Source organism: Pinus tabuliformis, chromosome 8 (genome assembly GCF_031772625.1).
Source record: "Pinus tabuliformis cultivar Carrire ecotype Pingquan chromosome 8, CPIR1, whole genome shotgun sequence".
Classification (NCBI taxonomy): Eukaryota; Viridiplantae; Streptophyta; class Pinopsida; order Pinales; family Pinaceae; genus Pinus; species Pinus tabuliformis.
In genome coordinates, this window is record NC_142294.1 from 1,706,422,597 (window position 1) to 1,706,494,685 (window position 72,089).

Sequence of the window (72,089 nt, forward strand, 5' to 3'; positions counted from 1 at the left end):
CTCCAGTACCAAATTTCAACACTCTCTCTTACCGAGGAACGTGTTCCTCACCACACCCATCTTGTCTCTAAAGTAGACATGTTTGCCCCGTGGTACGACTTTGCTAAGAATGTCTGCAAACTGTTCATCAGCGGAAATATACTCTAGCTTCACAGCTCCCTTCTGAACATAGTGTCTGATGAAGTGATATATGATCCCTATATGCTTTGACCTGTCATGAAATACTGGATTCTCCGTGAGTTTAGTGCAACTCTTTATCACAGTAAATCACTGAAGGTCTCAACAGTTGACCAAATAAGCCAAACAACATCTTGCGAAGCTAGATGGCCTCACAACTAGCTAGACTCGCTGCCATATACTCTGCTTCCACTGAACTCAGTGCTACTGGTTGCTGCTTCCAGCTAAACCATGACACTACTGCTGAACCCAACCCAAACCAGCACCCTGAAGTGCTCTTCCTATCAGAAGCACAACCTGCCCAATCAGAATCAGTGTATCCTGCCAATCTCACTCCATCTCCCTGCCTGTACTCCAGACCATAATCCACTGTCCCCTGCAAGTATCGCAAAATGTGTTTTGCAGCCACCCAGTGAACCTTCCTAGGCTCACACATGAACTAACTCATCCTGTTGACTGCAAAATAGATATCTGGTCTAGTTTTGACCAAATACATCAAGGAACTAATCAGTTGCATGTACAATGTGGGATCCACCAACTCAGAATCCGAAGCATGAAGCTTCTTCCAGTTGGTGATCATCGGTTTCGACATGGGTCTATAATCCTCCATGTGGAATCTGCTAAGGATGTCCACAATATACTTCCCCTGCCCTAGGAAGAAATTCCCCTCCTCCTGCCACACCTCCAATCCCAAAAACTAATGCATCAAGCCGATGTCCTTCATCTCAAACTCCATCGCAACATCTCTCTTGCAGTGCTCTATGCACCTGTAATGACCAAGTCATCCACATACAACACCAGAATGAGAGGCTCCTCACCAATCACAATAAAGTAAAGGTTCAGATCTGCCTCACTCTTTGTGAAACCCATCCCCTGAAAATATGTATCTATCCTGGAGTACCAAGCTCTCGGAGCTTGCTTCAGGCCATAAAGGGCCTTCTTCAGTCTGCACACATGGGACTCCTTCCCATGCACCTCAAAGCTCTGTGGCTACTCAATGTACACCTCCTCCTGTGTGGCCTCTCTCCAGACCTGCTGGCTAGCTGCCTCCTCATATCTTGAAAGCTCAGAGTCAAGGATGTCGGTAACCATCACCATATAGCTACAAAACCTCTCAGGTGGTCTACTCTCTCTGACCGACCTCTTCGGCTCACCAACAGATGTGGCATCTCTCAGGGTGTCTTGAAGCCACTTTGGCTTCCTCTTCCCTGAGCGCACTTCTCCCACCGGAGAATGAAACTCCTCCTCCTCATCATCATCAAGAGCCTGAACTCCTGACTGTCTGTCTGTTGTCCTCTTGCCTACACCTGAACCTGTAGAAGCTGAGGTACCGTGTGAACTATCCATCAGTGGACTCCCTAGTGAACTGCTTTGTGAAATGCTCTGCATGCTACCCGGAGCACCACCCCTCTGGCTTGGTGAGCCACTACTCACTGACGAACCTGTCATCCTCATAGATGTACCTCCTGATCCTCCTGATCCCTGCCCACTAGATCCCTGTGACTGACTCAACTGCTGTTGAGGGTCTGGCTGATCCAGATACTCTAACTCTTGTGACCTCCTGAACGCCTTGTCCTCCTCAAACTTCACATCCCGTTTAACAACAACTCTCCTCTATGCAAGAATGTAAATCTGAAAGGCCTTTGAGGTCTCACTGTAGCCCACAAAGATACCCTTCTCTGTGGTGGGCTCTAGTTTGGTTCTCTTCTCCTTGGGTATGTAGGAGTATGTAATGCATCCAAAGATACGAAAATGACCAATATCAGGCTTCTTCCCAAAGAAAGCCTCCTCTAGAGTCATGTGCCCCAAGGCACGATGCAGAATCTTGTTCTGCAAGTAAATATCTATGTTGCAGGCCTCTGCCAACAAGAACAATGGCAACCCCTGATCATGTAACATGGCGTTGGCAGCCCCTATGATGGATCTTTTCTTCCCCTCCGCAACCCCATTCTATTGGGGGTCGTAAGGAATAATGAACTCCCTCCTAATGCCTGCCTCTGCACAATAGTCAACAAAATCTCCAAGGGTGTACTCCCCTCCATTGTTCGACCTCAGGGACTTGATCTTTCGACCTGTCTGTGTCTCCACAAGAGCTCTGAACTCCTGAAACTGCTTGAAGACCTCACTCTTGGTCTTCAAGAAATAAATTGAGGTGCTCCTGGAGTGATCATCAATAAATAAAACATAGTACTCATATCCACTCAACGAAACATGAGACATCCGACCGCTCACATCGGAATGAATCAAATCAAGTATCCCAGTCGCTCTACTGTCACTGCTGGGAAAAGGGGATTTTGCAAACTTGCCCATCACACAACCTCTGTAAGTATCAAAGTGATCAGTACTCAAATCTGGCGCACCTGTAGTGATCTCCCGCAATGTCCTCAAGGCTCCATGATACATATGTCCCTTCCTGCAGTGCCAAATCTCACACAGCTCAGAACTGCTAGCTTTGCTGTCGGTACTACTGCTCAATGCCAGAAGGGGCTGGAATGCAAACTTGTACACCTTTGCATGGCGTACACCTATCACTCCAGCTGAATCACCTGGAGTGCCCCTGGGATACATCAACACCTGTCCTCCGCTAAACAGTACCTCATATCCTCTGTCATCCAAAGCTGAGACGGATATGAGGTTCTTCCTCATCCCTAGCACATAAATAACATCTGACAATTTCAAGGGAGGTTTGGACTCCCTCTCAAATGTCAGTGTCCCCACCCCGACTGCTCTAACAACTCTGTCATCACCGAGTACTACCTCTATATCAGTGCCACTCTCTGAAAGCTTTGAGAAGTACTCAGGACTCTTGTCATGTGACGTGAAGCCCCACTTTCCACATACTAGATACCTGAAGATACTCTGCTAATCGAGGGAAAAACATGCTCCCTCTGAACTTATGTGGGAGGTGATCCTGCACTAGAGGAGTTACACTAGTGAACACAAACTCCTAGTCAAAACGACCTGCAAATTCCTCAATCTCTACTAAAGTTGCCATGTCCTGGTTCTTCCCCTTCTTCTTCTTCTTCTCAGGACACACAACTGCATAGTGTCCCATCTTTTGACAATTCCAACACTTCACCTTGGAATAGTCCTTCTGTGTGTTCCCCTATTTACCTTTACCTTTTCCTTTGCCCCCACCACTGCTTTTGGAAGCCTGCTTCTTCCCTTTGCCTTTCTTGCCTCCTGCCACCAGTGCTACATCCTCATCCTGCTCAACTGGCTTGGTTGCCCCAAGCTGACCTTTCCTGATCTCTGTCTAAATGCAATCATCCCAAAACCTCTCCCATGTGGGAAGGGTCTCACGTGCACAAACCCCATCAGCAAAGTTCAACCATGAACGGGGGAGGCCATTCACTGAAATCTGCACCAACTCAGTGGGTGGAATGGCCTCTCCAATCGCTGCCAACTCATCTCTCACATTAGTAATCCTTGTGAGATATCCAGCTGCACTATCATTACCCATCTTAATGTTCTTCAACTTCTCCTTCAGGACCATCTTCCGGTTCTCATTGGTACTTTGGTAGAGATTGGACAATTTTGTCTGCATCTCATGGGCATTGCTCTTTCCTCTCACCTGATGAATGCAATGGTCTTTGATTCCGTCTAGAATCAGCCTCTTACCCTTGTTGTTCTTTTTATTATAAGCAGCCAACTGAGTAGCATCAGTAGGCATAACAACAGGGTTCTGTGTGATATGCACCATGATATCCCAGACTTCTGGCTCCTCAAAGATACTCTGCATTCTCTCCTTCCAAATGTTGTAATTTATATGCCCATCCAGCCTATCCTCCACCCTCAATCCCAATGACATCGTGATGTCCTAAAACTGAAAAGTAGCACTGCTCTAGTAAAGATAAAACTGTTGTTTATGAAAAAATCAGCTTGCTGGAATTTTCTGAGTGAAAAATCAACAGCTGTAATTTTTCCTTTTGCTGTCCCAAACTGCCCTTCAACACTCAAGCTCCGATACCATGTAGAAATTTCTCATTTCCCACCCTGGTTCTCAGTTTCTCCTTATTTCTCCCATATAGTTAAATGCCATTTCCCATAACCATACATTTAACACGGTGGAAAAAATAAATTTGCTAAAAACAAAAATTCTGGAAATTTTACAGAATGCTGGAAATTGCAGAAATAAAAATCAGCAGTAATAAACAGTCATTAAAACACATTTAAACACTGAGATTTTGGTCAACCTGACCCTGGAAAAACCCCCTACAACTCTTGGGGAAAACCAGTTCGAGAGCTCTTCTTTATTTCTGAAAATTCCTTTTTCACAGTGAGAAATATTCAACAAAAAATCAACTAGCAAATTTACAACTTATCTCTTTTCCCATGCCTCACAGCAAACTAGAAATTACAACAAACGGGATAGAAATAAACGTTGTACAACCTCCTTGATTTTCATGCCCACTTTCAACATTAAATGCTACTATACGGCTAGCATTAAATGCATTGTACGACCCTCATTTTGCGTGCAAAAAAATCAACAAACTGCTCCTTGATTTTTGTGCAAACCACTCCTCGAAAATCGTGCCAAAATCTGCCTTTCACTGTGTGCTGAACCAACTGTACAAATCTGCTCAACTGCTGCCTTGGAATGTGTGCCAAGCTGTTGTCTCCTTCTCCTCCCTGCTCAGGAATCTCTCTTGTTCTCTTGCTCTCATTCTCCCAATCTGCTCATGAAAGAATGAATGACCTTTTCCTCCTTTTCCTCCTTTAATCTAACCCCAAGTAACTTTTGGGTGATCCAAGTGACTTTTGGGTGATCCTTAAATCCAATGGATGAAATAGATTGAGATCTAAGGCTGAGATTAAATGTTGATTTAAATCTCACTTTTTATTTTTTAATTCACCCCACTTTAATAAAGACCCACTTAGTCATTTATTTCCAAAGTCACTTTTCCTTTCTAATTTTTCATTGACTTTATAAAAGTCAATTTAAAACTAGACTTAGTAACTTTATCACTTAAAGTCACTTTTAAATTAGATTTAACTTTATAAAAATTATAAAGTTACTTTAGGAGAAAAATTAAATTCTTTTGGACACTTTTCCCTAGGCCAAAGATCAAAGCCTAAGGGAACCACCTGTCCTCCGGTACAAAATTTCAACATATCAGGTATCGGTAGTTGGGGATTTCCTGACATTTCTCAGGGCCATTGTATCCTAATGGAAAACTATTGATCTATTGACATGTCAAGGTATTGGCTTATTGACATCTTGAGATATCGACCTATGAGCATGTCAGGCATCAGTTATCAATAGATTCTCGTAATTGAAACAATGAGTTATGCCCAATGGTTTATGGCATAGGGGCCCAATCCAAAAAATGATGAATGGTAAGAAGTGCAGTCTCCATCTAGTGGTAATCCAATATGAGGTCAGGTTATCAAGTGTTGGGAGGAACAAAAATGGAATTATAGTGTGTCCCAGAGGCTTGGGGACTAAGTTGATAGTGTGGCAGATGATGAAAGGATGAGTTTTTTCAACTAATACCCCAATATCTAGATTGGTTAATTGGAAATGGATTAGGAAAATTTGGTGAAGTATTGCTTAGGGGGCCAATGGCTTACAAAACACCAAACTTCCTAGGTAGGCCATTATTATAGCTGATATGGCATGGAACAATGTGATGGTGACACATGAATGGGTTTTCCCACATGGATCTATAAGTATATTGATGTGGCCTTTAAGGATAGTATTCAAATGAGAAAAAAATTTCGTGAAGCATTGTTGTTGTAAAGGGTGTTAGAAAGCTTGCATTGTAGGCAAGACCCTCACACCATACTAGACTATGTTAACCAAAGCATGTTAACCATGTCTAGTGATACCAATTTCACGAGCATGTTCAATGACTGATCATAAATGAGGGGTGTCAGAGTGTCTAATAATCATAGTTTATAGTGGATGATTGTCATCGTACATAACATCCGTGGTCCAAGTCATTTGTTTGGTGCCCAATGTTGGTGAATCATTGTATTGCATCATGGTAGCATATCTTTCCTTTTTTAAATAAAAAATATATTGAAAATAAATTAAGTTATGTCTCATGCAAATGTTCAATATTGTTGTGTTGTGAGTGTTGTGCACATTATATGTATCATATATATATAATCACTTATTTCAATCCTACTTTAAGAAACAAAGGAAGAGGTGCAGGGTCTTCCCATAAGAAGGACTCCCACCAACTCCTCTCCTCGTAGAAATCTTTCAAATGTTAGCCCATAAATCAAACACATGCCCTTGTTTCTCTAGTTTGGAAACCATGGATGGACCTGACAATGAACTCCTCCCAACCACTACTTTAACCACCTATTGAAAGATTTGATTGGTATGTGTAAATGATTTTGATTGATTCTCAGAGAGGTGTGAAATCTAATTTTGCATTGGCATAATGCAAACACTAGATTTAACCCATGGTAGCCAAAATTTCAGCGTTACAACTCTCTCACCCAATATTAAATACTTCACTACTTAGTCGACACGTAATCTCCTTAACAATATATTAAATATTAGAAGCATTCATATTAATAGAAAAAATAAGAATAGTATTTAATATTAAGTTATAATGCAGGTAGCTACGAAGTCGTCATATGAGACCAACCTTGTTTGTGAGACAAGGGATTCCCTCCACTCAATGCTTTAACTATTTAATCTATGCAGGTGTACATACCTTTATTTCCTTTGGATCCAATCCCATAACATTTAAACAGGAAACACTTTAACACAAATCGAACAAGTAAATACAAACTTAATTTGTATATGTATCAAAGTTACTTTGAGAGTTGCATGGCATGCTTCTTTTTGTATAGAAGCAAGGGAAAACTTGAAGGGTCGATACACAACAAACATGTATGGTCAATTATGATTATCATAGGTATATGAGTTTTATTTTCCCAATCCAAAACTTGCACACTTTGTTACTATTGTTAAAGGAATGGCATGATGGTTTACTAGTTTAGTATCATGTGCATTTAGTTGTGTCTATTAAAGGCATGTCAGTTCAATGACAAAACCAATTGTTTGTCAACTTGGCCAGCTTAGTGAGTTATGTGTTAATCATCTTAGTGAACAACATATCAGGTCAATTAGCTTAGTCATTGACATGCAAATTGCATTGTCACTATTAGTGACATGTTAGGTTGGATATTAACATGTATTTTTTATTAGCATTATCTAGGAGATTAATTGAATCAACATGCATGTTTGACTACAATTGTGGGAGATATTTTAGATAGGCCAACCCCATCAACAACATTTATGTTCAATTGAACATGTTAGAGGCATGACACAATGTTCACTTGATTAGTAACATGTACATTTTCGTTATCGCTATTAAAGGTGTGTTAGGTTGGTTAAATTGATCAAAGACTTGTATGTTTGGTTACAATTATCAAAGCCTCACTTGATTGTTTAATGTAGTAAATGGAGTGTAAGTCTAGTTAGCATTGTCGAAGGCATGTTTTGTTGGTTAAATTAGATAACATCATATACTTTCAACTATGATTTTTGGAGCCATCCAACGCTACTAAAACCATTTAAAGTAGTCCATAACATCGATGGGGGCTTGCTTATTGCATTGCGTGTGATTATAGTGTGTTATTTTTTTTTGTAAGTCGAAGATTTTTCATTAATCAAAAAGTATGTACAAGGGTATCAAAATGTTTGTTGGGGTTCAACCTCATTCCCCACCATAAATCATTTACTCTACCATTATGTACACATGCATATATCTAAAAAGCACACCAAACTTAACCATTTTCATGCCTTACAAAAGAATTTAAAAACATTGTTACATTTGCACCATAAAATATAAATATTTGTAATCAAAATTTTCTAAAGTAATATGCGGTACTCTTAATTACAATCTACTACTACTTTGACTACCCATACCCTACCCCTCAACCCCATGGAGATCCTTGTATTGATGTCATGACCCTCTCCATTTTGTAAATATTCTCTTAAATTGATCTTATAACACCCTCCATTAAAATCATTACATGCACTTACATGAAAACCCTTTCCCTACCAAAGTGGACCAACAAGGACTCAAGCGACTCTACTCACCCCAACCCAAGTGTGAGGAAGTCCTAGCAACAAAAGGCAGGTACTTGCAAACGTGGGCGGGAACCATTCCCACTCTCTCAAATTCCACGAGAAAGTGAAAAAGAAAATTGCAATAGGAAGGAAAAATTCCCAATCCATGGTGAGAAGGCTAGAAAAATTAAAAGAAATTAAATGTCACCACGCTAGTCAAAACACAGGTCATTGCATAGAGTTTCTTTTAACCCAAGTTAAAATTGGGATATTTGAGTAGGAGATCATGGGGTAGGAATAACAAGGACTCCAGAGTGCACATCGTGCTAAGATTGAAGAAAAAGGTGCGAGTTCTATCGCAACTTTCATGCACTAGATTCGAACTCTCAACATCTCAACAATTCCCCAAGTCAATCATTTAGTTTTTCAAATTCGTTGTAACATGCCCTTCTGAGTTTTGTGGGAGAGCTAGAAACTCAGGTGAGTACATATGCGATTGTCGAAAACTTACCTTTCCTTCTATTTATTGCAGTTAATTAGTGCAAATTCATTTTTCCCTTTTTCCATGTTGTATGAATATGCACCCTCGAGTCCTTGTCATTTGCTAGTATATTTTAGAAATCCACGATGGGTTTATCTCTTAACTCCCCTATATGTTGGTGTAAGGATGCATTTCATGTTTTATACTTTTAGCATCCATTTATGAGAAGGTTTGTGGGAAAAAAGGTCTGCTGAGTTTGTGCGACTGATGTGAAGGGTTTTATTTGGCTATCCTATTAATTTATTGCTTAAATGCATACCATTCCCTTTGGATGTCTTGAGTTGTTCTTCATCCTCTGTATATAATGAGCCGATTGGGCTCTAGCTATCGAGTATTTTTTCTCTATATATGGATTCTAATACCCTCAAAAACCTCTGAATCATTTCACATTCGATTGTGAACAGTTCACCTATCAAACTTGTGATGTCAAACTTGTGATTTCAATGAATGTCGACCAGAACAAACTAGATAAAAAAATAAACTAGAAAATTTTCCAAAAATTGCAGGGGTTTTAGATAGGTTCTTTCTCCTGCAATATCTGAAGAATGACTTTCTCCTTCGATATCTCTGGTATTGGGTTTTTCATAAGATGAACAACCTTTCAAACTTATTTGAGGCAAAATAGTAAGGGATCGCAAAACTATACCTAACATTCTTTTTGCTTCATCTCACTATGATCATGGAAAGCAACGAATAGAGATGGGACATGTAGCTTATCTTCAACATTTCTCACCATCTGCATATTTTCACTGGAGATTACTATAAATTAAAATGTAACCCATTTTTGCTGAGGATTGCTACATCCAAAAAATCTAAATATCAACAAATGACCAATTGGTTCTACCAACGAAAAATGAGAAAGGTGATTGGAAGAAATGACAGTGGAGAGAATATGAAGGACAATATGTATATGCATACCTTGGATCCCTTGCCAGTGAGAACTGAAACACATAGATCAAATTAGAGTTTGTTCTCTAAAGAGAATTCAACAAGGAAGGTCACCCTGACTAGGACCTAGATTTTTTGTTTTGGTACAAATTTATTTCAAAGAAAGCCATCACAAGCCATATATTTCTCTAAATGATGCACCCATCCATTATTTCTACCTGCTACTTTGTTTTCACATGTTCTGTCCAAAATCATTGGGTTCAACGAACATTTCATTCACATCAGATTGTAAATGTTACTTCCATGACAAATCAATTGGGAACAACTTTTGTGTTGAGGTACTGGAGGCTGATTCTGGTGAGTTTGTGGCTCCCTAGACCATAATATATAAAATACAATGACAATCAATGAAATATTGAACAACGTATCTGAAACCTAGATGCAATAGTGAAAAAAGATGACGATGAAAAACCTGGTTTAAAGAGATAGGTTAGAGTTGTAGAAAACATGTGCTAGAGGTGTTGCAGTATAAGTTCTAGATCATGATCATTTGGAAAATGTTCTTCCTCCCGTGCTTGTAAAAATAGCACATTAAATTTTTAAAGTAATATGACTACAAGGAAGAAAAGAAATAAGAGACATACTATTAGTAAGGTTGTGTCATTTCAGTAGTTTGTCCCACATGATTGTGATGCCAGTGACCATGGAACATCTAGTTTCCTAGCAACCATTGTACATAGGATTGGAATACCAGATATTAGGATACTTAATACTGACAGACATGCAGGCAATCTTCTTGTGAAGAATATTGAAAATGTAGGAGGATATCCCCAAGTTGGAGAAGAATTCATTGATATTACACCTATAGATCACGGTCTTTACTTCTCAGAAAATCTAGAGGATCCTTACTTTGAGTGGCTCCATTGGTCTTAGGCTTCTTTTTCTCAGAGGATGAACTAGAATATATTTATAAGTTTTATGTTATCAAGGATGCATGAATATTGAGACGGGAGTTCCCCATGATAGGAGAGGATTGTTTAAGGGTTTTGATGGTATGCACTATATTTCTAAAAACAATGCTGAAGCTGGAAGTTGGAGAAGAATCCATTGATATTACACGTATAGATCATGGTATTTTCTTCTCAGAAAATCTAGAGGATCCTTAACTTGAGTGGCTCCATTGGCGTCAAGATTCTTTTTCTCAGAGGATGAATTGGAATATATTTATAAGTCTGATGCTATCAAGGATGCACAAATACTAAGACAACAATTGCCCATGATAGGAGAGGCCTATTTAGGGGTTTTGATGTTGTGCACTATATTCCTAAAAAACTGTTGAAACTGGTTTCATCTTGCAGAAATCAGTCCAATGATGAGTTGTGAGTTTCATGGAGTGAAGGAATCTATTAGGTTCAAGTGATTTACATTATTGTTGTTAGTCAAGTAATGTATAAGTTGGAATTTGATCAAGAAATGTTGGTTGTTAAATCTCATGGAGAGGGTAATCGTTGAGAACCCTTTTCACAAGAGGAACATTTCCCTAAGCAATTTAAATTTGATATGGATTATGAAGATGATGAGGACTTTACTTACAAGAACTCTATTATCGGTGGTTGGATTTTAGTTACAAGAAATCTATGATCGGTGGCTGAGGTGTGTGGTGGACATGGGGTATGGTATTTTCAATTTAGATTGGAATTAGTCTATCATGATTTCAATATTTTTTCAGTTTCTTGCATTGAAACTGGAGTTTATTTTTCCGATGTTAGCACAGGTTGAATTTCAAGTAGCGGATGCATTAGACCAGCCTTTTCCATATGGGCGCTTTGATCTGGTTCGGGCAATGGAGGTGGGGAGCACACGCTGGATAAAGAAAAGGTTGGTTTAAGATTTCTTTGTTGCATTTATTCCTTCTGAAAATTGACATGAGTCTGATTTTAAACATAGTATTTCAAGAAGATTTTATAGTACATATTATGCTATTTCATACATAGGAAGTGATGTCTATGTTTAGATTTGTTTAACAATTTATGAAGAGCTAGTCTGAGTAGCCACTCCTGGTGGTTTTGTAATAATGACAGTTTGCTGCCAAAAATACCTCTTGACAAGGGAGACCTCTCTGTAGCCTAGTGAGCAGGTACATGAATAAGCAATTGTGAGTTGCACTAGGAGTAAAAGGCATTATTTCAATTCTTTTGCATAACTAAATCACTCAAAATATTAGAAGGCCACTTGGGTGGAGGGGTCCTTTAGTTTAGTGACAATATACATAGTTACAGCTAAGCCATATAGGAGACATTAACAAAATTCCTTATAGGAGACATTAGGCAAAGTAATTATTCTCCAATTGTACTCTATTTCCAAGGTCCCTTGGCAAGTCCTTTAGTTTACTGACAGTATACATGATTACAACTAAGACATATAAGAGACATTAAGAAAATTCCTTATAGGAGACATTAAGCAAAGTAATTTGTCTCCAATTGTACTCTGTTTCCAACGACCCTTGGCACATGATTAAGAGTTCCTTATCAAGCACAAACCAAGGGATCAAGTAGAACTCATGAGGTAATGCATCCAAACATGACTAATTGTCTTTTACCCATTCTTCTTAGACCTTCCAACAGTTCATGCTCCCTGGCTTCATTTCTATTAGCATCATTCCTTAGTAAAAATTCTCTATATTAGCGCTTAAAAATATCCTTTATTCTATTTCTATATTTTTTCATCACCCTACTATCCTCCTAAGACCTTTAGTTTTGATGATGATGATCCAAGATCTCCTTATTGATGATTAGTAGTGATAAGAATAGACACAAGGAAAGATAGAGGCACAGAATGGAAAGAAAACACTCTATTCATTACATCGGACTCTCAAAGAGGGCTAATATAATATAAAAAACAACAGTGATTTCCATATTGGTTTCAGTTGGGTTGTCATTAGTCAATTAAAATATATTAAAATAATAGCTAAATTAACTGCTCTAATTAAGGGCAGAATCTCACTGCCTTAATTAGTGAAGACATAGGTAACTAGCTATGAATAGGCTTCAAGGGTCATCATACATGGTTCTCTCAAAATCTTGTTTTTATCTTAAACGTTTAAGACTTTTTTTTGTATTGTCATTGTCCTTGATAGCAACTTTCCCTGATTTTAGTCCCTTTGACATTATAACTCTTAAAACTGAAAGTGAAACTTGAGCTATCAATAAACTTGGGATTTCAAATAACCAATGTGGTAAAAATAAACGGTTGGACATTAATGAAATCATACAGTAAGATAGATTGTCTAGATCTACTGGTGAAGATGACATAAGGCTTATCAATCGGCACTTATAGTCTAGTTGTTGTTCTTTGTTGACTGGACCATCCATGGAAACCCACTGTTTCCAATTGTTTTTTCTTGAGATTGATTTCTAAAATGTTTGATGTCTAAAATCTCCAACATAGAATTCAAATGTTTCATAATTTTCCATTTCATGGCCTTGAGAGTTCCGAATCCATCCCCAGTTCAGTGATCAATCTAGTGAACAAATATTTAAATCATCACCAACGATTCACTGAGCTATTGGTAAGGACTGGTACATCCAATCCCATAAATGTGTTATGTGAACAAGTCATTTGAAGTGTACATAACAAAAACCACATACTGTTCTAGCAATCAAAGTTGTCATTTAACAACATATGCAAGTGGGCCTTACCCACTATCTAGAATGAAAGACGTCAACGAAGGGGATACTGCACATGCTATCCATCCTTGTCATTCTGCATTGAGAATCCCATCACTTAGATTTCTTGCAAAAGACGAATATTTGACCCAACGTTTATTGAGAGCTTGAATTCAATTTTTTGGGGTGCCTTCAACATTACAACACATAAGATGAATTACGATATAATATGTGAAGTTATCACCTCATCGAGTTTAAAATTGTCGCTTCTCTTGATCTCATCTCCCATGGAAACACCTAGTAAGGGAAATGGGGAAGACATGCCTGCCATACACATGAGCAATGTCTTGGAAATTGGTAATTTGAGGATATTGGTTTTTCTTGTATACATGGGAAAAATTCATGGATTCTGGGAAGATTTGCATGAGATTCTCATTTTTCCTTTATTTGTTTCCATAGAAAAAATTTACTTGGATAAATGATTTGGTGAAAGGCAAGTGGAGCAAGCATTAGTAAGTTAAGTTAGATTCCTTTATAATATGGATCTATCCCAACAATTGCTAGCAAATTTTAGAGAGATTCCATATTAGATTAACTTGAACACAAAGGTGAGAATTTGGCCTTGCGATATTACTTTTGGTTTGTCCCCACTAACACTCGACCAATGGTTTAATGATTTTTTTAATACACACTTGATGTTCCAAAATTATTGGATTGTCGATTCAAAGTAGATATCAATGCTAAGACATGTAATTTAGTGAGAAGCCATTATGCCATGAAAGAACATAAGTTGTAGCCCTTGCAAGGATCCAAGTTCCAAATAGCGGTAGAACCCAAGCTGTTGTCTCTTCACAGTAAAAAAACTAGACAAATATAGCCTTTCCGAGCCTCCAGAGGACTCAACCAAATGAGGCAATTTACTTGCATTGGAAAATCTTGAAGTATCGCAGTAGGCTGTGTTTTGTGGCAACATGAAGCTCTCGAAGGGTAATTTTTTTCCTTGACAATTGTACTCTTCTTGTAGTTGCATTTAAAACGTGTGGAGTATGCAATAAGGGGGAAAACTCAGGCAATGTGGCATTGGTTACCACTGGGTTAACCATTGGAACTACTAATTGGTTTCTCAATTCTCATGTTTATGTAGTTGTTGGGTTGAATAACCTTACAACCGCAAATCATTATCTTCCAACTGCTGCTGAAATACACTCTCCTTTTATTTTCCGAGGAAATCCTTGTAGGGAAACTTTTGAGAACTTCCCTATATTTTGCAGATGGCACCCAGTGTAAACCTGTTGGTGCTGATTACAATGCCCAACCCAATAGGGACATTGTGTGAGGCACACAACAAAGACAGGTGGTGTACAAGATCAACCCAGAGACACCTACATGAAACTCAAGGCACTCCACTCAAACTAGCCTACCAGGCCAGCTGAAATATTCATGGTAAAATGGATTTTCTTTAGGAGAGACACCTAAATGGGCATTTGTAATGTTTATCTTGCAATATATTATTTTGGGCACCTCCTTCATAAAGCTAAACTATTTGAAGTCACCATTATATTGTAGTGGATTCTAGAGTGTGTATATTTATGAGATAATTAAAACCACTCATAGGAATTTGATGGTGTCAGGTTTCATTCCCTTGTAGATATCTAATTGTAAGAGGTGTTATCATAATTAAACTTCTAGCTCATCTAAATCCTAAGTTGTTACAAATATGTCACCTCAACCACTTGTTTGGTTTTTGTACAAGAGAAATCTTTATCTTGAAACATTATATAATAAAATGAAAGATTTTTTTGAAATGTTTTGTTGCAGTCAATAACAATTCCATTTCTCTAGCTTGTGGTATGTGGTATTTATTGAATTTTCTCATTCTAAATTGGATTATTTTTCCAAAAATAACCTTGAAGGAGACATCAATGTAGCCTGACCTCCAACAAGGAAGCATTGTTGATTAACATGAAGTGTACTTGATTAATCCTCTCAATTGATTAATGTACATTGTATACTTCTCACAACATTGACGAATATTTTATTTACATCCATATGATATAACTGCCAACCAAAAACTGATGCCAAAGACATGATAGTCCCAACAGAAGAATGCCTAATAGGTGAGGTGTTTTATGGTACTCAAATCTTTTGTAGCTAGAAAATTTCTTTCATGTCAAAGTTGGATAGTCGAGACTCTATAGAGCTTGCATGGCAAAGTAGAGCACATATTGAGGTTCCTTGGAGGTAGAGAGTTTGATGATGGATGACATGCCAGGTGGTGCTATTTTAGTAACATTTATTTTATAGTAAGTGTTGCCATGGGAGATATTTTGGAATTTTGAGGTTCCTATATTTTCGGAGGCTCAACTCGACTTTTTGAGACTCTGTTTTTTAGAAGGGGTCACTACTATTTTTAGTACACCTATTTTTAGGCAATTACATGGTCTTAACTAAATATCCCTTCATATAGGGAATAATGTCAGGCTGCTTTATGAAAATCAAGACTAGATCTTCGTGATGGTATTGATGACCAGTTCATCAATAGGAGCCTCATTTCTCCACTCAGCAGTATATAGATGTATGTATGAAAGCACACAACTTAGCAGAGATCTTAGCAGCAATCCTTAGACTTCTGCATATTTAGGATTCCAAATCTTGATAAAGAAAATACTTAACTGATCTTACTCCCTCTTTACTCAGGGAGACCACAATCCTAAGCTTGAATTTCCAGAGATGGTTCTTCAATATTTCATATGATTAGACTTCCCCAAAAGTATCCATCTGGAAATCTGCTCAGCATGAGATCCATTAAGTCTGAAGATAACTTATTATTGAAATTAAGCATTCCATGATTCTGCAAATACATTTCCATAAACAACAATGTCTTTTGCGATACTTGCGGGGAGGGTTCAACAAAAAAATCCCTCTAAGACCGAAGAGATGTTAGAGGTGAGCTACTCATATAATGTCATAGACATAATCAGTAACCAAAAATGAATGAGAGGATCCTATCATGGACCAGGGAATCTTCAAATCTTACTCCTGCTATTCTGTATTGTCTATGCTATCTTTAACACAATGATTCAATAAATTATCTGGGCTATGCTATAGTTGTACCAACATCTGAGTATTGTAATGAATATAAGGATTTCATATAATATTTCCATGCTATAAATTATCTATCGCAAAACATCCTTGAACTTGTCACCGTCAAACAAGTTTTAATATGAAGACTCTTAGCAAGACATATTTTTACTGAGGAATGGCATACTCATTATAACTATAGTATATATTATATACTTCATCTAGTGAAGGGTCTCGATGATCTGATTCATACATAACCTTATTTTGGTTATCACTGTTTGTTCAAAATTTAGCCATCACATCATTTAATTTATAACCATAACTTCAGCATGTTGTATTCCTTTGATCCAGGTGGACATTGGTGGCCACCTGCCAAGTCAAACTGGGCCTGTTATAGACAATTTTGTGCCTTACAGCAACAAGCATGAATTGTCAATAATCCAAGGGATCCAAAGTTCCCTAAACATGATGTTCCTACCCCTAGAGGAACAAGGTCAGCAAACCAACAGCTCTCAGATCAGTTCTCCACCTGAAAACACTCAAAAACAAGCAATCCTGAAATCAAAGCAGGTGCTCCACTGGGTTTCTGCGCTGAAACACAACTGCTCCATGATGTACCTGTGTTGCAAAGCAGGCAGAACAAAGCCCACCTGCGTTGGGCGAGTTTGGACATGTGGCACAGTGTGTCATTGCTTTGGAATCTTCCAAAAATGACACTTGGATCAGGTATTTCACCTTGTGATGAGTCAGAGGCTTTGTTTCTCCAAGTAGAAGCAAGGTTCACCAAGTGGACTCAAGAACTGAAGATCAACTAAAGATTAACTGAAGAGAGAGAGGACACAAGGCAGCTACACATCAGCTGCAAGCTGACTCATCCTTTCTCAATTCATCTATATATTGAGCTCTCTCCTATGAGCTCAAGAGGATGGAATTTTGTGCAAAGTAATGATATGCTGTTGGTTTCATTCTTGAGTTATTGGGTGATTGTTTGAGAGAGGTGAAGAAGAGAAATTCTTTCTGCTGGGAGGTGTTGCTGGGTTGGAGCCTGCAATGGTTGTAATCCTCTCAGAACCTTTATTTCTTCATTAATAAAAGCTATTGAGGTTCTTCTATGTGCTTTTGTTCAATTATATATTGTGATGATTGCATGTTTGGTTTACACTAATCCATGAACCAGTTATGATTGCATGCCTCTTGTAGTTTCCTTTTTTGTCATTGTGCAGGATCTCATTGTAGCTGGGCAAGCAGAAGGACAAAGAGCTAGGAGCAAGCGGCCAAAGAGGAGAGTTTGGATTCGGCATTAAGCGCAAGGCAACGGTTAGTGCTTCCTCCATTCTCTTTTGCTTTCATAAAGAAGTAAACTTTCATTAGTTTGTTTTACAGTTGTTGCTAAGGAACTGTCACCCTTAGAGTGGGTTAGGGTCATCCGAGTCAGATACTTTTCCCTACAACAAACTGGCGACTCCACTGGGGATCGTATCCGTTTGATTGTGTTTGTAGTATCTTTGCTATTCATTTCCTGAACAAAAGAGTACCAAATCGAAAAGCTTTTGACTATATCAAAAGCGAAGTAGAGGGGCTGCTACTCTTGCTCATTTTCTGAGCAGATTCATGATTTGAAGAGCTGATCTACAAAGATCCTTGTAAGCTCTTAGTGATAGCTTTGCACCTTCTAAATCATCCCTTTGAGTATGCTTGACTGAATGCTTCTGATTTGAGCAAAAACCGTGCATTTTTGAGAAAATTATGACCCGGAAACTGTGAAAACACAACTCTCGTTTTCCAAAGCAGGTAGTACACAGGCTACCTGCTTTGCAACGCAGGTCCCGAACTAACTACCTGCGCTGAGAGCCAGTTTGACTGTGCAGAGCCTGCGTTGACCTAAATTTGCTTAGTGCATTTGGGGTTTCCTCCTTTCTCTTGCCTGTTTTCACTTAGTTTTGCTGCTAGGTGTCAGTCTTGTGCCTGTTTTGAAACCAATATTACTTGCCATCATTCCACCTCTGTTATATAACGAAATTGTACTTGTTCTTTGTATTTCTTGCTCATTTGCAATTTCCCATAACGAAAAGTAAACTAGTCATGCTTTTGGCCTCTTAGATCTGAACCTGTGTTAGGCGTTTTGCTGGTCTAAAGAGTTAGCTTGTTTGCTGTCCATAGCTGATTAGTCATTTTACTTTCGTCATTATGGTTTGATTTCATGTATTTCCAGTGATTAAGCAAGTGAATCTTAAGGTGTCTTTTGATTTTGGACAAGCTTGTTTACTTTCGCTTTAAATCGAAATCAAAGTTATATAACAACTTTCTTTTTGTAACCCATCCACATTAAGAAAGGGAAAAGAAAATACATGCATTGTGCATTTTGCATTTGAAAAAGTTTGCATGATGATTTAGGAGAAAGTGCATTAGTTTGTGCTGTATGAGCTGTGTGAAAAGAATTTGCCTTTCTTCTACCTCAGTAGTTAAGATTTTCATCAGTCAAAAAGATTGAAAAGATTGCTTCTCATCTTAGACTGAATTCAGGAATTTGTTATATACATCTCGTGGTGATCCTTAAAGGCAAACTGCTAAGCAAGATCAACATTAAAATAAATCCAATTTACATAACAACGCTTTGTAACATAACACAAACACATAGAGGTCTAGGTAGAGACGTGTTCCGGCGTCGTTAAACATAGTGACTGTCGATCTCTACGAAGGTGGGTGATTCCTCCTGAGAGTCGGTGGCACTAATACGGACTTGTGCTCCCACGTACCGTCGCGTATATATTGGGAGACCCCTATAGGCAATTATCCTTTATCCTTAGGAAGCCGTGTCGGCCGCCCTACTGATCGCAATGCAGTGAACACAGCATTCACGAAGACTGACCACACGTACCGTAAAACGTATTCCGTGGTTTTGCGAAAGGTTTGGCACACCCTCTGCCTAGAACTCTAGAGCAGTTTCTTTTGGCTTTTTCAAACTCTATAACTGAAAAAGTCCATCCGAGCATTTGTCACTTCGGGCTCGTTAAAACATCGAAGGCGACTAGAGTCATCTTTAGCTTTTTCTCGACTCTTAAAACATGAAAAAGCAAAGTTGTGTCTAAAGCGTCGTTAATAAAATTTATTTTAATCGGAACATAATCACCTCCTATTCCTGCGTTGATCTTCGAAGTTAGTCTTTTGGCATCGTAAGTTCTTGTAGAATCGCTAAGAAATCTTTTGGATAGACTAGATATGTCTGAACAACCGTCGACATCTAGGACTGTGTCGTCTGACACAGCAGCAGCAGAGCCTCCTGCTGCTACTCCAACGATGTTCGCTGGTATACCATCTGTCCCGGCAAATTGTCAACAACAAGCCGGAGTCCCATCAAGGACGACAATATGGTTAGTTCCTATTTCTTCATCCGGATTATCATCTGGTACTTCTTGTGTTGAAACTCAACAAATTGATCCAATGTGTCTTCAAGGGCCAATTTGCCCTTTAAGTACTGGATTTCCACCATGTGGAGGGCAGTATGCTCTTTCATTGTTCCCTCCTAGAGAACAACCATATGAGAGTTTACAACAAGGATCAGGTCAAACTGGAATCACATCCAACGGTTGGGTACCAATACTACCCCAACAACCAGGAGTTGTATCTTCAATGCAACCAGTACACCCTGTGTCGAACATTCCCACCACACCTGCTATGGCGAATGCGTCGCAAGTACAAGCGCTACCTGTTGTAATACAACAACCTCTTGTCTCAGCGGCTCAATCACCACCTCAGGGTAGTGCCTCCTTATCTGGAGCGACTCAGGCTCAAACAAGTACTGTGACTCCTCATCTTGGTCAATCATCCGGTATTGGTCAACAGCAAATGGTCCAACAACCACAGCTGGTTCAATCTCAACAACCGCCATTCCAGCAATCATATCAAGGACCTGAGCAACAAGTCTTTGTAAGTAATGGGCAACCATGCTATAATGGTTATGCCCATCAACCTTGTCAAAGTTGTCAGCATTATGCTGGTCTGCAAAGACCCATTGCTCAGGCGATACCATCTTATCCCGGATATGCTTCGCCTAACCTGAACCAACAGTTGCCCTTTATAGCAACTCTAGAATTACCAGATCTAAACCGGCTGACGAATGATCCAATTGCTTATGCCCCTTGGTGGCCAGCGATTCCGCATAAACTTCCATCGGACATTCCTAAATTCAATGGAAATCCAGGTGAAGATCCGTCGAATCATGTGATGACATTCCACCTATGGTGTTCATCAAACACTCTGAATGATGATTCGATAAGACTTCGCCTCTTCCAGAGGACATTGACAGGTCCAGCGGCTAAATGGTACATTGAATTGCCAAGAGCCTCTTTCGACAATTTCAGCTCCTTAGCCACGACTTTCTTAACCCATTTTCAATGACCGATAAGGTATGAAACAGGAACAAAACTCCTTACCAACTTCAAACAGACAACGGCCACTCACATATCTGATCATATACATGAGTGGCGACGTCGTCGTAGGATGGTGAAAACTTACGTTCCCGATCAGCTGTTAGCTGAATGGTTTATAAAGTCGTTACTTCCGGCTATAACGGAAGATGTGGCCAAGGGAGGAGTCGTAACAGAGGAGCAAGTCATTGCTCGTGCTCAATACTTAGACTTAGTATATACTCAGTCGGGCACGCTCTACGACAAAATACCTGACACCCCTAGACCTGAATTTTCAATTCCTCCCCCTCCTGAATCAAATACTAACTCTCACGCCAGTAATGGCGTGACTGGAAAACGCAAAATTTCTAGTCAAAATGCAAATGAAGAACTTCTTGCCTCAGAAGTAAATGCCATGTCGACCGACAAGGGCAAACAACTGAAGCAACCAGGGGGCAAGAAGATAAAGAAAAGGAAAGGGAGACCCCCGACAGGGTGTCATATATGCGATGAGGATCATTGGACGAAAGATTGTCCACATATACCTGAAGTTAAGAAACTCTTCAAGAGTTCAAAAACCCCAGCAGTATTGACTGATCCGTTCCCTAATCCAAGCCAAAATCTGGTTGCCAATCAAAATGCTTCCCGATCCCAAGTGCTTATGTTGTCCACCTCAAAGCAGCAGAATAATGCTTTGACAAGGAATAAAGGTTACCGGAATCCACATCGGTCGAATAACAAGGCTGATAAACAACCTAGTAGTTCGACAACAACTTTGAACGAAGTTGTGCCGCCCATCGTTCCTAAGCCAATAATAAACTCGCCAAAGGGAGTAGTACACAAATCGACATTTAATCCTCGTGCAAAAGTAACACAGGATTATAATATAATAGAGGACCTGGCTCAATCATCGTCCGCTATGTCGACACCTGAGGTAGTGCAAAATTGCACCTCCCAAGAGCAAGCTTTATTATCAGCTATAGGTGAGATTGGCCCAATGGATTCCAATTTTGTGGCCTTTGATCATAAAGGATATGACCCTAAGTTACCAGCTCAACAAGCTTTCCTTATTAAAGTGAAAGCCCTCAACAAAACTGTTCATCGAACAATTATTGATGAGGGGGCATCTACATGTCTTATGTCGATGAGTTGCTGGAAAAATTTAGGCTCACCACCCTTGTCGAAATCGTCAACGACGTTAAAAGCATTTGATGGACGATCATACACTCCATACGGGATTTTAAATAACTTGCAAGTTGAACTGGGGGGCAAAACAGTAGAAGTTGATGTGGAAGTAATCGACGGAAACCTCGATTACAACATCCTACTGGGAAGGCCTTGGATATATGCCATGGCTGCAGTTGTGTCGACCTACTACAGGAGAATTGTATTTCCTTTTCAGGGAAAAATTACAATCATCGACCAACAAACCTTTCTCCCCAACAGTTCTCAAGTTACGGAAAGCAACACAATGATCCATGAAAGTAATCAATCGCTCCAAAATATTGGAGTAGGTCTCCTAAAAGACCCAACCTTAATGGGTACTTTTTCCCTACCGCTGGCAGGTAATCTGGCGGAAGTAGCCACAGTGGAAACCTACAATATGAAATCTTCTATATCCAACGGATTCAGAAGATTCCTAAATATTTTGTCAACATGGATCGTCGCCCTAATGGAAATACTGTAAATACAGTGGGCCCCGAGGATAGTTCTCTTACTATGTCAACCTCATTAAAAAATGAAACAAATCCCCTTTCCAAAATTCAAAGGTAAACCTTCATTCCAACCACCAAGTTGAATGCAATGAAGCTTGGGGGGCACCCTCCTTTGACATGCGTCATTATGATGCTGGGGGCATGCAAGAATCGAGCAGTTTTAGCAATGTTCATGCTCGTTAAAAAATAAACGAAAGAATCGAGTAGTTTTGTACAGAGTTCATGTTCGTTAAAAAATAAACACAAGTTGTGAGCAATCTTTCCCTACAGTTCAAGCTCATCCAGAAAAAATGAACCGGTAAATAACCTGGAGAAATGTAACCTTTGAAAGCCATATTAAAAGCCCTTGGTCGTGTTTATATGCCATCACCTACATCCGTTCATTTGGCCAATCGTTCACCTCCATATGTTTGTTTACCCATTTTGAGGAACAACTGCGAAGAGTGATTTCACTTAGCCATCCTTGTGACACTATCGTGATTGGAGAATTCCAACCTGTACCTGGAATCTGCTGCTATCCCTGTTCATCACTCGTTCCTCAAAAGACGAGTCTTCTTTGAGCTCTTTTCACTGACTCGTAAAATATGAAAAGTTTGCCGAGTTTTGGCCTTCTAGCTCGTTAAAAGGACCGGAAGAGCTATCCCTCCTCTAGATTTTAATCTTTTTGGACCTGAGGGATTATTGCACAAAAAGATCGAGCGCTTTTTTTGTTCGGCTCGTTAAAGAAATCGAAAATTCATCCCTTCTGTATTGTTTTATACTTTTTCGGACTTAAGGGATTAGTGACGAAAAAGGAATTTTGGAGTTAACTTTTCGTACCTTTTCAGACTCTCTAAAAATGAAAAGGACCGAGTTTTCTTTGTCGTTAGACTCGTTAAAATGATTAAATAGCGACAAACTTGTCTTTAGACGAGAACGAGTTTCCCTATCGCTAGGCTCGTTAAAACATAGCGATGGGCTTGCCCGAAGGGCAAGTTATAGAACAAGCATATGTTATCCTCCTCAAGCTTGACAAAAATAAAGAGGTACTGGTCAGCAATGACTGGGGAAAAATTGGGAGAACCTCACAGCATTAATGGTAGCAAGTCGCTCTTGAACATGACACTTTGTCCTCCGTCCGCATCGGGTTGGGTTGTTTCATTCACCGGTCGCAGAACCATGGTCCTCGCCACACCGTCCACAATTGGGGTAATGCTACCAATCCATCACATCAGTGTCGTTATATGTTCAAGAGATGTGGTTCTGTAAAGAGTCAACCCTGTTCCGCCCACTGCCATACATTATCCTTCATCCACTTCATGACCGCCACCCTGAATTATACATCACAGTTTGTTTTCACCTCATCATAATCACTAGCTCCGTTCCGTGTCACTGATGTGGGATTCATTAAGGCCCTCCTTTGACGGATCGCTCCTTGTCGACATCAGCTCATTATCCAAGGAGTTGATCTAGGAACACCCCCTCAGTACTTTGAAGCTTGCATGCCTCAATGGCAAGTTTCTCACTTCCGGCGACAGGTATACATCAATGACCTTCGACCAGAAGATTTTGCATGGTGGTCGACGCCAAGTCCTTTATTCCCACCATGTAGATTGTACTGCCGTACCTTGAGGGTCATCATCCTTATCGGTGATTCCTCTCACGCTTGTTAACGGTTTACATTATTGACCGGTAATCAAGCGATGTCTTTCCATGTTCGACTTCAAGAAATTCTCACATGGATCGACTTGTACATCGAGTGAAGATCGAAAGAGATTGAAGACCCCAGATCTAGTTTCATCCATCCGGGTTGCGATATATATTCAGGACATAAAGACATTTGATATGTACATCATTGCAACAGATGATCATCCTTCTCAAAAGATGATAAAATTCGGCAGAAAATTATCAGTGAAGGACGATAAATTCGGCAGAGAATTATCAGTCTAGCATCAGACGATCGTCTGTTCTATGTACCAAAATGTATTTATAAAGCTGAGCATGGGAATGCCCGCCTCAGCTAGATCATGAAAAATGTATGAAAAATAATGTATTGTATTGTATCTTATTACAGGACACTTCTCAGCAGATCGAATGAACTTCGGATCCTCTCAATAAAGCATTTCACCCGATAAACGACCTCATACTTTAGGGGGCATCTGTTATAGACAATTTTGTGCCTTACAGCAACAAGCATGAATTGTCAATAATCCAAGGGATCCAAAGTTCCCTAAACATGATGTTCCTACCCCTAGAGGAACAAGGTCAGCAAACCAACAGCTCTCAGATCAGTTCTCCACCTGAAAACACTCAAAAACAAGCAATCCTGAAATCAAAGCAGGTGCTCCACTGGGTTTTTGCGTTGAAACACAACTGCTCCATGATGTACCTGCGTTGCAAAGCAGGCAGAACAAAGCCCACCTGCGTTGGGCGAGTTTGGACATGTGGCACAGTGTGTCATTGCTTTGGAATCTTCCAAAAATGACACTTGGATCAGGTATTTCGCCTTGTGATGAGTCAGAGGCTTTGTTTCTCCAAGTGGAAGCAAGGTTCACCAAGTGGACTCAAGAACTGAAGATCAACTAAAGATTAACTGAAGAGAGAGAGGACACAAGGCAGCTACACATCAGTTGCAAGCTGACTCATCCTTTCTCAATTCATCTATATATTGAGCTCTCTCCTATGAGCTCAGGAGGCTGGAATTTTGTGCAAAGTAATGATATGCTGTTGGTTTCATTCTTGAGTTATTGGGTGATTGTTTGAGAGAGGTGAAGAAGAGCAATTCTTTCTGCTGGGAGGTGTTGCTGGGTTGGAGCCTGCAATGGTTGTAATCCTCTCAGAACCTTTATTTCTTCATTAATAAAAGCTATTGAGGTTCTTCTATGTGCTTTTGTTCAATTATATATTGTGATGATTGCATGTTTGGTTTACACTAATCCATGAACCAGTTATGATTGCATGCCTCTTGTAGTTTCCTTCTTTGTCATTGTGCAGGATCTCATTGTAGCTGGGCGAGCAGAAGGACAAAGAGCTAGGAGCAAGCGGCCAAAGAGGAGAGTTTGGATTCGGCATTAAGCGCAAGGCAACGGTTAGTGCTTCCTCCATTCTCTTTTGCTTTCATAAAGAAGTAAACTTTCATTAGTTTGTTTTACAGTTGTTGCTAAGGAACTGTCACCCTTAGAGTGGGTTAGGGTCATCCGAGTCAGATACTTTTCCCTACAATAGGGCCCCCACCATTGTCTTTCTCAGCACTTTCAGTTTCCTTAATTGTAGCACAACTTACTATTTTTAGCAGTTTTTCGGGTCCTGAACTTCCGGAGCCGTTTTGAGGCCCTAAACGATGTTTTTTTGGGGAATCCGGGGGCAACATGGGTCCATGGAATGGACCGATGTTGCCCGTTCCAACAATGATAGTGCTCGGATAGATCTTTCTAATGAGCTATTATACGCGTCAAACGGAGATCATATGCCAAAGTTACGACCCCGGGAAGTTGATGTACCAACTTACCCCCAAACGGGACCCACAGTTTGGCGTTTCATCTCCTAGGGTTAGGTTTTGGAATGTTAAGGGTTTTCCATTGTTTCTCAACAATAAATAGGCCTTCGAGCCTCATTGTAACACAGTTCAGAGGCATGTAGCCATCACATCTCTTCTCAGAGATAAGCTACCATCGCCCTAGCTGGTTTATTTCCATTTCTGGTTGTAAGCATATGTCTGTATTTTCCATTAATGAAATGAAGTATTATTTCCGCTGCATCTTTGTGTATATGGTCATCTCTGTAATTTGTTGCGTTCCTGTTTAAATCCGGATCATCCTTTCGATTCAGTCAAATTATGAACAATCTCAGAAGAATAGATTCTGATCTCTTGTAGCATTTCGATAGCATAACCTTAGATGTCATGTAGTAACTTAGTATGACACATATTACTCTAATTCAATCACGTGTAAATTGAGTAATATGTAGATTAACTCTTGGACTTCTTGGATCAAGATCATCAACAATTTGATGTAGTCTTTGGATATTTTAAACCCCATCATCTAACAACCGGTGTAGACCTACCTTACCTAACCTATTTATTGCAATATGGATTAGAAATCCTTAGAATGGTGTCATAACATGTCTCCTTAGATCCCATAGAGATATTATTTGGATATGAGTCTTCGTTCTGCTTGTATAGGTGACACACCACTCCTTAACAAAGATCTAGATATGAATGTCATAAACAATATTCTTCAACAAAGAAATGTACCTAGTAATAGAGGAGGGTCTGGCAAATTTCTAATACTCTTTTCAAGGACATCTTTACTAAGATAAAAAATCCCTTTTTTGTTGAGGCTTGATCAAACCAAGGCAGCAACTCCCTCTTTCTCCAATGATCCTTCTTACTGCATAAGATATGGAAATGTAAAGAGGATCTTGCTATCTATATCTTAGGTCATGATCCTTCCTATAGCATAATATATGTAATTGTAGGATCTCAGTCTCTATATCTCAGATTTGCATTGTATCAACAAAAATTATAAGTTTAGACCAACTAAGCTCCATGTGCAATAGGTTGTAATAGGATTGTTCTCATTGTATGATTTCATACAGGGATGGATTGTTTGAGGATTTTTCAATGCATGCTCTCAGCCTTATTACCTAATCAACACATTTAGGACCTTTTCTTCAAGGAGAAACAAGAATATCAGCCTATTCAACCACCCTTGATAGGTTGACTTCTTTAGAAGATAGGGATGGGGTATATATATGAGACTAGGTCATAGCTGCTCGAATTTTCTACTAGTGGCTTCTACTTCTAACTGTTCTTCATGAATGATCACTTCAAGAGTGTTATAACCCTTATCCAAGATGCCAAATTAAAAAGGATCTGTACTTTCTTTTACCGACAGAGAAAAAACTGTCAAAAAAGAACAATTCTACTATTTTCTTTAGATTGTTCCTCGAGATAGGAATTTGATTTTCTCATAAAAGTTTCACTAATCAGGGCCTTCATTTATTCTGGAAGTAGCTTTGCATACTCTAAGGGAATCACCCTCATTAAAAACTTCAAAGAGTTTGATCTGTTGTCCTTGGTAGCTTCATCAATTTCATTTTCAAGACTTGTCATTCCAATTATTGCAGTTACCTCAGAGAGTTTTAAATTTCAGCCCTGTATGAGTCTATGGTGGAATATAGCTCCCATGTTAGAGAAGAGTGTGAATAAGTTTCAATGGATCGTATGGAGGTGGATGAGGTTCAATCCACGTTGTAGCCTAAAAGCAAAGCCTACAAGGTTCTTTTTGAAGCTGTAGTTGCTTTCAATCCCAATGAAGAAAACAAATCTAACCTTGACTTAAGTGAGGAAGGTGAGTCATTAGCCTTTCTGGCTCAGTTTCCTGATCCTAGTGGTGAGCCCACAATCCTTCCACCCCATAATCCTAAGACTAAGTATCTATCTCCCCAACCTCAATTTCTTTGTTATCGTCGTGAAAGAGACATAGAGTTTGAAGTTAGGGGACTATCTTTTGGGGAGAATGAGGTTTTGGAATCTAAACCGGAAAGTGGACTTACCGAAGTCACAAAGATTAAGGAAATATAGTCCCTCGGAGACCAAATGGCTTTTGTAGGTTTATCCACTGATTGTAGAGAAATCCATGAGGTTGAAGAAAAAGAAATAGCATCAGTTGATAAATCTGAAGAAAAGCCCTGCAACACTAGTGGTGCTACCTTTAAACCCAGGTTGAACATTTTTGAAAAAGAGTGGGCAATGTATGATGATGAAGATGAAGAGGAGGAGGAGAAGCCCTCTGGATGGTTGAGAATTTCATTGTTGTTTGTGTTTGTTTTTTTGTGTGCTTCAGTTTCTTTTTTGGGATCTAGAAGCCCCGATCTTCTACCACCATCTTTGAAAAACAATGCATTAGCCACTGGTGAGTTTTATGCCTCGACAGTGAATGCTGTTAAAGATGTAGAATTGTTTTGGAGACAAGATTCTATCAAAGATATGAATCCTTCTCCTTTACAGTATTCAACGACAAAATTTGATGTTATCGTAGAGAATTTTAAGTTCTAGTTTGATTCATCCTTGACTAAGCTAAAGGTGCTAACAAATTATATGATGGAAAGAATCATGGAGAAATCCTTTGAGAATAACCATAACAGTGTTATTGAAGGAATGGGTAATCATATTGGCTTGGAAACTATTGTAAAATGGGACATCAAGGACCATAACCTTTCCTCTGATGAGAGCTTACTAGAGAAGGGGAGTAGCATAGAGGGAATTCTGAAGGGATTTGATCAATTTGTTTCCTCTTCAGTTCATAATGAACTTTCCACCCAAATAACCAGGTCAAGGGAGGGAGACCATGTCCTAGAGGGGAATACTAGGCTTGAAGTTGATCTTCATAGTGCATATGAGAACCCATCATCCTCTGGAATGCAAGAAAAAGAGTATAAAATTGGAGCACATGAACATGGAAACTTAATGCCATTATCTTCTCCAGAAACCCTTCCTCATTTACACATACCTTTATCCACCTACTCTGACATAGATGATGAAACGATATTTATGGTAGAGAAAAGGGTTTTGGGGAATCTATGTTCTCATCTTCTTCATATAGAATAGACATTTATGCTGCTTCTGAGGAATCTCTACCTATGCTTCATTCTTAAGAAGCAGATAATATCAATGAACATGCTTCTGAAGTAGCATACATTGATGAGATTCCTGAAACTACCATCCTTCCTAACCATGACTAGAAGTTTGTATCAGTTGTCAGTGAAGATTCAGAAGTCAGTGAACCTTTCATTCCTTTGGTTTCATAGAGAAACTCAGAAGTAAAGAAAGAATCTGAGGCATTAGACATGGACAACCAAACACTTGAGAATGTGACTATTGAATATATTGCAGAAAATATATCTGATTTAATTTCTGAAGCTTTTCCATAGATTGAAATATCATGGATCCCTAGCTTTCTATTCACTGGGATGTGAATTGGTCAAATACAATAAAATTTTGGATGCATGTATTATTAATTGAAGAGTTGAAGTTATGATTCTGGATAAGGTGGTAATTCTTATTGTTTTGTTAGAAAGTGTTTTTAAAGCTTATGCATGGCTTATTCTTTACGTACCATAACACAAGGGCCTTTAAAGAGGTTGCAATTATTCGTCATCCACATGTAGGGGAATATGCCTCTGGTTTTATTACATCATCGCTTGTCCTTCTGGTTGTTTCTTATGCTTTAGATGTCCTTGAAGATGCTTTAGATATCCTTGAAGTTAAGTTAATACTGAAGCATTCCACATGAATGTTGAAATTGAGTGGCAGATGGAAATGTTTCTTGCATATCTGCAAATTAATATCTATTTTCAAATTATCATTATTGTCATAAATAAAAATCCATGTTTATTGGTAAACATGCAATGTCTTTTGACATGCTATAGTTTAAATAAATATTATTTCAATTTGTGAGGTAGGTAGTTCTTACTTTTCTCCCATTGTCATATGCAGGTTGAGAGTGGAGATGAAGAAATCTGGAGTGTCTATGTTCCCATGAATCATCTATATATTGGTGATATTTTCCTTGTTAACTCTAAATATATTATTCGACCAAACTTATTTGTTTGCAAAACCATAGGTAGATAGTCATGCATTTTTCTTTCATTACTGTTATTATTTATGGTGTATATGTTTCCATGATATATTTCATTCTTTTTGGGATTTTGTTTCATAGATCTAGGGATGGTACTTTACCCTCTTCTTTTCACTTTCCTTCCTATCCATTCTTACTTCCTTGGAGTCGTGTGTTTTAAATTCATATCCCAACTTCATTGGAGACCCACATTATCACTTCATATATTGTACATTTGTAGTAGTGGAAAGTAATCATGGGAGGAAGGAGAAAGTTATTAACATAGAATGGATTCCCAACACAGGGACATTGCATTGTAGTAGTAAGACCTGAAATTCTTATGAGCATCGCATATATAACAACCAAAAACCAAAGAGGGCCTACAAGACATGACACTAAAACCATTAGTGATATTAATGAAAGAGTGAAGGAGGATGATATAACATTGGGGACGTGCACTCAAAAGGAATGGAATCCCAACATGGGAATGTGCCACTTTGGTAATGAGACTTGAAACTATTACAAACCCCATATATATAGTCATTATTATTATTTTTTCGAAGGAAAATCTCATGGGAAATCCAAGGGATGCTTCCCCACATTTGTGGATGATATCCCTTGTAAACTTGTTGACATAGACTTGTTAGTTTAACTTAGGGGGATTTGGTTTGGAGCTTCAGAAGAAAATGAGAAATTGTTGGAATGACCCATTTTAGGAATTTTGAGCATTTTCAAGGGAGTAGAGACATAGTGCTTTCTCTTTCTTTGTCTTTGCACAATCTTGTGATTTCTTGCGGTCTGGATTCAGTAGGCATGTGTGTTTGGGTCATGTCCTTGATTTAGGACCATGTGATACATTTTTTTTGTTTTGTATGCCCCTATCCTTAGCTTTGAGCAAGAATAGTTGTGAAATTGTATGACCTCTTCTTTGTTGACAACTTAATGAATCATTAGGGGGAACCTAACCATGTTTGAGTGTGGAGGAGATAAGTGTGGAGGTGGGGTTTTACATATGGACTTTATATATTGTACATATGTAGCAGTGGTATCCCTTTGTCTATATTTTCTCTTTTTTCTTTGTCAAATAGTGTCGGTGTTGCCCAAGATGCTTATTGTGTGATAATCCTTTGCAAGGTCATTATTGGGGACAATGATATGTTGGTTAATTTTATTATGAGATATGATTTGTGTGCTTCGTTTATTCTATGCAAAATGGAAAGTCCTCGAGATTGGATGGTTTTCCTTATGAAGTCTCAAGTTCACGTGGGACTTTATTGGGGATCATATTTGTTGTTTAAATGTAGATTTGTCTTTTCTAGGTTCCTCTTTGAGTCCCTCAACTCTCAATTATGGCTTGATGAAGCCTATTCCTAAGAATGAAAAGAGAGACTCTATATGTGTTTGGTAGCTTATTACTTTTCTTACCATTGCTTACAAATTTGTGGCAAAGGCTTCTGCTTTTAGGATCTAGTGAGTTTCCAAGTATGTAGTGCGACCGAAGTGGACTAGGTCTGTCCAGGGGTTTGGTTAGCCTGGGAGGCAATGGAGTGGGCTAGAGAGATAGGGAAACAATGCCCTAAGTTGAAGATTGACTTTGAAAATCTTTTGATCGAGTTGGTTGTTCTTTCATCTTTAAGATACATTGATGTTCTTAGGTTATGATTCATAGTGAGTGGGTATAGTGAGTGATCTTTTCACCAATTCCTTGGCCTTCGTTTTTTCATAAATCCTTATCCCTACGAATAGTGTTACGTTATTAGATTCAATAGGGCCATCCTTTGGTGCCTTATGAATAAGGTAAAATTCTTACCCACATAAAACTTCAATGTGTTAACAAGAAAAAATAGGGAAGTATATATATGCCAACATAGGAGCCCAAATGACACATATCAGAACTAGGAACAGACATATCCCACTGCAAAATTTTCTTGCCTTACTTTGCTTTTTACCTAGTTGATTCTCTCCTTTGGAAAGGGTTATATCACATTTGACCAAATACAGACTTGCATAAATATCTTCCAATTGAATATCACACACAAATTCATTGTGCCATGTTTACAGAGTAATACATCAAACTTTTGCATGATCTGTCATGAATCAATGAGATGACAAATGTATAACATATAGACGTTTTCATGAATGATATCAAAGTATTTCAAGAAAATCATTGCATCTTTAAAAAATAGGAAAATCTTGTCTCTGCAGGAAAAGGTTGTTACCTTCCCATTTTTAGTAAAAATTGCATCCGTGACCAGATGAAAAACCCAGTGACCTTAATGGACCATGCAGCGAATTAAATATAAGTAGCCCAACTTTGCTTCCAAAATAGGCAAACTGTCATTTATTTCAATGTATTTTTTTTCTACTTTCCCATAGATAATGCAAACTGTGGAAACTGGAACTTCCTTCTCTTAGAAACAAGTGACTTATCTAAAGGCCTTTCATCAAACTTATTTTCCATGGAAACTTTCATGTTCAACACCTCACCCAATGATGTTATTGGCATGGTGGGAATATTTTCTTGCTCATTTCTATTGTCCAGATCATTTAGATCATAATATGCATGGTTTTTCCAATTACTGACTCGGTTGTGTGGTGCACCATATCTCTTTGGTGCAATAGATAAATTACCAAATTTTCTATGTTGTCCATTTTGTGCTCTCCATCTCCTAAGCTGATCCTCAACTATCAATTTCACTGCATTTTCCCTCTTTTCCTTCTGTGAGGAAACTTGAAGAGCCTCCCTCCTTGCTATTATCTCTTTATTTTCTTCTTCCAATCTCTTCAATATTTCCCATTTACTATCCTTAGTTTCATCTATTTGGGCTACAACAGCGACCACCTGCTTGTTAGCAAGTTCCTCAACTTCACGTGCCTGATTGGTCAGTGAAAAGTACTCATTAAGTGAAAGTGTAACTCATACAGTCCTGGTCTCAGAATATCCAACAATTGACTCACTCTGATTCATATCCTCAATCCTAGCAAGAGACAATACTTTTGATGCCCAAGCTGCTTCTGCCATTTTTATAGCTACTTGTAGCCTACTCTCTACAGTTCTAGTACCAACATTTGATTGTGCAACTTCTTCCTTTGCTTTGTGCATATCCTCTCTAGTTGCTTCAGCTTCAATCTTGTCCTTAGCTCCCTCAGTAGCTGCTCGTTGTAAATCTTTGTCATATCTTCCTTGGATTTCCTCTCTCCATCTGGCCGATTTAATTGTTTGTCTTGTTTGATTCAATACATCCTCTAGAGAAGCAACTATTGCATAAGACTTTGCTACCCTTTCCCATGTTTCTTCTAACATTGCACTTTCCCTCTCCAACTCTTCTCTGAGTGGCTCAATGGAAGTTGCTAAATAAGTTACCTCATGTGTGGCTTTGTTTAGATTTTCTCTCATCTTCCCATGTTCTACTATAGTTATATATTCAACCTTAGCTCTTTTAACCTCTCGACTCTTTGCAAGATCTAGGTCATCCAATGCCTTAGAGAGAGAATTTTCAACTACATGCATATCCACTCCTAGTTTAAGTTCTGACTCTTTAACAACTGCTAATTCTAGTTTCAAGCTATGCAATAAAGAGGATGAGGCATCCAGCTTTAACATTAGATCCTTAACAAGAACTACTTCATGATTCAGCCTAATCAGTTCCTGGTTGACATGCTCTATTTCTTTCCCCTTCTCCTCATACTCTCAGTCTTTGGCCATAGCTACAACATGTTGCTTTTCTTTTGTTTCCATATATAAGCTCTGAGCTTATCCAATAAATTCTTTGTGGTTAATTATTCTATGGCTAGTGCATCTGACTGTTTCGGCACCTCTTCAGAAGCTGCCAATGCATTGATTGCATTTTCAAGAGTAATGTCCCCCAATTTAACTGAAAATAGGTATTCTAAAATATCATGCTCAAGCTCCTATTTGACAGCTTGTAGTTCTAAGATTACTGATGCATTTCTTTCCTTTTCAACCTGTACCAGTGTCTTCATAATGATATTTTCTTCATCCAAATCAGCATTGTCCTTCTCCACAACTCTTGGCCTTGCAAATTCAGAGTCAACATTTACTTGCCTTTCTAAAGTGTTAGCACCCTCCAAATTTAATGTTAATTCCTTTATGAGTCACATCATTTTTTCCATCTCGAATATAGCCTGTGATTTTTCATATTTTGTTGTAATCATAAGTTCTTTCAGTTCTTTAAGCTCTTCTACCATCTTTTCAAGCTCGGCTGCTACATACTGGTGTCTCTGTACATACAGTTTTTGTGTTATTTTGTACCACCTGATATAAAGTCTAGAATCTCATCTTGTAAGTCAATTAGAATAGTTGCAAGAATAATGTTGAAGAAAATAGATCTTTCTTGAAGTTCTTCTTTAGAGTCATAATTTTATTCATTCATAACTACCATATTACAAGTTACATGAATAGTATGAAGTGATTTCTTATCTATAAGATACAAGCTTCATTCCAGTAAAAGTGTTAATAACAGTAATACCAACCACAATCAATAGTGTCACCTTATATGGGATTAAAAGAAAGGCTTATACTAATATATAGTGTGATCGCCTAATATAGCTTATCCATATTGTCAAGGTTATAGGTATGTTAAATATGTACAAACTTGTGAATACAGGTTGTGGGTTGTGAATATCATTAATTATGGAAAGTTGGAAACTAGTGTACTCAATGCTTATAGTGGTAAAGAAATAGGGCATCATTGAGCTAAGTGTATTGAACTTGAACTATACTATCATTCATAAGGATATTAATCCCATGACTATGACTACTCTAATATGCTACCATAATTGTGTCACAACCTTACTGTTATTGACCGATGATAAATACCCATATAGATGGCTTACACACAATGTAATAAGTATTAGTACTATTCAACAAGGTCATGATTACTCCATAAGACTAAGTGCATAGATTGGTATCATTACAACTGTTAACACATAGTCTAATATGTAGAAGCCACCAGCTTGATCATATACAAATATCCTATACGTATTTATCATCAAAGTGTATTCCATTCTGCTTATATTTGCATATGCCTTCTTGTCACATGCATTCTTATATTCATGGAAGGGCAGTGCAGAAATTGATATCACAGTAGTATAGAAAAATGAAAAAAATGTAAAATTCAGGAGTACCCCCTGTCCTCAATGGTTGACAGAGGGTGTTGGGTATGTTATAGATGCAATAGTGAAGCATACATTTTGCTTGATTGTTAGCCCCTTGCCCAACAAAAGTTTTGAAAGAAATAAAATGATTTTCGTTCAAGAATGGGTTGTCCCCTACTTCACACATACGTGGGGATCCTTGACACCATCAAAAGATCCCCGTGCCATATACAAATCTATTTCTAGAATTTTCAGAGTTCTAGAAAGCTTTATGTTAATAGGTTTCCAGATTCCTCCATAGGAAAATCTAACTTAATGATACACTTCGATTGAAAGAATTTTGTTGCTTTGAAAGGCCATTTCATTAGACTTCTCCCTAAGTTTAGGGTATCAATGGGAATAGGTGTTTTTTAATCTTTGTATGTCTTATTTTTTCTTTACTGCTAGTCATTATCACTAGTGGTAGCTCTTGATAGTTCTTTGGGTTGACATAATCTCTTATTGATATGTGAAGCATGGAATTTAAAGAAGGGAATTCCGTCCATATAAGCTGGGTGTATGCATGATCAGAATGGGGAAGGGAACTCTTTGTGAATGTTTAAATATGGGTTTCCAGGCTAGAACTCAGGGCTACTTGCAATGAGAGAATCCACAAGATGGAATCTTTGGAGAAAATGAGTCTGGATTCTGGAAAGATTATTATAGACATGTAGTGTGAAGGAGAAAAGCTACAGGAGAACAAGAGGATGTGGTTGTTTATGGCCTATTATTTTTTTTAGCTATGTTTGGAATGCTTTAGGAACATGGTTGGAAGGGTAGAGAATCAATATGTTTTGGGAAATTATTTCTTATTAATGCAGATTTTAATAAGATCATTTGAACATATCAATTGAAATACATCTCAACCTGTAGTTATTTGTTTTGTAGAAGATTCCTCGTATAATCAGAAATGTCGTTGGGCGTGACATGTGGGTGTCTACATTATGTAAGAAGATTAAGGATCACTGGTACCAGTTAGGTTATAACAATAGGACAGGATCGTTGTAGTTCAACAACATAGTTCTAGAATCTGTTATTCCACATTGAATGCAATCAAATTTTTAAATGTGTTGTGAACTAGCCTATTTACATTCATATATAGGTAGCTGAACAGGAATTTCCAATTATTGTAGCCAGTGGGTGAGTGTTTAAGCCTCAAATATTTTTGTGCCTGTATGGATTTTATTAGTCTGTGATCTGAGGCTTCCTTTCTTGTGTAGAGAGGAGAACATAGCATACAAGTAGCTTGATCCTGGTTCCCGGGTGTTGATTTTGAAAGCACTATGTGAGATTCGGGTTGAGGTATAAAACATATTTGCATTTCTATTTTGGTGGTATCATCAAAATGCAATGATTCCATTCGTCATATGATGTGACCAAGTTTAAAGAAAAGCATGAATTTGATGATATTTTACCTTTAGTGTTCTTAAATTTGGTGATAATATATGTTTTTAAATAAAATTGCATTTTTCTTAGGTAAAATTGTTCTTAGTTGCCTCATGATCAACATCGCAGTTCTGTTGTATTGCTTCCAAAATAGTTCATAGATAACAAGATCTCCATTTTTGCAGTCAAAAAATCATTAGGTGCTTGTTTGGTGGTGCCAATACTTGCAAAGCATTACATCTATATCCATGTTTTTTCAGATTCTCTTTAGTTGCATATTTTTCTAACATTTAATCTTTCTGAGAACAACTAATTAATGTGACCATTATCTTTAGGCCTTTCATAGATGATAGTGAGAGGATATTCAACTCCATATCTAGAATTCTCTCAAGCATGGAGTTCAAATCTCAACATTTTGTAATGAGCAGATCGAGGGGGATTCACATGGAACTTCCTACTGGTAAAGCTGTAGATATTATGGAGTCTTTGATGTTGCATTCTTATTTCTAGACTATTGCGATTTTCATGATTTTAAGGCCATCTTAGCCTTATTATGAGTTCATTTGTTACAATTTTAGAACTTATACCCTAATCCTTAATTGTTATAAGGTGGAGTTTCTGGAAATATATTGCACAAAAGAAACAAAATTTTAAGTATGTGGGTGCTTGCTTTGTTGAGTGAGACCATAGGAAGGATCATAACAAGTGGTATTAAAGAGCCATAGTTGTAGAGCTTGTTGTGTCAAACCTGTATTTTTCCTTCTTTTTGGTTCATTCCAGGTCTTTTTATTCGAGTATTTACTATTGTTATAATTGATGTTTTCATCGTGTTGTATTCTTTACTTGATTTTTTTAGGAATTTGTGAGAAATCGATTCTAATATTTATATGTTGGATTGATTTTAAGGTATGAGGGTGATTCCATTATTGGTGACCATTTATACAGGAAGATTCAAAAGATTGAGGTAAAAAATAAGACTAGGGTAAATGTCGTTTGTCCTTTCTAGTTTAAAGGTTTAGATTGTGAATAATTGTTGCATTATATAACATATTTCATTGCATGAAGAATAAAAATCATAAAATGATAAATAAGTAAGTCACTTCATAATGTTGAAGCCATTTTTTGGCATTCCATATGTAACCTCAGATGTTAATGCTTGGTTGCAACTATTCGTAAGACACTTGGTAATGAATGATTCTAACAACTACGATTGTAGATCTCTACATGGGTTCAGTTTAGTAGTGAATGCATTTATTCAAGCCATCTCCATCGTCCTTTATGTCCCACGACACTCATTGCCCTGAGCTGGCCCTGACTAGCCTGCCAACACTATCATAAGGCCTAAGGTGCCCTTAATGATGAAGTGTAGGCCTAATTTTAGACCTTTTAATCCATCTTTTGGAGGAGCTATAGACTAAAAGTCCTCTATCTAATAGCGAAGGCTATTAGATATAGGACTTTTAGTTTCTAGATCCTCCAAAATATGGATTGAAATGTCTGAAATTAGGCCTCGACTTCATGATTAAGGGCACCTTACGCCTTATGATAGTGTTGGCAGGTTAGTCAGGGCCAGCTCAGGGCAGTGAGTGTCATGGGACATAAAGGATGAGGGAGATGACTTGAATAAATGCATTCACTACTAAACTCAACCTAAGTAGAGATCCGCTATCCTAGTTGTTAGAAGTATTCATTACCAAGTGTACTAAAAATAGTTGCAACAAAGCATTAACATCTGAGGTTACATATGGCATGCCAAAAAATGGCTTCAACCACAAGGTTGAGCAAATCCCAGGTAAATCTTTCAACAAAGTGTGGGCGTGAGTCTTGGTGGCATTTTAGCCAAATCACATGCATACAATTGTCTTCTATTGAAAATTACACCTTAAAGAAGAAACTATAGTTTTTGGCTTATGTCTGTGTGATGTCGATTTTAATCCACAAATTTCACCCCTAGAAGAACCAGTCCGAGGAATGAAAAATAAATTGCAAAACCTTAAACTATGAGTAGAGAGGCATGTTTCTTCAATTGATGATTCTATTTATTTACAGAAAAATCCATGAATGACCTTGATGAAGCATCCATGCAAAATTCATGACAATGTTACATATTGCAAGCCTTCTTTTACATTAATCTTTTTGCTTGGAAAGATTTCAATTAGAAATTAGTTCCATTATATGATTCAAGGTACACAAATTCTCTTTGCTTCTCACTATGGTTTTAATTCTGTATAAATATAAATTAGTTCCATTATATGATTCAAGGTACATGAAATCTCTTTGCTTCTCGCTGTGGTTTTAATTCTGCATAAATATTCCAGGATGTTTTAGTATGGCTAGTCCACGAATTTGTCTTTTTCCAACAGAAAGAGATCCTAAAAGTTGACAACTTTTACTATGTACAAAACATGCATTGATATATAGACCATTTCAGTGCCTAGAATGAGTGATGAATGCCAGTTTAAATGTAACTTGCAATCTCCACCTCATTATTTCAGTATTAGATATTCTTTGGAAAAAATATCGAAGTATTTTTACCTCTAATACAGGTGTTGGAGAATTGACATTCAGCAATGGATATGGTATCAAATTATTCAAGGATATCAAATTTCAGTATATGTATTGTAATATACCCAAGTTTCCACTTTGTAGATGCCTCAGATTTAACACATTCGTTGATTCAACAATTTGTTGAGGGTACTAATTTTTGCTCTGACACTTTTGCAAAAGGAGAAAGAGTAGTTGTTAGAGAGGAAAAACATGGTTTCGTTTTGGCCAAGATGAATCCCCTACTTGGTTGAATCATAAATGAAAGCTTATGAATCTTGGGGAGATTATTTCTTATTTGGGTAGGTCCTTCGGTAAATAGTTTTTTAGTTGTTGATTATTGGAGATGGATAATAGCAAAGTTTTAAAAAAGAAAAATTCAAGCTTGGAGTAATATTGACCTACTTCCTTCCAAGAAGATTGCAATTGTTGATAAATTTCTAGCAGTGGGTCAGATTGGTTTCTATGTTTTTTCTTCTCAAGTAGCCTATAAAATGCTAGAACAGGTACTTCAAAAAATTCCGCCTTTCTTTCTTCTCAAGTAGCCGATAAAATGTTGGAAAAGGTACTCCAAAAATTTTATTGGGCAAGCAAGGTGGGGTAAAAAAGATTGATACGATGTCTCTGAGTTTTTTGTAATTGCACATTACCAAGTGATCAAGGGGGATTGGACATCCCCAACATTAGTAAACACATGATTTCCATTGTCCTTTTGATTTGTGTAACATCTCTACAAAATTTCCATTTTTTGGGAATTTTGTCAGTCGTTGATATACTTTGTGCCTGTAAAGATTTCCAATGTTTTTGGACATTTATGTGTGTAAATTTCTTTTTAAATTTAACCTCCTTGCTACATGCTTTAGAAGATATATAGAAACTCAAATTTTGATTGTATTTCACTTTCCATATTATTCACTTTTTCATTGGCTTCCACACTCCCACTTCTATCAATGTTCCTTTACACTTCTCGGTGCAATTTCTAGTTTTAAAATCAATTCCTATATATGCAATTTCAATGACTACCATAACTCTCACATAATTCTCTAAAGGGTTCTAGCTCAATGGGAGAGCATCTGATTTATAAGAAGGAGGTTGGTGGTTCGATTCCACCATGTCCTAATATGAATTAATTAATGATATTGTAGTTTATTTTTAATTAAATACTTTTAATATTGGTTTATTTCAATGGTGAGATATTTTCTAGATTCATTATTTTATTATCTCTAATGAGACAAAAGTGATGTTTTTAATATCTTTGAATGTAATTTTCTATTATCTCTAGAGAGATAATAGTTAGGATCAAAGATATTGTCTCTTTGAAGATAATATGTCTTTAATCCCAACTATTGTCTCTAAAGAGACAAAAATGAAATTGTCTCTGGAGAGACAAAAATGCTTGAGTTATATATTGTCTTTATAAAGACAATATGTTCAGACAATAAACAAGTTTTCTTTTGTCTCAAGCTAAGACAATTTACTCGGAAATTGTCTTAAATATTATCTTAAAGCCCCCTTTGTATTGTAGTGTGTCCATACTATTAACACTAGGATCGATAGGAACCAAACCCATCAAATCTGCAGAACTCTAGATGAGGGTGTAGCATAGTAGGTATGCATCCGGGCATGTGCGGGTCTACCTGAAGGGCCACCTGCTCATTAGCTCCGAAACATATCACACATGCCCAGAAATAACCAATACAATCTTCTTCATCACTAGAACATCAAGTGTATGGATCATGAACATGAAATGACCAAGTGAAAGGGAAATCATGAGATCCTCCACTCAATCGAAGGCGCCAAATAGAATGGAAGCTGCAACTGAAATACACCACCCTCTAGGCCGTTATTCTGGAATAAATGAGCTGATGTCAATAGAATAGGGCCCTTGATATAGGAGGCCATGAGGATCCTCAATGAAAGCATGAGGGAAAATAGTAATGTGATTGATGGACTGACACCAGGGAAAATGGGGAAAAATGAGACTAAGGGAAAAACATATGACTACCCTTGTCAGAGCATAAAGTGCATGGTTTACGTGGCAGCAACTCACTCAACTCCGAAGGGGATGGGGACAATATGTCTCTAGGCCAAAAATGCGTAACATGGGATGAATGATATGAAAACATAGTTGTAATATTGTGACATCGTATGATGGGACATTAAAGAGACTCCAAGAATGAAAGGGTGACTCATTGCAGATGCTCTGAACAAGGGTGACTCTATGATGCTGCCACATAGACTAGGCTCGGTGGGGACCATGAAAACATGAGTAAATGATGGTTTCTCATCAAAAAAGTCGACATATATTATGACAAGTATTAAGAGGAGGTGGAACTGAAAGTGCAAGTGTCACTTTACGATGAAATTTGATTTTTAGAGGCGATGAAGTGACCCTTCTTAGGAAAATGGTTTCCGAGTGAAGTGTCAAATCATCAAAAATGGAGAAAGACCCATTATAAAAATCGATGAGAGATTTCCAATGGTGTTGATGGTTAATCAAACAAAGATATGATTTGGTTGTAATGCGTGACATAAAAATTGTGGGTTTTCCTATAAAAGGGTGTTTTCCCTTCAATTTGAGAGGAGGAGAAGGCCCTAAATCTTGTGAAGATCATGGCAGACAAACTAACCATACAAATTTCAAGCAAGTGGACTTACTTGTCTAAATATGGCCTTAATGCTTCTTGGAATGATGGTTCCTCATGAAGATTCAAGGGAAGAGGAAATGAGAATGAACTACTAAAGGAGGTCTAGAATCATCCTCAACCATGAAGTCAAACATGGGGACTATGTGGACATAGAGTAAAATATTTGAAGATATGTTATCAAACATCTATGATATGTGATGTGCATATTGCTCATTGGAGAGGCCAGTAGGACAAACTATCTAAGGAATGATAAGATAATCGACTGTACCTACATCTAGTGGGGATCTAGGCCAAGACTTAACTGAGAAGATGGCTAGGGAAAAACTATCATTCCCAAAGCATGGGATATTGATATCATATGCAAAGGTGGGAATAGTGTTGATGAACCTAGGTATTGCACTAAGAATTCTGCAACTCCCAGGGCTACCAGCTTTACTTATCAACTCGAGGTTTATATAAACTTGGAGGTGATTGTGTTATATACATAATTAGAAGTGAAGATACTACGTTTTTTCACTACTCATGTGGCAAGAGACCCCATGGGTTCCAAGCTAGACTTCTATAGGGTTAGAATAATCTTAATTTTGATGGAAGGAGAGAAAAACTAGTGTAGGGGAGAGTTATTCTACTGCAAAATTCAGGAAAGCAACATGAAATCCTCAATCACACCATAACTTAATTAACCATGAAAATAGTTATTCCTTAATAGAGTTGGAAATTAACACTAACCTCTGCTACTATCTGAGTTTCAGAGGAAAAAAGCATCAAAACTAGGCTAAGAGATAGACAATAGAAACTAGGCTAAGTTTGTGTATAAGCGGAAGAATGGTCAGATATCAAAATGGTGAAAAGACGATGTGAGGGAGAAACAATGCATAAATACTATTGGATCAGGTAGGTGAAGGGTAAATGAATAGTTGAGATCAGAAAGTAGGAAGGTATGTAGGTAATGGGCAGACATGGTGGACTAACAGGATGGACGAATGGGATTATATCGTGGAGGCGATTAGCAGATGAATGGCAGAGATCGGCCAAGCCAATTGGAAATCGGGTGAAGCGACAACCATTGGATCAAGAGACAAATTGATGATGGAGAGTTCAAGGTGATAAAGTGAGCGGGTGATGTGACAACCATCAGATCTGGTAGGGCAGATTGACGATGGAGATTGAAGTGTAAAAAGAAACCTGTCGAAATGAAGATTGGTTTTGGAGGGCGGTAAGTTGTATCTCACGCACCCTCAAAGCTGTAAATGGTTTTGTAAAATTTTGCGTGATTAGCCTCCCTGATCGACACGTAGCATGGGGAAACCACCCATATCACGTGCCCTAAGCCTCATAACAGTCGGACAGAAATCCACGCGATATCGCGTGATGGTCGTCGGATTTAGCAAGGCAGATCTACGATGGGGATGTAACCGAAGAGGTTGGTGAGCAGGTGCATGATAGCAATCGTATCTGACAAAGCAGACTGACAATGGGGATTTAAAGAGAAAAAAAGTCAAACATGAAAAGTGGATTTGAGCGGTGATTGGACGATTTGCCTTGTGAAAGGCGTTTTACTGGTAAAACAATTTAAACATGAATTATCAGCTCTTGCGCAATCATTTCGGGCTAAAGGAGAATGACAGTATGAGTGAGGTCTTAGGCAGAGGGTGAAGGGACAGATAACTAGGAAATGAGTGAATGATCATGAAACGAATGAAGCAATGATATGATGAACCACATGATTGCATTAAATGACAAACCCTATGAAAACCAAAAGCCTATGTTTTTGGGGTTGTTGTAGGGTTTCTTCCTCACATCATGGTTTGAGAGGGACAAGGTGAGGTGAGACACTTGTGAGCATCCTCATGGACCTTTTATTTGCTAACCTACTGATTAAAGGAAAGCATAAATGGAACAAACTGAAACACAACTACTCTGTTCTACCCTGCTGTAATGGATAGCAACTATTCAAGAAAATGAAGAGGAAACAGGAAACTAATTATGTTAATGAGCAAGAAACTAGAAATAGATGTTGAGCCACTGTAATGAAAATACATCTATTTAACCAAATGAACAATCAAAACATGCATCTATGCTACTGTTGTAATGAAAATGAACTGCTTAAGTTAATGAACAGGAAGCATGAATCTATACTGTTGTTGTAATGAGAATGCATCTCATTAAACAAATGGACAAAAAAGAAGGGACCTATGCTACCTAACAATACAATAAAGAGGAGCTTTGGCTACTACGATTGGGCCCTAACCCAAGAGTTTCAACCCTTTGAGTTAACTTAGTGTTCGCTCAAATCAAAACTCAACTTCATTATCAAATAACATTGTATTACATCAAACTATTACAAGTCAAAAGGTTTGAATACTTGCTAACTTATTGATTGATTATTGGTTAACTGCCTAAAAAAATTGACGTCCCAAGCCTCTCTATTTATACATCTAAAGTTTCAATGACTTCCCTCAAAGTTAGGGAGGTACAACTCCCAACTTAATGGTAACTTGTCCTTTCACTTTCACTAGCTTGGCTGCCTTTTAGTAGGGAGTTTGCTTGTACTTCCACTTTCTTTGTTTTCTTTTAGTACTCCTGACTTGGTTGTGTGTACTTTTAGTTGATGGAGGGGTATACGAATGTATGGGCAGTAAATGAGGAGGATTTACCTTCTGTAACTCCTCCCCCTTGTCTCATTCGAGCTTTTACCAAGGTGATTTACCATACTTCCTTGCTTTTACCTTTTATCCCTACACTTCCCTTGCTTTTATCCTTTATCCATGAATTTCCCTTGATTTTATCCTTTATTCCTCCATTACATGCACTTTTGACCACAAAGCAAAATATCAAACTCTAACTCAACTCATAAGCAAAATATAATCAAAAGTATGTAGTAAGTTGTTAGAATAGTTGGTTTGGCTAAGCTAGGACGTGAATTAATGCACCCTACTCAAAGTTTTTCTCATCCTTTGAGAAACTTAGTGGCTCTGGTAGCCTCGCTGACATCTCATGCTTCTGTTGTGGTCTTTTCTTCTTGTTTATAGCAGCTTGCTTCCCTTTATCCTTCTCTCCACTGATATTCTTTGGTCTTCAAGCTATGTGGTAGTGTGTTATTTGTTTTAGCAGGGATGTATATTATCATTTCTTTAGCATCCTAAACCGAACCTCATAATGTGTGCTTGCTTGCCCTTGGATGGTAATATATCTATGTGTTAGTTGAGGATTACTTGCAATTAGATGTTGATTAGGGCCATGGGGTTTGATTGTTTAACCACTTCTCTCTCCTTGAGGCCACATCGCTCTTTTGTTTCTTGTTGCTTTTTTTTTGTTTCAATGCTAGAAGGCTATTGGTTCTCCTACTTTCAACCAGTCTCCAAACACTTTGGAAGATTTCGATGGGCATGATTCGTGACCCGTCAGTGTCTTACCTAACCTTGCCATCACTCTGGAAGGACAAACAGTGCATGTCGAGGTAGAAATTGTTGACGCTCTCATTTATAATATTGTACTCGTCTGAAGCTGCAACCATGCCATGCATGCCATGGCCTCCTCTTTATTTCGTGTGATTTGTTTTCCCCATCAAGGGAATATTTTCATTGTCGACCAACTATCTTTCCTTGCCTCTTCCTCAGATGGAATTGTTCTATATGTCAAGCACACTGGTGCTCCCTATTAGAGTGTGGGGGTAGGCCTTTTCAAAGATTCTACCTTGATTGGAATTTTTCCACTACCAACTCTCCATGCTGCCTCTGTCAACATGATCTCAGTCAAATCTGATCCTTGGGTCATACCTTCACCCAATCTTGTTGATACCTGGGGCATGGTTATGCATTTAGTCCCGCCATAGTCAATTACATGGAAATTGTTTCGGCTTCAAGTTCTACATCCTCTAATTCTTTTATGTCGAAAACCTGTCTCGATACGTACTCTCAATCCTCGTGGCTTGGCACTTTGTAATCACTGAATCCCTTAGCTGAGACCTCCCATGCTGATGAAGGTATCATGGAAGTCATGTCTCTCAAGGAACCACCTTGGATCGATACTCATCATCGCTCCTCATTCCTGCCTCGTCCGGCGGTCATGTATATGTGTCTTGAGAAGTTTTCTTCTCAATCACTTATTGACGTGTTAGTTTATCTTGAAATGGCCAAGTTCTTTCAATTGAGGGCTCCTTTATCCCTTGATGGATTGAAGATTTTTCATCCTACCTGAGTTTTCGTCAATTTTCCTCTTACTCGTAACCCTCCCTCACCCAAGGGGCATGGGGGCAAATCCTTATATGAGTTCTACTCTATTATTTAGCCGAGTCGATACTTACCCATCATGTCAATGATAAAGCTCCATTTTTAATTCGCGTTGATTGATTACCCGAGTCTCAGCATGGACTCCCTCAAGAAGTACTATTCTTAGGTCATCTTGCATAGCTAGTTGTGTACATTAGTGTGTCATTCATTTTTTTGCAGCATGGTTTTGCATGTTAGTTTTCAAACAACTTTCCTGTTTACTATGCTTTTCTTGCTTTGCAAATGTCTGCAACTCCTCACATTGGTTTTGTTAATAGTGCTTTCTATAGTACCTAGAACCTATCATCTGCGACAAGGGCTATTTATGACCCTAATGGTGAGTTGATTGACCTTCAAGGTATCTATCTAGGTCACACAACTAACAACATTGTTGAGTACAATGCGGTCATCAAAATGTTGTTAGAAGCCATTGGTCTTGACATTAGAGAGTTGGTTGCCAACCTGGATTCACATCTTGTCATCCTTCAACTCAACGGGAAATATTCTGTTAGAAACCCTCAAATATTGAGAATGTATCTCTGTATCCATCTATTGGAAAGACATTTTTATTACATTACATATCATCATTTTCCAATATGAATGAATACATTGACAGATGCATTAGCTAATCATGTGTTGGATAAACATTTACGAAACATGTGAAAAGATAAAACAAACCATTTGCACCATAGTAGACAAGAAAATACATCATATATATATATATATATATACATATATATGGTGATAATGTTTGATACATGAAAACCCTAAAAAATAATATGTGTGTACAAAATAACATCAACAACTAACAGGCCTAATATATCTGTGGTAGGTACACCTCAAAAAATGTAGGTACTAGACATAGGAACTAATCAACATGGTGATCATGGTAGCATGATATGGCTCGTGCAACACATGTCAATAATTGGTGGATCCAATCCGAGACTCCCACAGTGTGTCTCTGGTACTAATGAGGAATGTCTCCTACTCGAGCATACTTTGGGATGACACGAGTCAAACCCTCAAGGATCCTCGTGATCTACTCCTCATTGTCACTCCCTTGCTGATAAGGAGTGACAACATCAATAGGGCGAGGGATGCGCCTAGCTATTAGGGACATCCCAACAGGCCACTCTGGTCCAACATCTACATTAAAAAGAGAAATTTTATCAGCACATATATACCAAAAACAATTAAAAAATATGAAAATTCAAAAGTTGATTTTTACCTTCATCGTCGAAATCCTCCCTCTGGTAAGGGCATATATGGATCTCCATGGAAGTTGGTGCCACTATATGGCTAGTCCTCCACGACAAACTTCTATCATTGTAGCCATGAAGAGAATCCAGGTCAATATGACATGTGTTGAGCCCCAGTGATCCTGGGCATCAAACGACTCCAATGGGCCATCCGTGGATTGCTTGGTGTAGGAGGATCTATCTCAGTCATCTGATACTGGAGAAATGGTACCTATTCCAAGAAGAAGGCCACAAGCATAGATCCAAAGCAAAATTGCTTAAGATTCCCCACCTTAGCTTTAGACAGCTGGCGCTTTATGTTGATCTTCATGGCCCTGGCCTAGTTGAAGATCGTAGGAGCTGTACATTTGATTGCATAAATGAAATTTGACTTGTTGGTCTCATGTTCCACCTGAGACCCTGCCACTCTATTGATGGTCAACAGAAGCAATCTCAATGTCAGATCCTAAACCCTGGAAATCTCTATCTTCCCACTTTTGGATTTTAGTGCCTCAGGGCAGTGTTTAGCAAGCAATGAAGATATGCTTGCCCCAATTGGTTGTGACCCATACAAGTTCACTAGTTCCCCTTGGTAGGATAGTCCAGTGATCAAGTATATATCTGAAGTATCCAACTCCAACTCCTAGTCACCAACGACAAATATCTCTCGATTAATGTCCCAAAGACTAATCAGGTACCAAAGCAACTCAGGTTGGGCCTGTATCCCTGGCATGAGAAATAATTTTAGGAGCCCGCAAACCCTCAAAGCTTCTATTCAATTTGGATAATTCATTTCTTGAGTGTCAACATCCCCATGTTCCCAATGCTTCCAGTCCACCGTTTTCAACGATTCTTTCGTGTAAAAGCCATTAATTTGAGTTAAAAATCATGCTTCGCCCATAAAATTTGAGTTTTAACAGTGATGTTTTGAGGAAATAGGGTTTTTTCATATTAATAGTGTCGACACACCGGTTTCAAAAACAATTATGCTGATGGCGCGACTGGTTTTGTTAATCACCCTCGGCCGACACGATTTCGTGCCCGAAAGTTGCACCGACCGCGGACGATTTTTTCTTTACAAAACCCCCTCAAAAAACTAAAAAATGGTTAAAAACAAAAATAAAGGACATGAAAATGGAGCTCAGGGCTTTGGCTTTTACCTATAACTGGTGGCTCGGCGATTGACCTCCCAGATCACCCACAATCTACTCTGGATGAATTAGGGAAAAAGTTAGTAAAAAGTTTTCACAGCAAGGTAAAATGGTAAATGGTAAACATATATTTACTTTTCTCCTTTTTATTCATTTTTTCATGAAAATATGAGGTTCTTGTAAATATTTTAAACTATTTTGCCTCAAGAACTAGATAATACACTTTACCTTTTTATGCAGCGACAGGTGATGGATGTTCGATGATGGTGACGAGTCAAATTTCAGCTCTTTTCTCAACTCGTTAAGCTCGTATGAAAATATTACTGAGTGTTTTTCCCTTTTGAGTAGTAAAAGAAAATAAAATGGGGGGTCTGCTTTCAAGCTCTTTTCCGACCCCTTAAAAGCGAGAATATGGTCGAGCCCTTGTCGTTTCAAACTTGCTAATGGATGAAAAACATTGTTTGCGTAGTATAAGTTTACCCCTTTTTCGAGCTGGGAGGCACTATTTACGAAAAAGGTACTCCTTGACAGAAATGGTCAGGTGGTTCTCTCAAGTATTGTTTTCTACATTTTCGGGCACGAGAGACACAAATGTACGAAAAGGGACTATGTAGAGTTTTCTTTTACATGTCTTTTTCAAACTCTCTAAACATGAAAAAGTTACTGAGTTACACCTTTGTTGGACTTGTTAAACTATTAAATGACATCAGATTCGTCATCATGATGAACATGAGCTTCTCCTTCCTAGGGCTTGTTAAACTTAGTAGGTCAGATTCATCTGAAGGATGAACTTACAGTGCAAGAATATGCTATCCCCTTCAAGCTTGTGATTAAAAAAATAATTGGGGTACCTGCCAAGGATAGTTGGGGGGGGGGAGGAATTTGGAAATCTATCAGTTGTGTCAATAACTCACTCTTGAACATGACACTTTCTAGTTCGTGTCGAGTTGAGATATCCTCATTTGTATCATTGAACTTCTTGGGTTTATGCCATTCATTTTTTCCTTCAATTTGATCTCTACCACATCATCATGACCACCGGTCCCATGGATCCAAAAGCTGCCAAGCTTCCAGTTGTGTCGCCGATATGTTCAAGAGTTGTCCTTCTGCAGTTACACTTACCTCTGATTCTCTGTATCATCCAAAATCATTTCCCATCCTTTTCTCTCATGTCGATGATGTGGGAAACATTATGGCCCTCCTTCGACACAATCGCTTTCCATCGACTTCAATTCATTATCCAGGAAGTGACCGAGGGACTCCCCTCTAGTACCTTAGAGCTTGCATTCCCTAATGGCAAGTTCTTCGCACATGATGACAAGTTCACATCATTGACATTCGATCGAGTGATTTCACAGGTGTTCAACTTCAATTCCTCTATTCACATTCCATGGATTGTGCTAATAGTACCTTGAGGACCATTGTCATTATTGGTGGTTTTTATTGCGCTTGTTAACAATTTACATCATTTACTAGTAATCAAGCGGCTTTCTAGCATGTTCGAAATCAACACATATATTCACATGTTAGAATTTTTACTTTGATCAAGTCGTGTCGTAGCGCAAGACCTTAGACTCAAATAAAAAAAAGTCTAGGTTGCAAGGTGATGCGACATGATTATGTTGACATGGATGTCTCTTTCAGATGGATGGATGTGACCATACCATGAGTTATCATATGTGATCCTTCTCATTATTGGATGGCTACGACCATACCATGGTTTCATTATGATCCTCTTTGACGGATGGCTGCAACCGTACCTCGATATCTTTAAATGATATTTTTCTGGATGGCTACATCCATGCCACAATTCATGTATCATTTGACAGATTTCTCAATTATGTATATGTATATGTACTTTCTTGCAGGCTTTCGGATGGCAGACTACGGTTCCCTGCACTAATTTATAAAGTGTTTCATCCCTCACTCTAGTTCAGCCTTCACGCTTTAGGGGGCATCTGTTACATAGAATTTTTAATTTTTCCCCGTTTCTTGATTCTCGAGGACCTCTATAGTGAACCCCACATGATTTTCCTTCATGAAGAAACTCTGATTGTGTCCCTCTTCATGAGTAGATCAATTTCCTTTTGCACCATTTGTCCTGAAACTTATGTTTTGCCCAGTTTACAAGACCAACGCTAATAAACATTGTCTCCGCTATGCCAATGTGTAGAGATTTGCACTATCCATAGCACCAACCGGAGCGACGGAGCAGTGTTCTAGTCGCATCGGCCCTGTTATGGAAAGTTTTTTAAATTAAGAGCCAAAGCTTCCAGCTCTAGAAGCTTCATAATGGAAGTCTAATAAATGGTTTGGCCGGATGGGGTTGAGGATGTCAGTTTCGGCTCATTTCCCCTATAATGATGGAACTACCTCAAGGGATAATATCTTCTCCCATGACAACAGGATCCTTATCCCATCCATTCATCCCATATAAACCTCCCTGCTTCCCAAGCATAAGCTAGTGTTGAAGTGTCGATATTGGTGTGCTAGTGCTATTGTTAGGATATTCCGACACATAGGAAATAGTTAAGTGTAACTTGGTCTAGTATAGAGTTAGGTAAAGTGTGTTTCTTTACTATGTACATTTGTAACTTATAATCCGACAGTCACGATATGTAGTGATCCCACGGTTCATTCTCTCCTTGGTATTACCGACACTTGATCCGTCGCTTAACACCTGATTGGTCCATCATCTCTATTTAAAGAGCATGGAGGGTCATTTGTAGGTTAATCATCCATGAGAGAATCTTATGTAAATTTTCATTCTTTTATTAATAAATTGCCTGAAGTGACCGCGTTGGCTCAGGGCGTGGACTGTTTCCCTCTCTGAGGGTTTTAACCATGTCAAAAGTACTGGTGTATTGATATGTGATTTGTTTGTGAGCGGTTTCCTTTGGTGTTCTGTCTGAGGAACTTACCCTGTAAATTTCTACATGGTATCAAAGCTATTTGAGGGCTACGTCTGTTGGTGATCCAAATCTGAAGCCGGTAGAACTGCATCCAACTGTCATTTCCTAGATCTATTGTTTCTGACTACTTTCGGGCTGATAGGACTGCTCTATTGTGTTGGGAGCATCTGTTCTAGTGAGGAACCTGTTTCGTTTCATGCGGAAAGGTTTCCGGTAGCCCTAGCTATGTCATTTTTAAGATCTAGAGGTATACAATGTTTATTTGCAGTTTACAGTTATTTTCTCTCTGTTTATTTCGATTTCGGTTTATTTAGCCTTTTTGAATACCAATCTATACCTTTCATTTCTGTGTATGATCTTTGCCCCGTGACTCTGTGTGATCTGGGAAAATCAGAAATAGAAAGGAAGGATTTTTCTCATGCGTATGCTCTTTTCCGCTGCGCCTTAGTGTGATCTCAGAAAATCAGAAACACTGAGGAAAATATTTAGTTTCTGGCTAAAGCTAACTTTGAGCCGCAAGGTTCATTTTTTTTGTATGTCCGTGTTGGGTTTTGTGTTTCTTGTTTTGTAGGGAAAAAGAGCTTTCTCAAAGCAAGCACGCAACCCAAAGCTTCAACCCCCCCCCTCTCTCTCTCAAACTTTTTGTTTAGCTCACTTGGTCCAAAGCTAATTTATGAGAGTAGAGGTCTTGTGTTCAAGTCTCCTTTTTATGAGGGCGGATTTTTCATTTCCGCACTTCGTCGACATCTTCATCAAATTTTCTTCAAAACTCCATAACTTCTTCATCCGAAAGCCGTTTTCAGAGCCTTTTTTTTAACCAGCCTAATTTTTCGACATCTTTCCATTGGAACACTTATTTTCAACATCTATAGCTTCAGCTTCTGTTAAAATGAAAATTCCATGCCAAGTTATTCTTGACAACACCAACTACTTTCAATGGTGGTCCTATATTGTGGATTTACTTAGAAGGAAAGGTCTCTACAGAATAGCCTCAGGCCAGGAAACCAAACCAAAAGATGAAGATAAGGAAGCTAAATGGGAAAATATGCAAGATCAAGCACGTGGGTTGATAGGGATGTCTATTTCTCCAGATATTATATTCCATATTGCAGAACTTGATACTCTTGAAGAAGTAATGAAACAGATCACTAAATTTTTTGGAATTAAAAATGAACTTAAAGCCCATCAACTCGAAAATGAGTTGCTTACATTAGACCCCAATAATTTTTCTTGCATTGGAGATTTTTTGTCCAAGTTCAAGACCCTTAGACTTCTCTTGGAAGGTGTTAAGGATAAGAAAGAATATAGTAGCCTTATCTATTCCATTCTTACTAAGTTGGGACTAGCCTATTTTGTGTGTGTTTCCACCTTCCATTCTACAAGAGAAGCCTTCATTTCTCAAGGACAAGCCTACAAGTCTCCTTTCTTTGATTCCTTTCGTGATTCTTTAATAAGAGAACAAGAAAAACTCTTACACCTTGGTCTTCTTAATCTTGGAAACTCTTCTAAGAAAGCGTTAGCCACCCAACATCAACCAAATTCAAATAATCCTAAGAAGTTGTATCCTAAAAGGAATGGTCCTAAACCAAACAAGGGTCCTAAGCAATTTCAACCTCAAAATGAAAAATCATTTCAACAAAATTATAAGACAAATAAAAACAAAGGGAAGAAGACTGATAGACATTGCAACTTTTGTAATCCAGATGGACACTTAGAATCCAAATGCTTTAAGAAGATGGAAGCCTTGGAAGCAGCAATGAAGAAGCATAATATCCATTTGGAGCACTCTTCAACTTCAACTTCATCTTCAGGAATGGCACTTTCTGCATGTGGTTGTCAAGCATCTCGGTCTGGCTATGCACTAAATGTATCTTCTTCTTCTCATTCTCATGAGTGGCTCATTGATTCTGGAGCTTCTTATCACATGGCAAAAAAAAAAGCAACGTTTTCTTTTTTAAATGATTGTAACACCAAAAATATATATGTTGGTGATGATAGATCTCTTAGTGTTGTAGGGACTAGAACTGTTCATATAGACAATGGTCAATTTAATGATGTATTATGTGTCCCAACCTTATCCTGCAACCTTCTATCTGTATATCAAATAACTCATTTAGGTGAAGGTAAAATCATTGAATTTTCACCTCACGATGTTGTAATTAAGGACCTAAGAGATCCTACACAGATTTTAGCTACTGGCATTACTGATGATTCTACAAGGTTGTATACGTTTGAAAACTTTGGGTCATCAAATCTTCCCTCGGTATTTGTTGCTCATAATAATGAAGTGATCAAACTTTGGCATGAGCGATTTGGTCACTTAAACTATCGCTCTCTTCACAATCTATGTAAATAAAATATGGTGACAGGTCTTCCAATGGTATCTTGCAGAGATGGTGTTTGTTCCGGATGTGTACTCGGAAAACATCATCGAGATAGTTTTGGAAAACATACCCCTTGGCATGCCTCAGCCCCTTTACAGCTCATGCATAGTGATATATGTGTTCCACTTCCAATTGTTTCATTCTCTGGCTACAAGTATTTCTTAACTTTCATTGATGATTTCTCCAGATGCACTTGGGTATACTTCTTAAAACTCAAGAGTGAAGTATTTAACATGTTCTAGGCCTTTAAGGCCTTTGTTGAAAAACAATCTCGACATCAAATTCTTAAGCTAAGATCTGATAATGGCGGAGAATACAAAAAAATCATCAAGTTTTGCACTGAGAATGGAATTCAAATGCAACATACTGTTCCATATACTCCACAACAAAATGGTGTAGCTGAAAGGAAGAATCGCACCTTAAAGGAAATGGCTAATTGTATGCTTCAATCTAAAGGACTTAGTCTTAATTATTGGGCAGAAGAAATTGACTGTGCAAATTACGTAATAAGTCACACTCCTACTAAGGTTTTAAAGAATATCACTCCAGAAGAAGCATGGAGCTTAATTAAACCAGATGTAAGTCACTTTCATGTTTTTGGAAGTGAAGCATGGGCCCATATTCTCGATGAGAAACATAAAGCTTTAGAACCTAAGAGTGAAAAATGCATTTTTGTTGGATATTCTGAAGATGTCAAAGGATATAGACTTATTCCACTTAAGTCCAAAAATGTTATCATTAGAAGAGATGTAAAGTTTGCTGAAAATATATCGGCCTACGAGCCTAGTTCGGTGGATGTGCCACCTCTCCCTATATCTTCTACATTTGAAAATATTTCTTCTTCAGATGATGAAAGCAAGGATGAAAATCCTCCCCCACCTTCTCAGGATCCTCCTTCAGCTCCTCAGCTTCCAAAATGGGTCCGTGCTAGTCGGGATGCAGCAGATGATCTTGTCGGTGATCCTACAAATCAGCGACGTACATGTTCTCAGTTTGATAGAGCCTCTTCATTATTGGCTCAAGTTTTAGTGAATTATGATCCTGACACCTTTGTAGAAGCTTCAGGCCATCCAAATTGGGAAGAAGCTATGAATGAAGAATATCATTCATTTTTGGCAAATGATACATGGGATCTTGTTCCTCTACCAAAGGGATGAAAACTTGTTAGATGCAAAAGGGTTTACAGAACCATGTATGGACCAGATGGGAAAGTTGATAAACATAAAGCTCGTCTTGTTGCCAAGGGTTTTTCACAAGTTGAAGGCATTGACTATACTGAAACCTTCTCCCCTGTTGCCAAAATGAACTCTATCCGCCTTGTTCTTTCCCTTGCTGCCTCTTTCAAATGGGAAGTCCATCGGATGTATGTTAAATCCGCCTTCTTGCATGGGGACTTGCATGAAGAAATCTATATGGAACAAACTATTGGCTTTATACAAATAGAATCCAGCCTTGTATGTCGGCTTAAGAAATCCATATATGGTCTCAAGCAAGCTCCTCGAGCTTGGTATGCCAAAATGGATAACTTTCTTTTAGAAAATGGAATTTTTAGGTGTCATTCCGACAATACTGTCTACACCAAGAAAGTGGGCAAGTCTCTTATCATTATTTTTCTTTATGTTGAAGATCATATCCTAACTGGTAGTGATCCAAACCTTATAAACCATGTGAAGACTAGCCTTAAAAGGAAGTTTGAAATGACAGACTTAGGACACTTACATTATTTTCTTAGTCTTCAATTCTTGCAATCCAAGGAAGGTATTTCCCTTTCCCAGTCCACGTATGCCTGTGATATTCTATGCCATTTTTACATGGAAGACTGTAAGCCATCCCCTTCTCCCTTTCTGTCTGGAGTCAAACTTTCAGTCACTTGTACTTCTCCTGAACTTGATGCTACCTTATACCATCAACTTGTAGGAAAAATTTTGTATCTAACCCATACTCGTCCTAACCTTTCCTTTTGTTATTGGCCTTGTTGCTCGATTTATGCAAAACCCACGTGAAAGTCATTGGAAAGCAGCTAAAAGAATACTTCGTTATGTTCGAGGTACAGTTCAGTTTGGGATTCATTACAGCGCTGAAGCATCTCCTCTATTGGTTGGTTTCACTAATTCCGATTGGGCTGGTGACCCTGATGATCGGAAGTCTACTGTAGGTTATGTGTTCACTCTTGGTTCAGGACCTATTACATGGGCTTGCAAGAAACAAGGTTTCATTTATCTTTCTTCAACAGAAGCAGAGTATCGTGGTGCCATAGAAGCTAGTAAGGAAGCCTTGTGGCTTCGTCAGATCCTGTTAGAGTTTGGCTTTCAACAGCAACATCTGACTACACTTTGGTGTGATAATCAAAGTGCCATTCAACTATGCAAAGATCCCGTCCAACATCAACGCAAAAAACACATTGACAACAAACTATGCAAAGATCTCGTCCAACATCAGAAAGCTCATTCACAACCATGTTCTTGAAGTGCAATATTTTTCAACAGATGATCAAGTTGCAGACATCTTTACAAAGGCTCTCATAGAGGCGAAGTTCACTAAACTTCGATTTACGCTTGGAGTTTAGGAAGTCGTCACTAGGGGGGGATAGGATCTAGTGCCTCCTTCCTTCTTCTATTGTGTCATATTTATAAATCCTTCAATCCTATCCCAAGTTGTTCTTAAGGGGGGATTTTAGGATATTCTGACACATAGGAAATAGTTAAGTATAACTTGGCCTAGTATAGAGTTAGGTAAAGTGTGTTTCTTTACTATGTACATTTTGTAAGTTACAATCCGACGGTCATGATATGTAGTGATCCAACAGTTCATTCTATCCTCAGTATTATTGACACTTGATCCATGGCTTAACACCCGCTTGGTCCATGATCTCTATTTAAAGAGCATGGAGGATCATTTGTAGGTTAACCATCCATGAGAGAATCTTATGTAAATTTGCATTCTTTTATTAATAAATTGCCTGAAGTGGTCGTGTTGGCTCAGCCCATGGATTGTTTCCCTCTTTAATGGTTTTAACCACGTCAAAAGTACTAGCATATTGATCTGTGATCTGTTTGTGAGCGGTGTCCTTTGGTGTTCTGTCTGAGGAACTTACCTTGTAAATTCCTACAACTATTTTGGTTTTGGGTAAACAACAAGCTATTCATAGTTGTAGCTATCTAGTTGTGTGAGGGAGAAGTGTGATTTGGTTTGGAGTGAAGCCTAAACAGAAGAGCCTTAAAACTATTGTTGATTGCGGCCATCATGGAATGCTAGCAAAAGTGTGTGGGAACCTAGTCTTGTCAAGGGAGAACCACAACATCAAGACAATGGTTGTAATCTCTCTTTGATATCAATTGTTACACAAAATATTGTCACCATGACTATTTGCAGTCAGTATGGGTCTATCATCATTCATAGTATCCTCCTTAGCAAGTCTCAAACCTCAGCTCTTCATGTCAAGCTTTGAAAATGAGAGAAAGACTTTGAAAATCAATAATTCTCTAGCTCTGCACTTTCTCTCACTGTTGCCTGTGGTCCTGCAACCCCTGTTCATCTTACCTACGGACCTACCCGCTTTGTCTCTAAAGGAGTGGGTGTGGACCCCTGTGAAAGTAAAAAAGGCGCAATTTTATTCTTAAAAACTCACTTTGGGTTAATTCTAGATGATTCTAGAAGGAATCTTGACATGGATGGTTCACTCCTAGGTGGTTCATGCATCCCAAAAGTGAACTTGATGAGAGGAGCTTATCCCTTTGAAGGAGGGCTTTATCCCTTTGAAGAAGGACCTAGTAACTTCCCTCCATTGCACTATAAATTAAGGCATTGGGCTGGTTGCTAGGGAGGTTAGAAGGTCAACATTTTTGAGGGTAAATGTTGTTGGAATTGAGACTTCCTAGTTAAGCTTGAGAGGAGAGATCACATAGCTTTTGGCTTCATTGGGAAGAGAGTGAAACGTGTCAAAGTGGATGAGACTTCTTGCTGGACCCTGGGAGGAGCTTGTAAAGCATCAAGGCATAAGGTTGTAAAGTTATTCTTTGATTTAAGTTAATACAATCAGATTCATTTTTCACAACAAATTGTCTTATGTGATTTGTTTCATGAATTCCTTGATCATCATGATAAGTATGCTTTATTATATTGGCTTTTCAGGTGCTATTTAATTTGTGTGCTTGTTTGTGTTTGTAGATTCTCTACAAGGGAGCTCATTTGGATCAACGGAGCAAGGCTTCCACAAACTTGCATTGGACCCAAGGTAGGCCTAAAACACGTGTTTGCCTTTATTGGTAAATAGCATATTTAGAGAAAGATAGAATTTGTTTGGTTTGCTTGTCACTAGATATCATTAGATACTAGGGAGGTCGGTCTTGTCCACAAGAACGACTTATCCAGTTGACAAAATGGCGACTCAACTGGGGATTTGATTTTTTTATTTTCTTTTACTTTGACTTGAGAAACTGTGTTTTTGTTTCTGTTTTTGGCTTGATGTGTGTTGGATTGGGTAGGTTTAGTTAATCTCGAATTATTTTTTGTTTTTCATACTTTTGGGAGAGGACCGCACCCTCTTCTTGTAACACAATGCGGACCTATCCGCACTTTTTCTTTACACACAGAGCGGTCGCGCACCTATGTGAACTGCGGGCCTGCGGACCCTATCAAAATTTTGAAAAACTTAAGATTTTCTCTTTCAGTCAGCTTAGGATTTGTTTATGTGTTTTTAGCATCTGCCCAGATCTTCACGTGACTTGTCAGGAACTTTTCTTAGGTTAATTCCATTGGCATTAGGGTTTTAGGTGAAATTCCTAGAAGTTTTGGTTGCCGGGCTTGATTTCATTTTGGTCTTATAGTAGCTCAGAGCTTAGAAGCCTTAGAAGCCTCAGATCACCTTGGTTTTTACTGGCCTTCTTATGAGTTTGACCATTTGCAAAATCTGCCTTTGTTGAAGAATCCATCTTGTGTTTCTATTTGCGAAACTTCGAAAGGACTTGTGTTAAAAGTTTTGGATTTCATTTTTAGAAAAGAAAACAAAAATTGGTTGTTTTTTGACTGATTTGTGATTCTGGAAAAAGTAGTCCTTAGTTTGCTTATAGCTAAGTAAAACATCCTTGAAAAGAAATCTTGTAAGCTTTTACTTCAAATAGTTTTAGAATTTATAGATCTCACGATTAGATTTTTCCATAGGTTTGAGTGTTTTATAAAAATAAAAATAAAAAATCTATTTTGAAAAAGTTTGTTTTTGTAGTATTTGAGTGTTTGAAAGAAAAGGGAAATTTTTGTGAGCATAACTAGTTGTCTCGTGTTTGAGTGTATTGGAAGGGACAAAAAGCTCTTCATTTGATTTTTTTGTTAAGGAAAGATTTGTTTTTACAAGCATTTGCATTGTCAACTCTTTCCTAGCTAGCAATTCATTGAAGGGAAAAGACTGCTTATCATCTTAAGTGCATTTTTTAGTGATTTGTTGTTGAGTCTTCACACCATAAGTTTCATCTCCATACCTTTTGACTTAAGAAAAAACCAATAAAAATAACGCTTAAAGTAAAATCTATCTAGTAATCTTTTTATTTCTAGGGCTCTATATCACAAACATAGCTTAAGCTAGTATCTTGGAGTATGGAGTAATTAACTCTCCAAGATAGTAAAACAAACAATTAGCTATATCTTGCGGTAGGAGATAAAATCCAATTGTTACATCTATGCTCACGGAAAGCTCCTCTTAAAGAAGAAGCACAAGATCATATCTGAACCAGTGTGGGAATCAATCCTTCCTCATTAGGAACCATAGAAGATATTCACGTATTAAAAACGGCAAACCTCGAATTAACCATTGTCGAGGAGCCTGGGGTCACTTGTTGGTAAACCTTGGATTATGTCAAAGAGCTTTGAAGGGGATTGAGCTTGTTATTCTTCCCTTGCGTGCGTATCGGATCATAGACTGTTCCCACAGGTATATTTGTTTCCATTGGTAACCACAATGACCATATTCTATAAGATTCTTTCCTAGGGTGATGGTGGAGGGAAGATCCCACTGTAGCTGGAGTAGATGTCGGCTAGACTCACTTGGATTTTCTTGGGGGTCCTCTTCACTCAAGACGGTTTAGTGGAGAAACTTGTGCCAGTCTATTCATTAAGCAGGTTGTCGGGGTAACTGTTCCAACCGCCATTTCTATATTGAATTCTGTGACGTTGGATTTCATCACCAACTAGTGTTTTCATTACGAAAAGTTACTGTTTTTGTGTGGTTTGATCTCCTAGATTCTTTAGGCATGTGATTCAAAAGTGTTTGGTTCTTTAGAGGCTTTAGGTGGTTTTCATTGAGATTTTTCTTTGTTTGTGTGTGAAGTAGTTAAAATATTTAATCGTGGTTGAATTAAGGAGGAAGTCCCATAGACTTCGGGGCCAACCTCCTGAGTTTTCACCGAGCCAGCAATGAGGGCTACGAGCCCTTGTAACTCCTAGAGACAGTAGAGTTGGGTCACCTGAAGAAGGAGAGTCTTCATTGGTTGTACATCCTGATTATAAAGCTCTAGTAATAGATTATAATCCGCAATCTATTACATTTTCCGAAATTACTGGTGGTTTTTCATCTACTAGTGATTTAGGTGAGGAACCTAAAATATCTGAACCTGAAATTGAATTTGCTGCTACTCCAACATCAGGATTTGCCTCTCCAACTTCCAGTGGTCCTCGTTCACCCAGAGTAGAAAGAATAATTACCTAAAATCTTCCTTTTGGACTTATAGCTATTAAAGAACTTGATACTCTGGAAGAAGTATCCCTATCCCTGAAAATCAACCAGCTATAGAAATTAGGGAGCATGAATCAATCTTTTATAGTCCACCTAGGAGCAACTCTTCGTATCTTTCATTGACCAATTTTTTGGAAAAACCCGAGACTAAGCTTTTTACCACCTCGCATTCCTTTTCACCCAACACCTAGGGTTTATTATCCTCCGTTAAATATGTCAAGACAGTCGTCCATGTTTTCTCAATCTCTAGAAACCTTTTTATATGGCGGTCCTTCTGTTCCCTCTGGGTATCAGTCACTTACTGGTACTTTTTCGGGAGCATCTCCTGAACCTATTAAACAAGGGTTATTAATTGGTGATAACGGAACAAAGTCATTGAGTGTAGAAGATATTTTTATGGTGAGAGGTACTATTCCTAATCCGCAACCTCAAGGTGGCCAGTTACCGCCTGGGGGGCAACCTCAAAGTCCTCAATTATTGCCTGGGGGGCAACCTCAAGGTACCCAATTTCCGCCTGGGGGGCAACCTCAAGGACAGTACATACCTACAAGATAGTACATTCCTCAAGGTGAACCCAGACTCAATATGTACCTCAAGGTCAACCCCAGTATCAATATGTATCTCAAGATCAACCCCAGTATCAGTACGGGCCTCAAGGTTATCAACCTCAAGGTCAGTACCCAACCCAAGGTTTCCAACCACCATCCAGTCAATCATTTTTCCAAGGAGCTAGAAATGTACCTTTGAATTATCAACCCTATCCTCAACCCGGTTATGGTACTCAATATTCTCAACCTGCTATGGGTTCGTACCCCGGAATGAACTTAGTGTGGGATCCATCTCAATCTCAACAAATCTTGCAACCGAATGTGCAGTTGTCATCTCAATCTGGACAACCTTGGTTTCTGGTTCACCCCAGCAACCTGTCCAATCTACTATCCAAACTTCTGCACCTTCTATAGTTTCTCAGCCTAGGTCTAGTACGACTCATACTCTGTCTCAAATGACTGCTGCAACATCTATTCAATCTACCCCACCTACTTCTGGAGTATCGATAGCTTCGGTTTCTACTGTTCCTGTATCAACTCCTCAGACATCTTTACCTCAGTCTGGATCCACAATTCAGACTTCGGTTTGAATGCCTGTAGGACAACCTGGTCCAAGTACGGTTGTCACAAGTCAACCTCAATTTACTTATCAACCGTACCAGGGATAGTACGAATTCGGTCCTGCTGTGCAGCAGCCAGTCTATCAGTATCAACCGTACCCTAGATATACATATTAGCAACCTCAACAACCCTAGTACGGTCTAGTTAATCCTGGTTTTCTGGAAGGATATAATATCCCAAATGCAATTCCAATTCCTAGCTATCCTGGATATCCTCCTCTTGGGGCTGGTCTCATGACCTAGGGTTTCAGGGACCCTAATCGTCAATTACCGTTCATTGCAACTTTGGACTTGCCTAACTTGTTGCACCTTATGAATGATCTAATTAACTATCTTCCGTTTTGGCAGCCAATGTCGAATAAGTTGCCTAGTGATATTCCAAGTTTGAAGGCAAATCGTGAGAGGACTCGTCGAACCATGTGATGAATTATCACCTTTGGTGTGCGTCTAACTCCATTTCAGATGATTCAATCCGTTTAATGCTTTTCAAGCGCACTCTAATTGGTCTTGTGGCCAAGTGGTACATTGAGTTACCACGAGCCACTTTTTATAACTTTAGTCAGTTAGCTACTTTGTTTTTAACTCATTTTCAGTTGTAAGTCAGGTATGACAATGGCACATAATTATTAACTTCATTAAAGCATTCAATGTCCACTTACATTTCAGATCACATTCATGAATGGAGACGTCGACGACGTTTAGTGAAAGTTTTTATTCTGGATCAGATCTTAGCTGAATGGTTTGTTAAATCTTTATTACTAAAGATCACTGACGATGTAGCTAAGGCAGGAGTCGTTACTGAAGAGCAAGTAATTTCTCAAGCTCAGTACCTTGACTTATTTTATACGCAATCAGGTACGTTACACGAGAAAATCCCCGATCTTCTGAAACAAAATCAAATAACTGCAGCTCCTTCAGGGTCTCATGCCGCTGATGGTATGATTGGTACAGTTAATACCAAGAGTAAGAAGAAATATTCCAAGAATTCTTCTCCTATAATAACTTTACCAGATTCCCCGACAGGAGATTCTTTCGTGGAAATTTCCAGCGATATTCATGTTGTAGATTCATCTACAGCCAAATCAAAATCAAGTGGTAAGAAGAAAGGGAAGAAGAAAAATAAAACAAATAAAAATTCGAAAGAGAAACCAGAAAAAATGGAATCAACTGATGAGAAACGCAAACCTCGTTATCCTTGTCTCATTTGTGACGAAGAGCATTTTACAAGAGACTGCCCTCATCTTGCAGGGGTTGCGAAAATCGTCAAAGGTTCCCAAATGCCTGTTGTTTTGAAGGATCCTTTTCCTAGTCAAGACAGTAAGATGATAGGTTCTTCCTCAAATGCCTCCGAAGAACCCATAATGATGATGTCCCATGTTAGGAGTGCGACTCGATCGCAAGATTATGGAAGTAAAAGTCCTGTTGATGGTAAGGAAGTAGAATCTTCTCATTCGAACCCATCAACTTCAACTCCTGATTCCGATCCAATTTAGATCGAGAAACTTAACCCAGACTTAGTAATCAAACCATCCGCCAAGGGTATACTTCGAAAGTCAGCTTTCAATCCACATGCGAGAGCAGCTCAGAACTATAACATTGTTGAAGATTTGGCTATTTCACCTTTAGCAATGTCGGCTCTGGAAGTGCTGCAATCATGTCCAGCACAGTGTAAATTGCTATTGTCGACTATAGGAGCTGTTGACGTTCAAGACTCGAACCTTATAATTTTCGATCTAGAACATAGTACACTACACGTACCTCATCAAATGGCTTTCCAGATTTTAGTGTTAGTAAAAAACAGACCTTGTTATAGGACTTTGATTGATGAGGGAGCCTCAACGTGTATTATGTTGATATAGTGTTGGAGATCTCTTGGTTCTCCTATTCTAAATCAGTCCCCCGATGATTCTAAAGGTCTTTGATGGCCGTGGGTTTCATCCTTTTGGCATTCTACAGGATTTACCTATAGGGGTTGAAGGCAAAACTGTTAATCTAGATGTGGAGGTGGTTGATGCCGCTCTAGATTACAACCTTCTCTTGGGTTGTAGTTGGTCTTACGCTATGACAGTTGTGTTTCATCGGTCTTTCGGCTTATAAAGTTCCCTCATAATGGAAAGATCGTAACTATAGACTAGCTGATTTACATTTCATACAACCCAACCTCATTGAAAGTATTCATCATGTCAACAAAAATATTGTCCCGTATAAGGATGTGGGAGTAGGATTAGTTAAAGATTCTGGTTTACTAGGAATTTTTCCTTTTCCTCCTATCAACGCATCATCTTCTACTGCAACCATTCATATGATTTCATCAGACATTATTGTTTATGATGACCCTTGTATCGTACCTTTCGAATCTGAGATAGATTCATTTGGTGATGTTATGCCTTTGAAATCCATATGAAATTGCATATCAGGCCGTGCAGTCATTTTCCGACCTTTCTTCAACCGAAATTGACTTAATGAATGTGGTCCATGGAGAATCACTTTCAACATCAAATTCAGATTCAATGACGTTTTCCGAACTTGTCCACACTGATGAGAAAATTCGTGAGATCCTGTGTGTCGATGATTTACCATGGGAAGATCTTCATCATAGATCTTCGTTTTTACCTGAGAATGATCACTTTGAGAATGATTTTTCGTCTATTTTTATGACTGGATATGTCAAGGAACCTCATAATCCAATGAAAGATCGTGATTCTGAGTTAAGTTTGGGAGACATTTCTTGAACTATTCCTATTGATATTTCAGTTAAGCCTGGAATTGTTGAAAACATTCATATAGGTGTCTCTTGTATGGAAGATGAAATTCAAACATATAAGGCCCTATTTCAAGAATTCCACGACGTGTTTTCCTGGTCATATGAGGAAATGCCAGGAATTGACCCAGCAATTTTTGTTCACGAAATCAAAACTTACCCGGATGCTAAACCCATCCGGAAACGTTTGCGTCAGATCCACCCATGAAAAGTTGCTGCCATTAAAGCAGAAGTTGAAAAATTACTCAATGCAGGTTTCATTTATATGATTCCGTTAACAGATTGGGTATCGAATATTGTTCCTATTAACAAAAAGCAAGGGACAATAAGAATATGTATCGATTATAGGGATATTAATCGAGCCTGTCCAAAAGACAATTACCCAACTCCCTATATCGATCAAATCATTGATGATTGTGCCGGCAGTGAAATATTCTCCTTCATGGATGGTTTTTCCGGATACAATCAAATAAATATTCTACCTACTGATCAACCAAAAACAGTTTTCATTTGTCCATGGGGGACATTTGCTTATTGCAAATTACCTTTGGGCTCAAGAACGCTGGGGAACTTTTCAAAGAGCCATGTGTTACACGTTTCATGACATCAAGCACATTGTGCAACCCTATCTCGATGATTTACCTGCTCATTCATTACATTGAGCTGATCATCTCATCCATTTACGAGCAATATTTATGAGGTGTAGGCATTATCGAATTAGGTTGAATCCACACAAGTTTGTTTTTTGTATAGAAACAGGTTGGTTACTGGGGTTTGTTGTTTCGAAAGCTAGCATTCACGTCGATCCCTTGAAGGTTGAAGCTATTGTCAAATTGCCTCCTCCTTCGAGTCTCTGCCAACTCCAACGTTTGCAAGGGAGAGCAAACTTTTTACATCGATTCATTCCTAACTACGTCGAGATAACAAAGGGTTTTACCCAGTTGTTGAAATATAATACTCCATTCTTTTGGGATGAGATAGCTGACAAATCTTTTGATGCACTAAAACACGCGTTGACCCATGCACCGTTACTGCATCCTCCCAACTACAACCAGGACTACTTCTTATATCTCTCCTCCTCGCATTCCACCATTGGAACGGTGTTAGTTCACGAAGATGAATTTGATAGTGAACATGTGATATATTACCTTAGTTGCACTTTAAATCCAACTGAGCTAAAATGCTCACATGTGGAGAAATTAGCATTGGCATCTGTTCAAGCTGTCCAACATTTTCATCATTACATTTTACTATGCAAAATTATAGTAATTTCTAATTGCAAACCTATGATCTATATTTTGACCAAACAATTGCTAGGGGGCAAGTACTCCAAATTGATTGTGATCCTACAGGAGTTCGACTTGGAATTTGAAAAGTCTAAGTTGAAGAAATATTTAGTTTCTGTAGAGTTAATGTGTGACTTCCCGTGTGCTGACACGGAAACTGTGGCGGAGGAGCCCATTGCAGATGAATCCTTGTTTCTAATCAGTAATTTAGATCTGTGGTATGGATATATCATCGTTTATCTCCAGACCCAATCCTTTCGCCCAGAAGTTTCAATATCAGAGCGTCGAAAAATACGATTCTAGTCCCAACAATTCAAAATTATTGGAGATACACTTTATCGTCGTGGGGTAGACTCTGTTTTCCAACATTGTTCAACTCATGAGGAAGCTGAAAGGGTTCTAAATGACTGTCAGTCTGGAGCGTGTGGCACTCATATGTCTGGGTTTGCCACATCCCAAAAGATATTTTGCGCTGGCTGTTTCTAGCCGTCTTTGTTTAAAGATTGTATTAACACGGTCTGAAAATGCCACAACTGCCAAATTTTTGATCGAAAGATGTGTGCTCCACCTGCTCCTCTCCACCGTATAATTGTTGTCGGTCCTTTTGCGAAATAGGGTATTGATTTTATTACATGTAACCCTTGATCGAGGGGCATGCGTAGACCATCCTTGCGGTAGATTATTTTACCAATTGGGTCGAGGCGATGCCTACATTTGAGGCAGATGGAAAAACCGTTGTGATTTTCATGTTAAATCATATAATTGTTAGGTTTGGTGTTCCACAAGCGATTATCACTGATCATGGGCATCATTTTCAAAGCATTATGATAACTGAACTTACAGACCAACTTGGCTTGCGTCATGACAGTTCAACTCCATATTATCCACAGGCTAATGGTCTGGTTGAAGCCATCAACAAAGTTATAGTCATCATGATCCGACGAATCATTGGGACTCATAGGTCGAATTGGCATAACATGTTATTTTCAGTGCTTTGGCTGTATCGAATCTCAGTAAAAACATCAACAGGTTTCACTCCTTTCCAACTAGTTTATGGTCTGGAAGCTGTGTTACCCATTGAATGTGAAATCCCGTCATTGCAAATGGCCATCGAATTACTTCTAGCCACTTCCGAAGAGGAAATTTTTTTGGTATACTTGGCTCAGCTAGATGAGAATTGACGTGATGCTGCATTAGTGATCGAAACTCATGCCAAACGTATTAAAGCTCAGTATGATCGAAATGTTACCCCTCGAAATTTTTCGGAAGGAGACCTAGTATTATTGTACGATCAAGCAAATGAGAAATTAGGCGCTGGAAAATTTGTACACATGTGGCATGGTCCTTATGTTGTTAAGCGTAAGATGGAAAAAAGGGGCCTATGAATTGGTAGACTTTGATGGGGTCTCTTTAAGTAAACCCAGAAATGGTCTTTACTTGAAGAGGTATTATGCTTAAAGCTGGGTGTGGAGATTTTTAGTTAGGTTAGTTTTCTTTCTAGCTGGTATGTTTTATATTAAAAGTGTGCTTACCTTAGAGAATGTTTTTTGTCATTATTCCTGCTTATCTTGATTTTACTCTTAATATTGCAGATGTCGACACCTCTTCAAACATACATTGGTTTTGCTGATGGTGCTTGTCGTAATACACGAAACATTTCTTCCGCAACTTGGGTTATTTATTCGACCTCTGACGAGTTGGTATCTATGCAGCGGGTAAGCCTTAGTCAAACAACAAACAACATTGCAGAGTATAGTACAGTGATTGAGTTATTATCTGAATCTATTTCATTTGGGATTCAGAGTTTGATAGTGAGATTAGATTCTAAGCTCGTTGTATTACAGCTTAATAGAGTATATGCCATTAGAAATCCAATGTTATTAAGATTATTTTTGAGAGTTTGTCTCTTGGAACGTGAATTTGACTATATTGAATATCAGCATCTTCCAAGATATTTAAATACATTAGCAGATGCAATTGCTTCTTGAATGTTAAGTAGAAATTTGCAATAATCATAGAATTAAACTTAAAAACATTTCATAACATGTTTTACAAGATAAGCTGGTAATAATGATATAGTATATCATAGAGGTGTGTCAAATATACATAGTCTTCGATCATAGGTTGAAAAACACCTTATGATCGACAAAAATGATAGTACAAAAATAAAAAAATGTCATATGTGTCTACAATAGGTGATCATCCTATCACTAGTCATGATCATGATAAGAAACCACTGTACGAGCCTCCTTACAAAGGAACCTCCTGAAAGGTCTTGGGACCCCAATCACATAGAGATGCATCCTAAGAGGAATGTCATCTATGCTAGTCTCCGGAATGTCTACTGTAAAATGCTCTAGATAGCTCTCCAATTCGGCCAAGGTCTCTTTGGATTCGTCCTGTGGGGCTGGTGCTGCTGCAGCTGGTTGTTTCCTCTCATAGGGCCGGAAAGTGGCTGGTTTCCGTGGACCTACATCTACATTTAAAACTTTTACTATCAATTTTGGGACGAGATTAAAAACAAAAAAAAATTTATAAAATGTTAAAAATGATTTTACCTAAGTGATCCCATTGCTATCCTGGTGGAAGAGCCATGTCTGGGTTACCATGATAATCTACCCCAGTGTCAGGAGAGTCCTGAATAGCAAAAATTTGGGTCTCCAACCAATGGAAATACTCAAGAGTGAATCGAACGACTTTTGTCCCCTCCTCAAGATGACGGGCCATAACTGCAACCCAAAGCATCAGTTTGGGCTCTCGGGGAAGTCCAGCTCCAACAGTGAGATGTTGTGGGACCAACATTGGGACCCTCTCTAGACCAAAGCTCACGACTAAAGCACCATATCCAAATTTCTTCAGTTGTCCGTTCTTTGCTCTAGTCATTTGTCCTTTTATGTTAGCCAACACAGCATCGCACCAGTTGAAGATGGTGCCTCGAAAGCAGTCTATTGCCATCCGCATTTAGGATCCAGTGGCTATATGTAGTACTGCGCGTCTGCAGAGCCTGGTAACAGTAAATGAAATCACTTTCAGTTCAGGAATGGATATGGTTTTGATATCTATCCCTTTGTCTCTAGTCTAGTCATTGCAAAACTCTAGTCGGAGGCTATCAACAGACTGTCCACCTGGCCTAGTCCCGAATAGAGTCAAGTGTTCACCTCTCTTAGCCAAACTAGTCAAAAAGTAAATGTCGTCTGGCTCCATTTCGAGCTGGTGACCACCAATAAAGAAGCACTGGTCCTGTATGATCCACCTGTCTACCAGCCACTGCAAAAAGTTCACCTGGGCCCTCATGCTAGGTATGGCGCAAAATTTGTATAATCCGCATGCCTTCAATGCATCAATCGAACGTTGATGATTAATCGCAACGAGATCTACATACTCGCGCTCCCGTTCTCACCAATCAAGCATGATGTATACTCTACATTCAATAAAAAGGTTAATTAGAATATCTAAAAGCAAAATTTTTGGGTGAAATTTGAGAAATTTAGGTTTAAAAACCTTTGTTGCGGGGACTGCACGCTCTCTGTTAGAGACAGTTCATGGGTCCGTACTTTGCCTTCATGGCAGGTGCGGAACCCTGACGTTTCTCCTTTTATGAAAAGTTGGGGTCCGCAGGTTACCTGTGGTACACCTACGGACCCCCACGGGTGGGTTTCTAACCTAAAAATTCCTTAAGAAATGAAATCAAAGCCTAAAAACAAATTTGAAATGGATGAAATAAAAGAGTAGGATGATGTGGATTACCTGGAGGAGACAGCGTTCAATTCCAACGGACGGATTTTCTGCAATATTCACAGGAAGTTTCTGACCAAAAGCTCTCTTTTCTCACTCTGAAGTCAAATGGTAAAAATGAATTTACGAAAGCCCTTTTTATAAGCTTTTTTGAATAAATGAGTTTTTAATTTCTTTATTTTTCACTTTAAAGAGGTAACTTTTGTTGCATTTTTATCTATTTTAAACATGTATGAGTAATGTCTGAGTTTTTGTACAGGATAACGGATTTTTCAGGCAAAATTGGTCATTTTCGACAAAAAACATTAGAGTCACCTTTAAGCTCTTTTTTGACTCGTAAAATATAAAAAATTGCCGAGTTTTTCCTTTTTTAACTCGCTAAAATGGAATTAAAAGGACAGTCCACTTACAGCTCTTTTCTGACCATATAAACATGAAAAGATTGCCGTACTTTTGTCGTTTCAAGTTCGATACTGGTAATAAAACGACGTGCCCTTCATTGCTTTTTTACTTTTTCGGATCAGAGACACTAATTATGAAAAGTACTCCTTGGTCATAATGATCAAGCGGTTCTCTCAAGTATTATTTTATACTTTTTCGGGCTTGAGAGACACAAATTTAGGAAAAAGGACAACCATGGAGTCTTCTTAAGTTTTTCAGACTCTCTAAAATTGAAAAACACTGAGTTTCTCCTATACTGGACTCGTTAAAATTTAACAGTAAAGGACTTGTTCAATTACAAACAGGAACAGACCACTCCTTCTTGGGGTTCGAATTTAAACTAAGTTGGACTCATCCGAAGGATGAGCTTATAATCAAGCAAATGTTATCCTCCTCAAGCTTGTCAAAAAATAAAGAGGTACTTGCCAGAAATGGTGGGAGAAAAGAGAGAAAAATGAGCCTGTTTGTCATACTTTGTAACCACTCTTGAACACGACACTTTTATTCACCTGGGTTGGGAAATACTTTGCCTAATAGTTGATCAAACCATATTGAAAGTCTTCAACCGGTTTCTAGATATTAACTTTGGGTCAATTGTCACCAAACCATCCACTGTGTCGTTATGTGTTCAAGAGGTCAGTGCAAATAAACCATTCATCTGCAAAATATCTGTCATCCATCTTGACCATCCTTGAGTCAGTACTTGCAAATATATTTCTTAAAACTTGATCTATGATTTCGTGTTGTGGGTTTGCCTACGACGGATCGCTTTCTATCGACTTCAGCTCATTATCTAGAAAGATGATCTAGAAATCGTCAGTACCTTGGGATCTGCATGCCTTAATGGAAAGTTTCTCGCCTTCGACGATAGGTTGCATCATTGGACTTCAATCAAAGGATTCTGTGACATGTTCAACATCAACACATCTATTCACATCTCATGGATTGTACTGAGTACTTTGACAACCATTGACATTACTGGTGGTTTCTCTCACACTTGTTAACAGTTTACATCATTGACTAGTAATCAAGTTGTTTCTACCATGTTCGACTTCGACACATTTATTCACATGGTTATAATCGTACTATTTCGGGAAGTAGAAATCAAGTCCCTGGATCTAGTTTCCACCATCCATGCTGCAAGGAATTTTGGTATTCATTATACGGTGGACTATTCATAAACATATGGTTGCATCCATATTGTGTCTACGTGTGTCTATACTTGTGATGTATTACAGAATCATTCCTATATCATAGCAGTAGTTAGTTTTCTGTTCAGTTTTGATCTGAGAATGGGAATGCCTACCTCAACGATGATATGATCATATATATATATATATATATATATATATTTTTGCATTGAATGTTTTTACAGGTTCCAACCAGGCTCTCCACAAGATGATCCTCTAAATGATAAAGTACTTCACTCTTCTTAGATGATAAATGAAATTCTCATCTACTATAGACTTCGCACTTTAGGGGGTAATATGTTACACAAAATATTGTCACCATGACTATTTGCAGTCAGTATGGGTCTATCATCATTCATACTGTCCTCCTTAGCAAGTCCCAAACCTCAGCTCTTCATGTCAAGCTTTGAAAATGAGAGAAATACTTTGAAAATCAATAAAACTCTGGTTCCACACTTTCTCTCACTATTGCCTGCGGTCCCACACCCCCTGTTCATGTTACCTGCAGACCTGCCCGCTCTGTCTCTAAAGGAGTGGGTGCGGACCCTGTGAAAGTAAAAAAGCCACAAGTTTATTCTTAGAAGCTCACTTTGGGTTAATTCTAGATGATTCTAGAAGTAATCTTGACATGGATGGTTCGCTCCTAGGTGGTTCATACATTCCAAACCCAAAAGTGAAGGAGCTAATCCCTTGATGAGAGGAGCATATCCATTTTAAGGAGGGCTTTATCCCTTTGAAGGAGGACCTAGTAACTTCCCTCCATTACACTATAAATTAAGGCATTGGGCTGGTTGCTAGAGAGGTTAGAAGCTGAACATTTTTTAGGGTAAATGCTGTTGGAATTGAGACTTCCTAGTTAAGCTTGAGAGGAGAGATCACATACCTTTTGGCTTCATTGGGAAGAGAGTGAAACTTGTCAAAGTAGAGGAGACTTCTTGTTGGACCCTGGGAGGATCTTGTACAACATCAAGGCATAAGGTTGTA

The 72,089-nt window shown here is 38.5% G+C and overlaps 1 protein-coding gene across 1 annotated transcript; it reads right to left on the reverse strand.

Moving 5' to 3' along the window:
- Positions 1–32,471: 32,471 nt before the first annotated feature.
- LOC149242832 (WEB family protein At2g38370-like) lies at positions 32,472–33,713 on the reverse strand. The gene is made up of 2 exons (XM_089371032.1): positions 33,033–33,713; positions 32,472–32,984 (listed from the first exon to the last, which is right to left on the reverse strand). The coding sequence occupies exons 1-2, from the start codon at positions 33,711–33,713 to the stop codon at positions 32,472–32,474; spliced, it is 1,194 nt and encodes a 397-aa protein (XP_089227158.1).
- Positions 33,714–72,089: the final 38,376 nt, after the last annotated feature.

Excerpts from the sequence above, each read along its gene's own strand:
- LOC149242832 (XM_089371032.1), bottom strand. The coding sequence starts at position 33,713 with ATGTTAAAGCTGGATGCCTCATCCTCTTTATTGCATAGCTTGAAACTA. Across the intron at positions 32,985-33,032 it reads GATATTCTGAGACCAGGACT|GCACGTGAAGTTGAGGAACT; the intron begins GTATGAGTTACA and ends CTGACCAATCAG.